The following is a 63,846-nucleotide window of genomic DNA, read 5'->3' as shown; positions in this document are numbered from 1 at the left end:
GAAGATCCCCATGGAAGGCCTCACCCTCCCTGGGGAACAGAAAGGGAATGGGATGAGGGTTGGGAGGGGAACAGGGGAAAAAGGGGGACTGTGGGAACTAGGATTGGTATGTAAAACAAGCATGTTTCACATTTAAATTTAAAAAATATTATCATATTAAAAAAGAGATAGATAAGTATGTCGCCTTACTATACATACTTTGTGCCTTACACTGTGTATAAACTCATTCAAAATAAAAAAGAAAATATACTGAGTAAGCCATGGGAAACAAGCCAGTAAGTAGTAAGTTTCTCTTCTGCCGCCTCTGCCTCAGTTTCTGCCTCCAGGTTCCTACTTTGAGTTCCTGACCTAATGTCCCTGGATAATAAACTAGGTAAAATACCCACCCCACCACCCAGAATTGGTTTTGGTAATGGTGTTTTATCACAGCAATGGTAAAATATTTTTTGTAACACCACAAAAGCAGGGGATAGAAGGCTGAGCATTTCACATGCTAGGAAAGCACACTGTACCACTAAGCCACACCCACAGCCCTGATGCTGGTTTTAATACTTTGAATGATTTCACCATCAAGTTTATTAGTGGCTATTGGTTTGTAAGAGATAATTCTTTCCTTTCTTCGGTAGGTCCAGCTCTCTCTGGTTTGTTTACAGGACTGTGAGTACCAGGTGTGGACACTGTAGACAGTCTACTAAGCCTCTATGATGAGATGAGGTTTCTCTATTTTTTTTCTCAACCAATGTGCTGTTAACAGATTTCATTCCTGGGATAAGCAGGATTGGTTAAGATCCTGACATAGTCCTAGTTGAGAGCCTTGGCTGTCCTGCAATCCATTATGTAGATCAGCTGCTCTCAAACTTCGTATAAATCCTGCCATCTTTGCCTTCCCACACCTACCAGAGATTCTTTTTTGTTCATCTCTCTCTCTCTAATTGAAGTAGGGATTATACAAGTATCTCTCTTGAGGATATCTCCTCTCCTACCAGGGCTTCATCATAGGCTCAGGATTATGGCAGGTACTCAGAAGAGAAGCAGAAAGAAGATGTGGTCCCAGCCTTTAAGGAGTTGATAATATGGTAGAGAGACAGGCCTTAGAAGAGATGCTGCTGCTATGGAATAGTAGGAGCTGTGGCAGTGGGATGTATAGATAGGGCAGAGGAAAAGTCTTCCTGGTACAGGTCACACATAGCAAGTCTGCATGTTCACAGAGCTGTGAAGTTGTGTGATATTTGCACTGTATGTCAACTGAAAGAACGAGGTGGCAGCAGGGCCAGCTCAGAGGTATAGCAGGAGCCAGTTCATGGAAAGTTCTACAGACTATGCACATTGAAAATCTGGACACAGCTCAGCTGGGTGCTCTGCACCTGAGTTTCTCACAGGGCGGTGAGCAAGTGTCAGTCATGTTTGAGGTTTCATCCCAAGGTTCCTTAGGCAAAAGTGGAGATAGCTAGGGGCCACCTCACTTTCTTGTTCTGAAGACTTCTTCATAGAACCACTTATCATGTGGCAGAGGGCTTCATCAAGCTTTTCACACAATCATGTGAGAAAAGTCCAAGAGGGCAAGCAGGATGGGGGGGACAGTTGTTTTGTAACTTACTCCCCAAAGAGACACCCTGCCACTTCCTCCCTTAGAAACAGGTCATGAGCCCCAGTTCACATCCAGGGGACAGGATCATACAACACTATGAATAATACCTAAGGATGGGGATGACTGGGCATAAGATTAGGAGTTGCCTCTTAAAAATTGGGAGGTGTAAAAACCACAATGTGGGGCTGGAGCAATGGCTCAGTAATTAGGAGCTCTTACTGCTCTTACCTAGGTTCAGTTTCCAGCACCTACATGGTGACTCTCAACCATCCATAACTCTAGTTATAAGGGATTTGACACCCTCTTCTGACCTCCATGGGTGCCAGGCACATGTGGTGCACATACATCCATGCAGGCAAATACTCATACACATAAAATAAAAATAAATCTTCTTCTAAAACCTCCCAATGCAAGGGTTACTATATGAAGCCTAGAGCCTGCAAGGAAGCAGACTTGAGCATGTTTGGCAACTGAGGATGTTCATCAGGCTTTGCAAGCTAGCAAGTAAGCAGGGTAGAAGCCAGTCCCTTTATTTGCCTGGGTTTATGATACACAGAGACACACCTGACTGCAACTTCAAGGAAGTTTAACTACAATGGAGCATTGAGAACCATAGAAGGCTAAGCTCCCAAGTACAGTTACAGTTACTTCTCTGCCTTGTCTCTCCCTGTTGTACAGTTTACATAGATATGATGCTACGTACACAGTAAGCATTTTATAACTTAGTAAGTGTTGGAGTCAATGCTGATCCTCTATCCTCTTTGTTCCCAGGAATATCACAATGTGGTTATATCTACAGGTCAGGGGGATAATGAGAATTAGTGAGACTGGCAGAATTTGAAGGAAATAGTAGCAATGAAGAGCAAGAGGAGCTACTTCAAGGGGGCAGCTTTTCCCCCCATTCAGCCTACTGTCCAATGAGATTATGTGCCCATCATGGCCAGAGGAGTCTCACTGATGCAAGTCAGGTCGAAAATATGTATGTTTGCATGAAATTGTCCAGCTCTAATTTTTCCCTGTTCCCATTTTCCGTGTGTATGCGATGTGCATGGTTTTTGCATGTTCATGGTAGCACAAGTACATGTGGAAGTTTGAGGTTGGTGTCAGGCGTTATGTTCAGTCTCTCTTTCTCCCTATTGATTGGTCTTTCAATCAGGACCAGAGCCTGCTACTGATGCTAGTCTTGCTCTGTCAATCTCCTGTCTCTGCTTCCTAGGCTGCAATTACTAGTGGGTCATCTCATCTACACTTGACATGGGTTCTGGAGATTCAAACTCTAGTCCTCAGAGTTGGGCACAAGCAGTTTAACCATCGAGTTATCATCCTAGCCCTGGAATTTTCCAGCTTTAAATTTCGGCACATGAATTTAAAAATGTATTTAATATGGTGTGAACCACTGCTGTGTGGAGAATTGAAACATACCAAGACCAATCCTGCCTCTCATTTCCCTCATAGCCACGTTGTTGGTAACAGCTCCTCTCTGCTTTGCTCATCATCTTTGGAGGAGACATACAGTGAAGGTCCAGGGTATATTTTCAGTGTTGTCCTAGAGAGAGAAGAGAAAAAACAGGCCCTTTTCTCTGTGTCACATAACTTGGGACTAGAACTTCAGTTTTATTCAAAAGATTCAATATTTGACAAAAAATATGTCCACAGTGTAGAGCTTTAGAAAAATGGAGCTGGGCATGTGGCTCACTTGGTAGAATGCTTGCCTAGCATGCACAAAGTCAAGAAAGCATCAGCACCACATTTTAAAAAAAGCCCTGGTGACCTACATAGGTAACTCAGCACTTGGGGGTGGAGGCAGGGGGATCAGAAGTTCAAGGCCAACTTCTGCTACCTAGTGAGTCTAAAGCCAGCCTCTATTAAAAGAAACCCTATTTTTTTTAAAAAAATAAATTTTAAGGGGGGAGGAGCATTTTTATTTCAGTTCATTGTAGCATTGTGCTCCTATTAAAATAATAATGTGGGCCATTAAATCTACATCATCCCTGTACTCCAAAGAAAAATCATCCTTGGTGACTTTACCTGCCTCTTAATGGAAATGTCTTTTGCCCCACTTCCCACTTTATTTTCAGACACGGTTTTACTATGTAGACTCACAGAGATCCATCTGCCTCTGCCTCCCAAGTACTGGGATTATGTGCCACCATCACCCAGCTGAATATTCTTATACAGTACTGATTACACTGGTGTCCAAAAAAAAGTAGTTTAAACAAAAGGTATTTGTTATTCATCATTAAAGCCAGTGGTAAAGTGTGTTATGTTTCTCATTCTTTATTCTGACTGAAGGGAGCTGGGTAATAATTATTGTGTTTCGTATTTACTGACATGACTGTATACATTGAGGGAATGTAGTATATATTTTTGTATGTGTACATATTTTTGAATAATGAGATCAAGCTAGTTAACATCTCTATCACTTCACACACCATTTATTTGTGGTGAGAACATGTAAAAGCTACTCTTCAAACATTTGGAATAGATGCTACTATTCACTATGGCCACCATGCTGTGCAATAGCTCTTGAAAATGTAACTTCTCTATGTAACTGAAACTGTGTGCTCTTGGACCACATCTCCCTGGTGATAGTTTTTGACTTACAGACTTCCTATTCCTTTTCAACAAAAGTGAAAGAAACACTAGTATGTTTAGAAGTTGACAAGAGCAGGCAGGAGAGATAGCTCAGCAGTTAAGAGCACTGACTCCATGCTCCCTGAATTGTTGGATATGTCATTTCAGTGATTGAGGGAGGACCCCTAGAACACAACTACCGACTGAAGCAGTTTCATTTTCACTGGGGGGCCATTGATGCTTGGGGTTCCGAGCACACTGTGGATAACAAATGTTACCCAGCAGAGGTATGTTTCTTTCCTTTCATTCTTTTTTTTTTTAAACTCAGGGTCTTCCTATAGTCATTGATGTCCTGGAGATCGTTTTGTAGACCAGGCTGCTTTGAACACACAGAAATCCTGCTGCCTCCACCTCCTGAGTGCTGGGATTAAAGGTGTTCAAACCCAACTTGAACACCAGAAGCATGTTGAATATAAATAAAAAAAAAGAGCAATAGGTGTGAAAAAGTGGGCATAGTTCTGAGGTTTCTCATTCAAAGAAATTACGAAGAAGTCTCAGGTGATGCATTAAAGCCTATTTAGGTTGCATGGTCCATACTTGAACCTTCCCATCTTACACATGCAAAAATTATATCTACTCTAAACAGTATACATGAAATAAACCTTAAGATGATAAAACTGAATTCTGGGGCTGGAGAGAGGTCAGCAATTAGGAGCAGCTCTTGTCAGAGGACCTGGGTTCAGTTCCCCACACCAGAATGGTGCCACAACTATTTATAACTCCAGTCCCAGGGGATCTGATGCCATTTTCTGGCCTCAGCAGGGACCAGGCATATACATGATACACAGACATAAATGCAGGCAAAACACTCAGAAGTATAAAATAAATAAATATTGAAAATTAGAACAGAATTCAGTCTGAATTCTGAGCTAGGTGCAGTTTTTCCAATAGCCGCAAGCTATTATAGAGCTGTGAGGCTGAATTAATCCAAGTGGGAAATAGTGGGAGCCTAAGTGAAGGCTGTGGCAAAAGAGAGAGAAACAGGAAGATGATCAAAGGGTTCTGAAATCAAAGTACCAAAGCACCAGAACTTGCAGCTGGGCTCCCTTTCAAGAGGGGCAAGCTAACTAGGACCTTGAAGAGGCTCACTTGGGAGGTTAGGGGATGGTAATGCAGTGGTTTGAGAATGAAGAGTAAGGAATGATTGGTATGGAAATGCAAGCAGAGCACAAGGAAATAGAATTTCTCTTTGCAAATAGAATTTCTTCTTGCAACTTTTCCCTTAATTTAGTTTTAAATGTGATGCTAAAAATGAAAACATTTTAAGTGATCATCCCTCCAAGAAGAAATTTGTCTTTGGCTCCCATCTAATTTTCACAGGGAGAATGCATTTCTCTTAATATAAACATCTTTTCTCCTTTAGATGCAAATGGATGTGGGATATTAGTATTTCATGCAAATCAGGATAGGAATGAAGAAAATGTTATTCCGTCATTGCAGAGTTACTTTGCTATGTGAATTTTATTTTTTCTTCCCTCTCAAATCCCTCTCTTCTAAAGTAATGTCACTGTTCTTGCCACAGTGTTTTCTTCCCATTCTTTATGTCGATCTCCTTTAGCACCACATTGCCATATACTTTTCTTGGTGGCTCTGTTTTGGGTGATAAAACAAGGTTAAATGTTACACATTGGATGAGGCTGTCAGTTTATTTTGGTGCAATCCTACATGGTCATGTATAAACCTCACTCTTAACTTGTTTCAGTTGCACTTGGTGCATTGGAATGCAGTCAAATTTGAAAGCTTCGAGGATGCAGCACTGGAAGAAAATGGTTTGGCCGTGATAGGTGTATTTTTAAAGGTAAAAACAAAAACTCAGGCTGGGCATGGTGGCAATCTTTCATCTCAGCTCTCAGGAGGCAGGGACAGGCAGAACTCTGGGACTTCCAGGCCAGCTTGGTCTACATCATGAGTTCTAGGACAGACAGGCCTATATCGAGAGATCCTGTCTCAAGCAAGCAAACAAACCATCTCACCAAGTTCAAATGATATATTGTATCACAACTGAAAAGATAAAACAGTACAATATAAGTTAGTTATTTGAAAAAAAAATAGAATTAAAAGGAAAGAACTATCTGTAGAGATTGCTTAATGGTTAAGAACATGGATTATTTTTGTAGAGGATCCCAGTTCAATTCCCAGTACTCACATTCACCAACTTATTCCTGCCTATAAATCCAGCTTCAGGGGTATTGGATGCCTTCACTCAAATGTACATTAACCCTCCCTATGCTTGTGCATGCTCTCACACACACAATAGCACATGCCTTTAATCTCAGCACTCAGGAGGCAGAAAACAGGTGAATCTCTGAGTTTGAGGCTAGCATGGTCTACAGAATGAATTCCAGGTCAGTCAGGGCGACACAGAGAAAACAACAAAAAAGAATATTGGAATCAATAGGAGAGGGGAGGAGGAGGAAGGGGAAAGGGGGAGAAATATAATTAAAGTATATGATAGATGTGTATGGAAATATCACAAGGAAATTCATCATTCTGTATAATTAATATTTTAAAAAGAATATTAGTACCAGACTGAGTGTGTTGGCACACACGTTTAATTTCCAGTACTCAGGAGGTACAGACCTGTAGATCTCTGTGTGTTTGAGATCAGCCAGGATAGTGAGACTCTGTCTAAAAGTATATGTTTTACATATAGATGGCAAAAATAAAGTAGTTAAAATAAATAACTATTATGAATATATTTCATATGGTATAAAAATGTGGTTCAGGGGCTAAAGCAATGGCTTGGTGGTCTAGAGCACTTGCTGATCTTGTAGAAGACTGATACTCAGTTCCCAGCCTGCACATCAGGCTATTAACAACTGCCTTTATCTCCAACTTCATTGGACGCGACACCCTCTTCTGTACTCCATGGACATCTCCCCAAGCATGCACATATCCTTACTCAGACTTACTCAGACATACATACATACATACATACATACATACATACATACATACATACATAAGTAAAATAAGTCTTAAAAAATACACAGCCAAATAAAGTAGACACAAGTCTCTGGGGCAAGTGAGCACTTGAAATATGCTTAGTTTGGGAAGTTGAGGCAAAAAAGTTGAAAAGTTTGAGACCAGCCCAGGCTACAAGGTAAGACCCCCCCATCTTGGGGGAGGGGTTAGTGAAAATGCAAGGTAATATACAATTTCATCAATTTAAAATTCAGTGTAAGAAATGATACTTAATGGGAGCAGGAGGCACATTTTTTTTTCCTATAGACTCGCTGGTCTTGCCAGCAAACAGCCTGTTCATTTTGTTCTAATTTAATTTAGTGATGTTTATAATATTTGTAATTACCAGCTGAAATCCAGTTTCAGTCCTGCAGTTTGTTTATATGCAACCACCAGGTGGTTAATTTTGATTCACATTCTATTTGAGTTTCTACAGTGAGATGGTCATTGTATGTAATATTTCTTCTTCTTTTTTATTTTTTTAGCTAGGTAAACATCATAAAGAACTACAGAAATTGGTGGACACTTTGCCATCAATTAAGCACAAGGTAATTTTACCCTTACATCACTTGAAGTATATTTTATATTTGACTCTCAGAGTAGATAATGAACTTTGAAGCAGGAGGACAAATAAATGAGCTGCATTCAAGTCTCTTTCGGCACTGCAGGAGGAGACTTGACATGGATGAGGGTGTATTGATGCTGATCAGCCTTTCGTTAAACACTGCAGGGCTCAGGAGAAATTACTCTGGTGGAGCTTTCTGGTTTTGCTCAGTACCTGTTGACCAGGAATCTACTCTGTTCCATTTTTGACTTCTTTTCTGTAGCTACCTCCCACGAGTAGGCAGGGAGAAGAGTTTTACAGAAATGTAACTTGTCTAGAAGTGAAGAACTCTATGTCCTCTGTCCAACTGCCAAGATGAATTCCTCAATATCAGAACCCCATAGGGGCTTGCTTCCTGGAAATCAGTACACCATTCTTCTGTTCTTTGTCTTCTTATTCCCCTCCTCTCTCACTTCCTGTCTCCTTCTTAATCTCTTTCTCCTTAGTCCAGGATTTTGGAATTTACGTCCTTCTTTCCTTCTTTCCCTGCTTCCTCCCTCCCTTTCTTTTCATTGCAGTGCCAGGATGGAACTCAGTGCCTTGAGCATACTAGGCAAGCTGTCTACCACTGAGCTACATCCTCATCTACACACTCATCTCTGTGCTAGCTTGAAAGGACAAATCTGTATTAGTTTCTCTTGGAGAAGCCTCTCTGTTTATGAGCAGCTACTACCTAATACCTCTAAACAGAATTGAAAGAGAAAGTGTTTTTGCTGTTTTCCTAGGGAGAACTATTAGAAATACACAGTGTGATTTTGTGTTAAGTAGTGATAACTGTTTCAGAAGCTATCCAGGGTCTCTGGATCTCCCCTGAACCACTGTTGGTCCCTGGACACTCCATTAGAATCACTGCCTCACCTTCTAATACCTGAGTGACTTTAACCAATAAATAATAATTCAGTAACTCCTTCTCTTGGACAGGATACCCTGGTCGAATTTGGATCATTTGATCCTTCCTGTCTGATGCCCACTTGCCCAGATTACTGGACCTACTCTGGGTCTCTTACTACACCGCCCCTCTCAGAGTCTGTTACCTGGATCATCAAGAAGCAGCCAGTAGAGGTTGATCATGATCAGGTATTCCTTGTACATTTTCCATCCACAGAAACGTTAGTCTGCCTGTTCAGGCTGGGTTCATACCACTACATCATTTTTGCTTGATTGCTTGCTTGTTTTTTGAGGGGAGAAGTAGGGTATCAAGTAACCAAGGGTGGCCTGGAACTTTAAATGAACTAGTTTAGTGCTTGTTATATTGTTTTGTGGTGATATGGAATTGAACTCAGGGCCTTGCACACACTTGGCAAGCATTTTGAACTATATCCCTAGCCTTAGCCAGGAAAAAGACTTAAAGCATAAGAGGACATAATTATCTGCTTCTGTATTTGCTTGTGAATTATGTGCTTCCTCTGGAACTGTGAATCTCTATTTAAAATCAAGGCTCAGGTGAAGGGAAGAGTGAAATCTGGAAATGTGCAGAGCCTGTATAATTCTTAAGGAAATTCTGCAATAGAAGCCCAAGAAACTAACAGTGGCTATGGAGAATATTGAATATTATTTAAACCTGTAGTCTTATATTTGCTTAGAAAATTAGTTGAAGTGATGATTACTATACCTATAAACCAAGTCTTGTTCAGTTTACAACTAAAATGCATTAATATTTGCCCATGAGCTTGGGATTTAGCCTAGTCCTGGGTTCAATCCCCAGTAACTCCCTACACACACACACACACACACACACACACACACACAGAGAGAGAGAGAGAGAGAGAGAGAGAGATATCAAACCACACACATACACAAGAAACAGATAATTTCCAATATTTTTCATACTTGCTATATGGGATGTATATTGATTGCAAAGCATTTTCACAAGAAACAAACAAAACCTTCCAAACTTTTTAATGAAGCCAATATAACTGACACCACCAATGATGACCTTACCAAAGTAAACTTTGGCCAGATAGAAAAGAAAAGGAGGTAAAATAAAATATTAGAAACAGAATCCAGCAGTGTATTAGAGGCAGAGGGATGGTTGTTACTGTTAATTTTATTTATATGTACATGTGTGTCAGTTGAGTGTATACCACTTGGGTGTGGGTACTTGTAAGAAGTGTCTGATCCTCTGGAGCTATAGTCACAGTTTGTTATGAGCCAACTACTGTAGGTCCACAGGACAAGTCCTAAACACTCTTAACTGCCAACCTATCTCTCCAGCCCCAGATGTATTACATTAACACAATTCATGTTATCGGTGACTCTGCATAGAAAAGCAATATTAACATTTTCAGAATTATTTTTTCTTTTCCTTTTTGTTTGTTTGTTTGTTTTGTTTTGTTTTATTTTTTCTAGTCAGAGTTTTCTAGTCAAGCCGTCTGTCTTGATCCCTTGTAGACCAGGCTGACCTTGAACTCACAGAGATCTCTCTGCCTCTGGCTCCTGAATGCTGGAATTAAGGGTATATGCCACCACTGCCCATTGAGATTCTATTGTATTAAATGGTACTGGGAATTGAACCTCAGGCCTAGTGCATGCTAGGCAAGCAGTCTACTGCTGAGTCACATCCTCAGTCCTCATTTCCACTGATTCTTAAAAGACATCTGTAAGTCTTAACATTTTTATTAAAGGAATAGAAATAGACGCAGTTTATTAAGAGAAAGTACTACTCCCCCTAAAGCCTCTATTTTGTTTTAGTTTTTGTTTTTTGAGACATAGTCTATGTAGCACTGTTCTAGATTTCACTATGTAGACCAGACTGACCTTAAACACCCAGAGATCCTCCTGCCTCAGCCTCCTGAGTTCTGGGATAAAAGGCATATGCCTCCATGCCCAGCTCTATTCTATCCGTAATAATTTGTAATGAAATACAGATGAATAGAGACATGCTTACCATGGCCAATTCATCTTAGTTCAAAAGTAAATACAGGAGCTAGGGAGATGGCTCCACAGTTACAAGTACTTGCTGTTTTTCCAGAGGACAGATGCTCAGACACAAGCATTCATGTCAGACAGTTCACAGCCACCTGTAACTTCTGTTCCAGGGGAAAGAATGTCGCCTTCTGGCCCACATAGATACCACACATGACTGACTCTCTCTCTCTTTCTCTCTCATAAATAAAAAAAAATAAATTAAAAAAGTAATTACAGTCATCCACTGGTAGCTATGGAAGACTGGTTCCAGAACCCCAAATTTATAAAACATGCAAAATATCTGTACAATGTTCAATAGAAGCAGTTTCCTGGCTGACCTAGAATTCACTGTGTGGACCAAGCTGTCTTTGAAATTACAATGATCCTCCTGCTTCTGCCTCCTGAATACCAACAGTATTTTTCTAACATTTATGTGGAACCCATGAATATAGAATACCAATAATTGTGTTTTATATGAAACTAAAATTTGTTTCATGTAGCCTACTTTGGCCTCCAACTCACTATGTAGCTAAGGATGACTTTGAACTCTTGATCTTCCCACTGCCTCCCAAATGCTGTGATTACAGGTACACTCCACCATGCCCACTGGAAATAACTGTTATCATAGTGAATGTTATATTCAATTCTAGTCTAGAATTATCTATGTACTGTACATGCCTACAGTCCTAGCTACTCAGGAGGCTGAGGCAGAAGGATTGCTTTAGCCTAGCTGTTCAAAACTGGGATGAGCAATATACTAGGACTAATCCTTTCTCTTAAAAGATATATTATGCAGCTGGGTATGCTGGTGTATGTCTTTAATCCCAACACTAGTAAGGCCCTATCTCAAAAACAAATGTCGTAGAAATGGCCCATATAATCAGATCAAAAAATGAAACTAAGTGAGGAAAACAGTTAAAAAATACAAAAATAAAATAATTTTGCAGTTGGTAAAGTATAATGTTAATATATAGAAATAAAAATGTATATCAAATGTACGCCAGTTAAAAGACATAATGATACAAAGATATAATAAAAGAAAGTCATACATATGATTAGAATAAAACTAAAAAATACACTTGAGTTGTTTGAACAAGGAATGCTAAGAATAAAACTTAAAATCTTCCAGGATACAGAAGACTTAATTAACTTCATACTCTATTAATGGCCAGGAAGACATTGTAACGTTTTCCATAAATTGTTTGTTTAGTCTCCATAATTTAATGTAGCTCCAATAAATAATGCCAGTAGGACTTAAAGAGGACACATTACTTTTAAAATGTTTTATTTTAAAATTTTTATGTATATGAGTATTTGTCTATATGTATATGTGTATACTGCATGTATGACTAGTTCCCAGGGAGACCAGAAGAGGGTTTGAATATCCTGTAACTGGAGTTATGGATGGTTATGAGTCTCCATATGAGAACTTACTGGGAGCTGAATTCAGGTTCTCTACAAGAGCAGAAAGTGATCTTATCCACTGAACCATCTCTTCAGCCTCATTTTCATCTGTCTTTAATTGGTGTATGTGCACACTCACACAGAAGCCAGAAAAAGGGTGTCAGATCCACTTGAACCTGAATTAGAGACAAGAGTTGCTCAGTATGTGTGCTGAGAACTAAATTTGGTTCTTCTATGAGAATAGCAAGCACCCTTAACCACTGAGCCATCTCTCCAGCCCCTGAAACATAAATTTTAGTCAAAACACATATGCATAAATAGCCAGGGAGATTTCTAAAAGAACAAAGAAGGAGTAATTAGATTCACAAAACTATAAAGATTCAAAAACTAAATGCCATGGTACTAGCACAGGAATAATACAAACAATCAAGAAAAGTGTTTAGAAACAGAAATAGAGCCAAAAAAGACACACACAGAGGGAGAGGGAGGGAGAGAGAGAGAGACGGAGAAAGTGCAGGAGGGGGCAGGATGAAGAGAAGGAGTGGAGAGGGAGGGAAGGAGAGAATGAAGGAAGGAGGGAAGGGAAGTGGGAATGAATTAGACTGGATTCTCTTGAGCAGGGCATCTTATGCTCATGTGATTATGGAGATTGAGATGTCTTCTGGATTGTTTTCTACTACTGAAGAACCAGTTTCAGCAGGTCAGAGGAACTGGAGAGGAGATATGGAGTCGGCCACTACTAAACATATCCATAGAAGGCTTATCTGAGGAGGCATAACTTAATTGTCCATCTTATTTTCCTATTTCTGCTTCCTCTGCCTCTTTATTTTTCTCATATCCCTTTATACCACGTAAGCCAAAATTTTCTATGCAAGAAAAGATTACCTCAGAACCACAATTACATATTTTCCAAAAACAAAATCTTTACAAGGAAGAAATCACATTATAATCACAAGTCACATGTATTTCTTAGAAGCACACAAGTAGTTAAACATTTTTCTTTGTGTTATTTTTTCCGCCCTAACATCTTCATCCCTAAGCAATGATTCCTTCATTATTTCTGAAGTTCTAAGTGTGTCAGTTCCTTTGTACTGACATGCAGCTGTTTGTGGTTTCAGTGTAGCAGATTCCTATAAGAAACGTTAAACAAGTGCTCAGCTAACCATCTAGTTTTCTTTATACACAATAGGGTCATTTAATTTCCTTTCACAACTTTGTTTTCAAGTTGCATACCGAAACCTGTGATTAATTCTGTAAGCTACAAGACCAAGGAACTCAGGCCTGACCTTGGGTGCAGGGACATAATTGCCTCTTTGATCATCAGCCTTTTATTCCACAGGCTGCATCCATGGGTCTACAATGCATGAAACTTCCTTGTTGTTATTTTCCATCCATGGTAAATCTCACATCTAACGAAGGAGAAGGTGACTTCTAGCCTATTTTTGCCTTTTTTGTGTGTCTTATTACAGCAATTGGCAGAATAACCTAAACCATTTCCTAATCATCCTTACTGTCTTTACCAATTGTATGTTTAAATCAGTGATCCAAATACGTGCATTGTTCTTACAAAAATGATCTTCATTATGATCTACAAGTAAATTGGCCACTGAGGCATGGAATTTTCCCACAAACCAATCGCACTCTACTATTTACAGTGGGATACTTTCACATAGTACCCATACCATGGCAAATACAGCAGGAACACAATAGCAGCAAGCAGGTTAAAGCACAACCAAAGCAAGGGGCACTCTGGAAACAATCCCCCTGGGACTTTGCCTCTAGGGTGTACTCATCATAGCTTTGCTATCTGGTGGGTCGTATTCCATAAGCTCCATTGCTGACTGGGGCACCTCTGACATGGCCACCAACAATCTATAGCCTGAAGCTTACCCGAGAGGTGAGCTCAAAGGCCTGAGAGCTGGAAAGCACAAGGGTGCATCCTAGTCTTGGCTTCAAGGTCTGCACTAGGAGCTACTAGTGCAGAGGCAGATTGATGGCTCAATTCAAAAGCAGTCAAGCCAGACATGGTGGGGCTTATAAAGCACAGAAAGGGAGACAAAACAGTAGGAAAATAATCCTCAACCAAAAAATAACAGGTTATTTTAGGTTACCCTTTCTTGTGACAGGATTAAGGCAGAGGAATCTTGGTTACAACACCATTTGAAATGGCCTCTGGGATTTTGCTGTAAAATTTCTCTAGAAAGTCAGATAAACAGTTTAGTTTCCCCTTGGTAAAATGGAAGTCTAGTGTGACTCCATTTTTAATTTCTTTTTCTGAGACAGGGTCTTACTATGTATCCTTTGTAGACCTGGAACTTCCTGTGTAGACCAGACTGGTCTCAATTCACAGAGGTCTATCTGCCTCTGTTTCCCAAGTGCTGGGATTGAGGAGCCATCACACCCAGCTTCTCCATCTTGATTTTATGTTGGTCCAGTGGTATCTAATGCAGAAACCTAATCCGAAAGAGTAGGTTCTCTAATTCCACATAAACTAGATGTTGAGGTACAGGCTATAATACTGGCACTTGGTAGGTGGCCACTGGAAGATCATAGTTCAAGGCCACATATATAGCATTTCAAGACCAGCCTAGGTTATTAAGATCCTTTCTCAAAACAAAACAAAAAGGCAGTCAGCAGAGAGCACTGTTAGCCATTTACTCTTTTGTTCTATCCAGAATCTCCACAGTGGCTGACACTCTCATAAAAGAAAACCATTTGTTTTGCTTAGTCTCTGAGTGCAGGTGTGTCAAACAAACTTGTTTAGTGGAGTGAAACTATGTGGCTTGTTAGCTCCCATAAACAATAGCCTCCAGCACTCCAGGAGTGCTCTCTCCTTGGGCAATGGACTTGCAGATCACAGGCATTTCTGTTTCATGGCTCTCTAAGGCATAGTATTGAAACTTAAATGTAACTTTGACTTTCACAGCATCTCAACCAAGTGAGGGAAAAGGACAGGAAATTCTATAAAATATGTGATAAGGGCAATGTTTGATGGTAAGCATGATCCTAATAGGTCTTATCAATAAAAGCCCGGAGTCAGATATTGAGGTAAGTGATGAAAGATCAGAGAAGCAAAGTAGCCATTGTCACTTCTTAACCTCTCCAAATCCTCAGAACAAAGGGACCAAGATCCTGTCTATGCCTTGCCTTATCATTCCCTGTCTCTGCCCCATGTTGTCACTTCCTATTTCCTCTCTGTATTGACCTAGTGGCTAGCTCTCCCCTCTGATCTCCAGGCAAGCTTTGTCAGAACACAAACAAAATACCACAACAAAAGGGGAGTTGGATTTAGCATTCAAACTTTTACAGGAACATATTCTCAATATATTAAATGTAAAAATTAGCATAATTGGAGCTGGGGATACAGCTCAACAGTAAACTGCTTACCTAGCATGCACGAGGCCACACATTTAGCTCTTGATACTGCAAAGCAGGAAAGCATCATAAAAGTTCATTATAGAGAAATCCTTTCAGCATGCAGAATGAATGGAAGCTCTTTTAACTGCAAAACAAAACCAGACGTCTGAAGGAACACAAGTTATTAAACTTGTGTTAGACTACATTTAAACATTTCTTTGTGATGAAACTCACAAACATAAGACAAAGTCCAGATCTGAACTGCTCATAAGTCTGGCCTTCGTGAACAAAACATTTAGTCTGCTATACTCCTATTCTTCATATTTAAAAGTTCATATAACTCTGAAAAGAAAACCAGAGGGTCATTGGCCTATGTTAGGAATTTTCAATAAAAATTTAATATAGTATGATACTTTGCTTTCTATTTTTTTTGTGTGTGTGTGATAAACACCATGACTGACAACAACTTGGGAAGGGGAGGATTTGTTTCATTTGGCTCATTAAGAGAAGCCAGGTCAGAAACCAAAAATATTGAAACAAAGGCCATGAAGGTGTGCTGCTTACTGGCTTGCTCCCTATGGCTTGCTCAGCTTGCTTTCTCATAGAATCCAGGAACACCAGTTCAGGGGTGCCATTACTGACAATGATCTGGGCTCTCCCAGATCAATAGTTCATCAAGAAAATACCTTCACAAACTTGCCTATGTACTAATCTGACTCAGGCTTTTGTCAAGATGACAAAAAATAACCAGTACATAGAAATAATTCAGTAATTAAGTAAATGCTACCTGAGTATTTCTACACAGTTGAGGAGGTAAGGGCTTGAACTCATTGCTGCAACAGATTAAAGAGGAATTTTAAATCACAAAAACTAGCCAGGCATTAGTGGTGCATACCTTTAGGCATATCTCTATGAGTTCAAAGCCAACCTTGTCTACAGAGTGAGTTCCAGGATAGGATCCAAAGCAATACAGAGAAACCCTATCTCAAAAAACAAAAAACAAAACAAAACAACAACAAAAACTCAAACAAGCAAACCTACAAAAACTGAAAATTAGAGCTAGAACTATCATAATAAATGGCCTAATAAAGGGGTTGTTCATGTACCCCAAGTGCTCCCAAAACCTGTCTAGCCTGATGGGCCCTATCTGGCTTGTGATTCTATTCTTTTTTAGTTGTCTGGAATTTTCCTTTATGACAGCTGATAAATACATGTAGAAACAATATCCCTTCAGTAACATAGCATAGATCCTTCCCTTCTACCATAATGAGACCTAATCCCCATCTGTTTTGTAATACCATAGTTACTAGGGAGTCCAACAGAGTCTGGAGTTTTGTTCTCTCTCTCTCTCTCTCTCTCTCTCTCTCTCTCTCTCTCTCCCTCCCTTTCTTCCTCCCTCCATACCTTCCTTCTTCCTTTATTTCCTACTTAAAAAATGTGCTGGAAAGTGGTGGCACATGCCTTGGGAGGAAGAATCAGATCTCTGTGAGTTCGAGACAAGCCTGGTCTACAGCTAGGGCTACACAGAGAATCTCTCTCTCTCTCTCTCTCTCTCTCTATATATATATATATATACATGTGTGTGTGTGTGTGTGCATGTGTGTGTGTGTGTGCGCGCACGCGCTATATATATGTATATATACATGTATACATATATACATATATATTTCATCTATTTCATCTGCATGTTTGTCTGCACACCAAAAGAGGGCAACATACCCCATGTGGACTATAGTTGTAGAGAATTGTGAACCACCATGCAGGTGCTGGGAATTTAACCTAGGACCTCTAGAAGAGGAACCAGTGTTTTTAACTATTGAGCCATATCTTCAACCCTAAGTCTAGAGTTTTTTAATGCTATCTTGTACCGTGTCAGATTAGCCTGGTTGATTTCCTGAATGAGTTGGTTATGTTGGACTTGGAGTTCAAAGGCCATTTCTCCCAGGCTCACAGCCCCTGCCACAGTTACTTACAATGCCATCCCTTTTGGTTTGGAATGGGCTGGGCTGGTGGTTTATTTTAAAAAGAATCAGTAGGAGTGGAAGTGAGAAATAATGGGGAGTAGCAGTGAATAGGACCAAAATATATACATGTAAGAAAATTTCATAATGAAACCATTATTAAGTGGAATTAATATATGCTAATAAAGCATTTAAAATGTTATCTGTCATTTATAATCCTAATTACTGGTTTACACTAGGTATTATTAATTATTTGGGTAAATCCTTATGCTCTTTTATCCTTATAAATGCATAATTTTGTGACAAAATAGAATCATTTTTTAGTCTTTTTTCTCCATTGATAGTCCTCAGAATCAAAGAGATGATATAAGTCACCTTTGGCAAACAGCTAATATGTGGGGACCAGGTCCTTTGTCCCTCATTTTCAGATCACTAAAGCTTGACTGGTTTTACCAATTCCTGCTGCTATCACACAACCATGCCAACCAACAACATGGCATTTAACCATTTGCCAAGGGATGAAGACATCTCACCCCAAAATAAGTCCTCTTTCTGAATACAATTAGAGACAAAGTGTTATAGAATTCTGTAAGTGAAAGCAAGCCAGGTGTGATGGTGCATGTCTATAATCATAGCATGTAGGTGACAGAAGCAGGTGGGCCTCTGGGAGTTCAAAGCCAACCTGGTCTACATAATCAGTTCTAGGTGTTACACAGTGAGACCCTGTCTCAAAAAAAAAAAAAAAAAAAAAAAAAAAAAAAAAAAAGTAATTTATCCATGTGCTAAAGCTGGTTTTTGATTGATATTCTTAATGTTTCTGTTTCTAGCTTGAGCAGTTTCGGACCCTGCTTGTCACTTCTGAGGGAGAGAAAGAGAAAAAAATGGTGGACAACTTCCGCCCACTTCAGCCACTGATGAACCGTACTGTCCGCTCATCCTTCCGTCATGATTATGTGCTCAATATACAAGTGAAGTCCAAGCCAGCAGCCAGCCAAGTCACCCCTTAAAATGTTCATATATAGGCAGCAGATTGCTTTAATGCATTTGCTTCAAATCTTAACTAGATTATTTTATAATGCTACATTTAATAATTCTTATATGTATACATTTATGATTTTTTCTTTCATTTTTATAACATTTCAAAATTTTTATCCTTGTAAAACAAAGACTTGAAGACAAAACAAAAACCCATAACCACATATCATCAGGATACTTTAGGTTACTTTTTCTTGTGACAGTATTAAGGAAGAGGAGTCTTCATTATGCCAATTGAAATGACCTGTTTGGGATTACGCTGTTAAATTTCTCTAATCTCTGCATCTCAGAAAGTCAGAGAAAGTTTAGTTTCTGCTTGATTAAATGGAAGTTTAATGTAAGTGACACATCTGATTTTTCGGTTTGGGCCTAATACAGGAGCTTAACCAACAACAAGAGGTTCTTGTGAATTTTATTTAATGATGTCACCCTTTTGTTCAAACTGTTAAATTGTCTCATTTTACAGTATTGGTCCGACTCTTAGCTACCATCATTTGGAGCTACTGATCTCAAAATGGCATTCAAAGGTTATGTGTGCATTTATTGGTTTCAGAGTAGTTCATCTGTCTTTTTTTTTTAAGATAAGGTTTCTCTGAGTACCCCTAGCTCACTATGTAGACCAGTCTAGCCTTGAACTCATAGAGATCTGCCTGCCTTTGCCTCCCAAATGCTGGAATTAAATGCCTGTTTCATCATGTGTGGCTTTCATTTGTCTTACCAAATGCATTTGCTCTTTGACTGATAATAGTATGGGTCTTTGGAGTGCCAGCAGGACATGCAAATTATGTGTTCTTATATCTGACAGTGTGTGTGTGTGTGTGTGTGTGTGTGTGTGTGTGTGTGTGTGTGTGTGTGTATGTGTGTGTGGTTGTGTTGTGTTGTGTTTTGAGGCAGGCTCTCACTCTGTAGTGAAGCCTAGCCTGGAACTCAACATGTAATCCTCTTGTCTCAGTCTCTCAAGTGCTAGGATTTTAGCTATAAGGTACCACACTATACTAGTATATTTGACACATTTGGTTATCATTGTAATTTTTTGAAACAAGGTAACATGCATGTATCCCAGTCTAGACTAGAATTTTCTATGTAGTTGCAGCTGGTCTTAAACTTCTGATTCTCCTTCCTTCCCTAACTGCTGGGATTGTAAGTGTGTGCCAATTCACTCAGCTTTAGCCATCTTTTAATATGTATAGTTCTGTAGAATTTTATGTAGGAATTATAGTCAAAATGTTAACATCTTCCAAAGGCATAGTCCCTGACCACATAAAGCCCAGGCTTCTCAGAAAACATCTCTATGGGCCCAGACTGGTTAACTCCTCTGGAATATTGGCCATAGTTTTAGGTATAGTTTATTTCAAAACTTGGGTGTGAATTTTTGTATTCAGATTTCTCAATGAGTATGTTTGTACTGATCTTTAGCTACTATTACTAGCATATGATATGTATAAATATTATCAATTTACTATTGAAAGACACCCAAGAGGCCCCAAGAGTTTGGAGCCTGTCAGGGGGAAGGCCCTTGCCCCCAAGAGATGAGACCAGACCACTGGATGCAAGTGCAAGAGGTTGTTTATTGTTTACACAGGTACCTGTGGACGCTTCAGTCTTTCGGGGGACTGAGCGGGCCGAGGTTAAAACTCAGGCAGTTTATATAGGGTTGGGGTGGCAAGAAGCAGGCTTACAGAAACAGAAGCATGGTTACAGGGATTTCATTGTTTCATTTAAATGTAGCAGTTGTAGTTAACCAAGGACAGTTGGTTATTTGGGTTGGGCACAAAGAATACAAAGAATTCAGTTATGACTATCTCAGCATACTGAACACTGTCCTGCTGACCTTGCTTTGGTCCAAGCTGCAGACCACAGATACCTGGTTGGCGTTGGATGAGAGCAGCACCTGGTTGCCTCCTGTACTTTTCTCATAACTTGACCTTGGCAAATTAGCAAGAGCAATTTAAACAGGCAATAAGCATAGTGGGGGGGGGTCTTTCACTATATAGACAATACATTTTGTAATAATGGGCTGGTGAGATGGCTCAGTGAGTAAAGACACTTGCCTTGAAAATCTGATGACCTGAGTTTGATTCCCAGAACCTACAAAAAGGTGGAAGAAAACTAACCCCACAAAGTTGTCTGACCAAGCATGCTCCATAGCATACACACAACCCCATACACATCATAGATGCATACAATAATAAAACATTAAAAGAATAAAAAATATATTTTGTAATCACAAGAAAACAAGGACTTTTATTATATCTAGAATTTCTTTTGCATTTTTGAAGGTCAGGTATTTTACCAAAAGGCTTGGGATTGTATAGAAAGATGTCTTAGTTAGAGTTTCTATTGCTGTGATAACCAAAAGGCAAGTTGGGGAAGAAAGGGTTTATTCAGCTTAAATTTTCACATTGCTATTCTTCACCAAAGGAAGTCAGGACAGGAACTCAAACAGGGCAGGAACCGGGAGGCAGGAGCTGATGTAGAGGTCATGGAGGAATGGTGCTTACTGGCTTGCTTCCCCTTGGCTTGCTCAGCCTGCTTTCTTATAGAACCCCGGACCACCAGCCCAGGGGTGGCATCATCCAAAATGGGCTGGGCCCTCCCCCATTGATCACTAATTAAGAAAATGCCTTATAGCTGGATCTTTTGGAGGCATTTTCTCAGTTGAGACTCCTTCCTTTCAGATTACTATAGCTTGTGTTAGGTTGACATAAAACTAGCCAGGACAAAGCATATTCAGAAAGTTCTAATGATTGAAATGCTAGAGTATAGAATTCTTTTGTGCTCAATTTACAGAAATATGTCTCAGAGGACTAATTATTTAGTTGTCTATCATTTGTAGTATTAGTGTACATTGTTTATACAATGTCACATAAAATATAATGATTCTTCCAACAATAATTAAGGTGTCCTACCTTCTCATTAATATTTTCTTCTTTTAATTTTAAAATTATTTTTCTTTTATGTGTTATGGGTATTTGCCTACATGTATGTCTGTGCTCCACATGCATGCCAGATGCCCAAGAAGGCCAAAGAGGGTTTTGGATCTCCTAAAATTGGAGTTACAGATGGTATCAGCCATCTTATGGGTTCTTCTGCAAGAGTATCAAGTTCTCTAAACTTCTGAGTCATCTCTCCTTCCTCCTTTAACACTTTATAAAATCTGTTTATTAGCTGAGGTATGTGTGTGAGTGTGTGGGTGGGTGAGTGGGTGCTGCCAAGGTTCTTTATAAGGGCAGATGCCTGATTTAAACCTCCCGATTTATACAGTGATATAGAGGACTTTTATTATAGTAACACGGGAATAAAGTTGTCAGTCTGAAATCTAGATGATTCTTTATATTATTTTTAAACTATTATCATTATTATTATTATTATTATTATTATTATTATTATTATTTTACATATGGATCCCAGTTCCATCTCCTTCCCACGCCCCCACCACCACCTTCCCATCCCTTCCAGGAGGGATCAACAAAATCTGTCAAGTCATTTGGAGTAGGGTCTAGACCCACCCCTGCCTCTAGGCTAAGGGAGTATCCCTCCATGGGGAATGTGCCCCCAAAGTCCTTTTGTGCACCAGGGATACATCCTGATTCCACTGTCAGAGGTCCCTTAGACTGCCCAGGCCTCCTAACTGAGAAGAATCCACAACGCTGTTGCTCTTGACCAGGTGGTGGTGGTGCAGGCCTTTAATTCCAGCACTCTGGAGGCAGACACTCGTAAATATCTGTGCATTTGAGGCCAGGCTGGTCTACAGAGCTAGTTCCAGAACAGCCAAGACTGTTACACAGAGAAACCTTGTCTTGAAAAACAAAAACAAACAAACAAAAAACCCACTGTTGCTCTTTGTAGATATCTTACAATGTTTCTGGTTGTCTCCAAATTGTGTTTCAAATATGATAAGTATTTTCCTTAGTCTGCAAAAGAAGGTGGAAATAACATAAACTTGCAATTTTTGTTCATCACAAAACGAGTCAACAAAATGAAAAGGCAAACTATAAAATGGGAAAAGGCAATTGCAAATCACATATATAATAGGGGATTAATATCCATAATACACTAAAGAACTTCAATAACTCGGAAAAAATCCAATAGCCCAATTTTAAAATGAGCAAAGAACTTAAACAGATAATTCTCTACAGTAGGTACACAGAGGGCCAGTAAACACATGAAAAACTATTCAACAACACAAAGTATTAGGAGAATGCAGAGCAAAACAAAATGAGCTATCACAGCATGCCCATCATGATAGCAACTATCAGATGAGAACAAAATACCAAGTGTTGTGAGGATACAGAGAATTTTCAATATATATCCACTAAATCCAGAATTATATGATCCAGAAATCCCATCTCTGGGTAGATAAGCAGAAGAATTCAAAGCAGGATCTCAGAGAGATAATTGTGCACCCTTTATCATATCAGTATTTCCAGTACCTAAGAGGTGGAAGAACCTAATGTCAATGTACAAATAAATTGATAAAGGGAACGTGGTACAGTGGAATATTAGCTTTGAAGAAAACCCAGCTGCACACACAGTGTGCATTAAACCAGAAGGCATCATGCTAAGTGAAATAAGCCAGTTCCAAAAGAACACACACTGTATGATTCCACTGGTACAATGGGGCTAAAGTCATCAAAATCATAGAAATAGACATTAGAAAGATTGTTGCCAAGGATAGCGGATAGAGGGAGGCAGAATCCTTTTTAGTAGTATAAATGCTTAATCTTGTCAACTTGTTTTAATTCTGAGGCCCAGAGGAGTTTACACTGAAAGACCTTAGATAAATAACCCCGAGATGGACCAACACCCGAACAAAACATTTTGTGGTTTTTCTTGGAACATAAACCCTCATCCCAGTTTGACCTTATACCAGTTTGACCTTATGCTAATGAAAGAATGTCAATATAGCCAATCATGTTATGCCTAATGTATCTTTGATAATTTGTGGTTTTGTCCTATAAAAGGAGCCTTGATGCTTTGTTCGGCAGGCAACCTTCCCTGGAGTACCCCTATTCTACTGGCTGGGAAGACATGGGGCCATCACCATCATCCCCGATGGCTACCCAGCTCCGTATCCGAAGGGAGCTAAGGGATGACACCGGGGATACTGGCCACTGGTCTTCCCAACTTTTCCCCCTTTGATCAGTGGGTGACCAGATGCAATATTGGCCCCTTTCAGCATCAGACCTTTATAACTGGAAGACCCACAATCCTCCCTTTTCCCAAGACCCTCAAGCCCTTACCGGGCTCATAGAGTCCATTTTACTAACCCATCAACCCACTTGGGATGATTGTCAGCAACTTTTAGAGACCCTCCTCACCACAGAAGAAAAGCCGGCTAAGGAGGGGCACTGTCACGGGTTGGGTGGGCAGGCAGTGATGTGAGGAGAGCTTTAAAGTGTGGGCTGGGCCTGTTGTCTCAGGGCTGACCCAGAGTCTGGCGGAGTCTTCACAGAAAGCTTCCATAGCATGAGGCGCTGCCAGTGCCCTTGTTCCTCGGGACGTGGAGAAGGTGGAGGAAGAAGCCTCACTGTTGCTTGTGCTGCATGACTGACTGCTGCTGAGGTTCGACCCCTTCCTGGCCCCTCTATGCCCCCTGCTGATTCCTTGGGCCAGGCATAATGACCTGGCGCTGAGGACCCCCACTTCCCTCTCTGCCCCTGGGCGTGTTCCCTAAGAGCCATGCCAGGCCCCCCTGGAGGACCCTAAAGTTGAGTTGTGGGGGCCATGGCGGCCACCAGCAACTACATGGACCTGCATGAGAAGCTCAAGTCCATGGCGTCCTCTGACAACTACAAGGCAGGCAGCCTGGAAACCGCTGCTGCTGCAGCCACCGCTGTGGCCACCGCTGAGCCCTACCCAGTATCCGGGACCACCAAACAGAAATACCAGGAGGACTCGGACCCGGAATGCAGCGACTATGAGGAGCAGCAATTGCAGAAGGAGGAGGAGGCGGGCAAGATGAAGAGTGGAATCTGCCAGATACTTTTCTTCAGCCAGGATGAGTGCTCCAAGATCAAGGCTCGCATCAACATCCACGAGGTGGTGTTCCCGTGCCGAGAAAGGCTTGTACAAGGAGCACACCACGGACCGGGCACCCCTGCACAACAAGTACTTCTTCGGCGAGGGCTACACCTATGGCGCCCAGCTGCAAAAGTGCCGGCCAGGCCAGGAGCGCCTCTACCCTCCAGGCGACATTGATGAGATCCCCAAGTGGGTGCATCAGCTGGTGATCCAGAGAAGCAGAGAGTAATCTTGGAGGCTTGCAAGAACATGCCTGGGCCCAATTCCCCCCCCCCCCGCCGGGCAGCTCCCCAATGAGATCGATGCATCATTCCCCCTCAACTGACCCAGCTGGGACCACAACACATCTGCCGGTAGGGAGCAACTCTGTCTTTATTGCCAGGTTCTCCTCGCGGGTCTGATGGGCGCTGGCAAGTGACCCACTAATTTGGCCAAGGTAAGATCAGTTACCCAGGGGCCAGAAGAAACTCCTGCCGGTTTCTTAGAAAGGTTAATGGAGGCATACCGTATGTATACTTCTTTGGACCCCGCCAGTCCTGAGCGGCGGCGAAATGATGACGACATTCATCGGGCAGTCAGCCCACGATATTAGAAATAAATTGCAATGTTTAGAAGGGTTGCAGGATTATACTTTGCAGGATTTAATGAAAGAGGCAGAAAAGATTTTCAACAAGAGAGAGACACCAGAGGAAAAGGAAGAAAGGCTTAGAAAGATGCAGGAAGAGAAAGAGGAGAGGATTCGAAGAGAGCAAGAAGAGAAAGAAGAAGGACGGGATAAAAAGCAATCTAGAGTAGAATCCTGGCCACTGTAGTGCAGACTAGGCCAGAAGCAGGGAGGCAGGATAGGAATCTGGGAGACAGAAGACAGCCCAAGGTAGATGGAGACCAATGTGCCTCCTGTAAAGAAAAAGGCCATTGGGTCAGAGACTGCCCTAAGAGACCAAAAAAATCCAAAAACATGGCCAATGCAAATCTTCTCTTCAGAGGACTAGGGCAGTCAGGGAGTCAGGGCCAGGAGCTCCCCCCTCCTCGGATAACCCTTAAGATGGGGGTGGGGCAGCCCTTGACCTTCCTGGTTGACACAGGGGCTCAACACTCGGTGTTGACAGAATCGAAGGGGCCCATGAGCGGAAAAAACCTCATGGATGCAAGGGGCCACAGTGGTACTGGTGGACCACTGACCGTAAGGTCCAACTGGCCACTGGCAAAGTGACTCATTCCTTCTTGCATGTGCCTGATTGTCCTTACCCCCTATTGGGAAGAGAACTCTTCTGTAAATTAGGAGCCCAAATTCAGTTCCATGCAGAAGGAGCCTCCATCACTGGACCCCAGATATTGCCACTGCAGGCAGAAGCTGGTAGCCCTGAGCCTGAGTCTCCCCCGCTTAATTACTCTGATCTGGATTTGGACATTGTTCAACAACTAGGGGCCACTTATGACTCTGAGACAGGAGGATGGAGGTATCAAGGCAAATTGATTCTTCCCCCCCCCAAAGGGACACCAAAAACCTACTAACCTCCCTCCACAAGCTGACACATTTGGGAAGAAAAAGATGACCACTTTGGTATCATGAGAAAAACTCTTCTTCTACATACCTAATATTGGTTCCATGATACAGAAAATTGTTGATGACTGTGTCCCCTGTGCCAAGGTCAATGTTGGAAGACTCAAGCTGCCTGAAGGCACATGGGCAAGGGGACATCGACCAGGCACTTACTGGGAGATAGACTTCACAGAGATCAAATCCAGCATGTACGGTAACAAATATTTTTTAGTGTTCATAGATAACTTTTCAGGATGGATCGAAGCCTTTCCAACCAAAAAGGAGACTGCCCAGATGGTGGTCAAGAAGATACTGAAGGAAAATTTCCCCAGTTTGGACTGCCAAGGTAATAGGGTCCGACAACAGGCCCGCTTTTGTCTTCCGGGTAAGTCAGCTGGTGGCCAGGCTACTGGGGATTGATTAAAAAATTACATTGTGCATATAGACCCCAGAGTTCAGGTAAAAAATAAATAAATAAAACCATTAAAGAAACCTTAACAAAATTAGCAATGGAGACTGGCACTAAAGACTGGGTTCAACTCCTTCCCATGGCCCTCTTCCTAGCAAGGAATACCCCTGTGTAGCATGGCCTCACCCCCTTTGAGGTCCTCTACAGAGGGCCTCCCCCTGCTGCCTATTTCTTTGATTCTGGTATCTCTGCTTATGCTAACACCCCAACCCTACAGGCCCACAGGCAATCCAGGAGCAGATCTGGAAGCCCCTGGCCGCAGCCTATCGTGAAAAGGGACCTCCAACTTGCCCACACCCCTTCAAATTCGGGGACTCTGTCTACTTGAAAAGACACCAATCTAAGACTTTGAAGCCTCACTGAAAAGGACCTTACACCATGTTCCTGACTACCTCCATGGCACTCAAAGTGGACGGCATCACAGCCTGGATTCACGCTTCACACATCAAGCTGGGACCACCAGAGAGCAGTGACATCCCAGAAGAACCAGCCACATGGAAAGTCCAACACACTCAAAATCCACTCAAGATAACACTTCAAAGTTGCCTAATACTGTGTTTCATTCTAGGTCTCATAGTCCCATGCATGAGCAGCCCCCATGCCCCGAGACAACTTACCTGGCAGGTTTCCTCTCAGACAGGAGAGGTTGTCTTGTCAACCACAGGCTCATACCCTCCAGGTACCTGGTGGCCTACACTTACCCCTGACTTCTGCCAATTGGCAACTGGGTCTGATTATTGGGACATCCCTGATTATGAACCTGCAGCTATCCCCTTAGCTAGCACACCACCCTTCACAATGGCAGCTACTCAGGACTTTTGTGTACTAATCCACCTGCTGCCCTGAGTCTTCTACCACCATGCTAATTATCTGGAGCAGGTCTATGAGGGACACCCCATCTGGTTCCATAGAGAGCCACTATCTCTCACCTTAGCCATTCTGGTGGGAATGGGGGTGGCGGCAGGGATGGGCACAGGGACAGTGGTCCTCATACAAGGCCCCAACAGTGTAGTGTGTTAAAATCAGCTACGACAGAACACTTAAAGGCCATAGAAGGGTCTATCACTAGGCTTGAATACTCCCTAGCCTCCCTAGCTGAATTAGCCCTTCAGAATTGTAGGGGGCTTGACATCCTCTTCCTAAAGGAAGGAGGACTATGTACAGCCCTAAAAAAATGTTGTTTCTATGTCAATCATTCCGGGGTCATCAGGGACTCCATGGCCAAGCTTAGAGAGAGGCTCAGCCAGTGGCAGAGAGAGAGAAAGAAGCCCAACAGGGTTGGTTGGAAGGATGGTTTAACAAGTCCCCCTGGATGACGACTCTTGTGTCCACTATATTAGAATTCCTGATTATTCTCCTACTTGTGCTCACCTTTGGACCTTGCATTCTCAACCACTTGCTCCAGTTTATTAAGGATCGCTTATCCATCACCTAAGCCCTGATCCTCACCCAGCAATATCAAGCCCTCAAGCAGCAGGAGGGATCTTAAGTTTTAAGATTAAAACTAGAACAAAAAGAAATGGGGGAATGAAAGACCTTAGATAAATAACCCCAAGATGGACCAACACCTGGCCAAGAACATTTTGTGGGTTTTCTTGGAACATAAACAACCCTTACCCCAGTTTAACCTTACCCCAGTTTGACCTTATGCTAATGGAATAGTGTCAATATAGCCAATCATGTTGTGCTTAATGTATCTATGCTAATTTGTGGTTTTGCCCTATAAAAGGAGCCTTGATGCTTTGTTGGGTGCACAGCCTTCCCTGGAGTTCCCAGGAGAACGCTGATGCCTGATTGTGCATTTGCTCAATAAAAGCCTCTTGCTGATTGCATCTCCTGGACTGGTCATTGAGTTGAGGGGCTTGCCCACCTGCATCTTTAGACCTTGAACTTTGGGTCTAACAACACTGAGTACCAATGGGTGTATCTCTGACAGAGTTTCCAAAGATGGTTTGATCATGAGAGACCAAATATGATCAATAGTTTAATCGAATGATGGATTCAGAATTTGAATAGATTACTGTGTGGCCTGGCAGAATGAAGTATATCATTGAGAGAGTATATTTTGGGGGGCTTTGTTGTGCCATGGTTGAGTTCTATTACTGCTCTCTGTTTCCTGCTTGCTGAAGAGTGTGGTGATATTTTGCTTATGATCTAACAAATACAGCTTTCCTGATAATCAGAGTGCAAAGCTACCAACATTAGTTAGCCATAGGGCCAGGCAGTGGTAGTGTACACCTTTAATCTCAGCACTCAGGAGACAGAGGCAGAAGGATCTCTGTTAGTTCAAGGCCACCCTGAGCTATACAAAATTGTGATCCAGACTAAAAGAGAAACAGAGCTCACACAAAGGTGATCCCAGTATTTGGAGTGACATGCCTTTAATCACAGAACTAAGAAGGTAGAGACAGGATGGGATATGGCTGGGTGAAGAGAGGAATATAAGGCAGGAGGGGACTAGAGAGATGCAGTCTGAGGAGCATTGCAGTCTGAGGAACAGTGTAGTCTAAGCAGTCTGAGGATGCAGTCTAGGAAGTCTGAGGACAGGATCTCCCCTTCAGTCTGAGCATTGGTAGAAGTAAGAACTCTCTAGTGGCTGGTTACTTTTCTTCTCTGATCTCCAGCATTAACCCACAATCTGACTCTGAGTTTTTATTATTAAGAACAATTAGAATTAATGCAACAGAATAGTTTTACTCCACCAGTCTCTTCTACAGTGATGTACTGCTTCATTCCAGGTCCAGAAACATGGAATCACCATGGACTAAAACCTGTTAGGCTCCAGACCAGACTGCTGCTCAGGCCACCATACCTAAAGACTGCTGCTCAGGCCACCATACCTGTAATAGTCCCTCTAGTCTACCCAGCCCACAGACACTGACAGTCAACATATTGAGACCAATTCTGTGACTATATAGCTAATGAACTCCCAGGTGTCTGATTTTTCAGTTGAGGGGTTTGCAGGTTCAGATACATCAATGGGACATGGATGGCTAGCATTCATTCTTCTTCCCCTTTCCTGCCATCTACGGGGGGATCAGAAAGTCTAGCTGAAGGTTTATGCTGTAAACATTTCCTACTTCCTCAGAGCCCTGTAAGAAGGAACCCCTATATGGACTCCTCTGTAGGACCTGATTTCAGAGTTGCCATCATGTTGTCTGTTTGTCGTGTTGGGCCCTGAAACCCTGAGTCCCAGCCATGTGGCCATGTGTCTGGCTGTCCATAGAATTAATAACTTTGAATACATTTTTAGCACCAACAATCTATCTTAGTGCCCTCCTTAAGCCCTATACCTCCTTAAGTCCTATACCCAAGACTTAAATACTTCCTTCTTTAAACTGTTCCTCTTCTTTCAACTATTTGTTATAGTAACAAAGAGTCTAACACAAATGGATAGAATGTTAGCATTACAGAATGAAAAAGTTCTAGAGAACCATTGAGTGTGACACTGTTTAGAATTATTGAACTATATACTACAAAGACAGGATGGTAAATACTAAAAATAGTTAATACGGTAAAATTTTATGTGCATTTTACCATGGAAGTAAAAAAAATAAATTCAGTTTGAAAGAAAGAAAGTTTGGAGGTATACATGCAAATCTTGGGGATATCTCTTCTCTAAAAAGGTGAAAGCAGACTTTTATTTGTGTGTCATAGAACCTGCAAAAGATCCTTAAAGTGATTAAAAGGGGGTGTGATGGTTACTTCTGATGGTCAGCTTGACACAACTTAGAATCACCTGGGAAGAGAGTCTCAATGAGGAATTATGTAAAGCATAGTAGCCTGTGTACATGTCTGTGGAAGGTTGTCTTGTTACTTAATGTGGGGAAACCTAGCACACTATGGGTGGCCTGAATTGTATAAATATGGAGAGCAAGCTGAGTATTAAGAAGTGTGCGTGCATTCTCTCTGCTCTTGGCTGTGGCAGGATGTGACTAGTTCTTTCAAGTTCCTGTCACCTTGACTTCCCCATAATGATGGAGTGTAACCTGGAATTGTGAAGTAAAATAGACCTTTCTTCTCGAAGTTATTCTGTCAGGGTATTTTATTACAGCAACAGAAATGAAACAAAAACATGAGACAAGGTGTAGGGAGATGGCTCAGTTGGTAAAAGTGTATTAGCCTAACATATGAGTTCTGATCCCAAGAACACATGATAACACACACATACACACACCAGATGCAATAATGTGCACCTGTAATTTCAGCACTCCTACTGAGAGATGGAAGGCAGAAACAGGAGAATTTACCCAAAGCTAATAGACTATCTAATTGACTATCAAATTTGTCCTTCAACTTCTACATGTGAGCTGTCACACACACACACACACACACACACACCTACACTCATATAAAAACATCAGAGAAAGAGAAAGGGGGGATTTAAAAGAAAATGGGGTTGTTGTTCAGGAGTACAGTATTTTGTACAAGGCCTTGGGTTCAACTCCCATCACCAGAAAAAATAAACATCTTGGAAAAGAATTCTGTTAACTTAATGAAATTCATGTATTTCAATCTCTGTTTTTTTTTTCCAAAGAGCACACACAAAATATTTATTTTCCAGGGTACATGAGCTCCCCTCTTAGCCTCTTATACAGCTTTTATGGACACTGTATTGCAGCAATGCTTCCAGATTGGAACAAGAATCAATGTAAAGAATAACTGAGTTGCTTTTATATCTTAGAGATACAAATCCATCCTTCCTTCCCTCTTCATTATCTCCCCTTCCTTAGTCCTTCTTTTTGTTAAGCATAATAAATTAGGTAATAATAAAATAGCAGGTGTTAGTGAAGAAAGGAAGCTGACACAATTCTCCTAAGAAGATACAATCTATGGGAGAAAGGGCCTTCAGATGCGAGGACGAAATTTGGTACAAAAATGCAATCTAGGGAGATCTAAACATAGCAGGGCCTTAGAGGAAAGGAGAGGTGTCCTAGTTAGGGTTACTACGGCTGTGATGAAACATCATGACAAAAAGCAACTTGGGGATGAAATAGTTTATTTCACTCACAGTTCCATATGACAATTCATCACCAAAAGCAGTGAGGGCAGGAACTCAAACAGGGCAGGAACCTGGAGGTAGGAGCTGATGCAGAGTTCTTAGGGGATGCTGCTTACTGGCTTGCTCTTCTTGGCTTACACAGCCTGCTTCCCTATAGAACCCAGGTTGACTAGCCCAGGAATGACACAACCCACAATGGGCTAGGCCCTCCCATATTAATTACTAATTAAGAAACTGTCCTACAGGCTTGCTTTATGGAGGTGTTTTCTCACTTGAGGCTTCCTCCACTCTGATGGCTCTAGATTGTGTCAAGTTGACAGAGAATTCATGCAGACACATACTTTTTAAACTATTTTTTGCTTTGTTTTCAATACATCCTGACCGAAGTTTCCCCTCCCTCCACTCCTCCTAGCCCCACATCTGCCAAAGCAGGAGCCTTCGACAGTGAGAAGGAGGCACTGATCACTGCTGCCCAGGTTATGCCCCTTCCTTATCCTTGAGCTCTGGGCACCTGCACTTCACTTTCTGCCATCTTGGGTCTTTCAAATTGACACCTGTGATTTGTAAAATGTGAACACAGCTGACCCCTTCTCAGCCACAACATCCAGCACATCTATGACCACAGTTCCCGTCCTCTCTCCCTTTTCCTCTGTGATGCCTGGAAGTCATCCATATCCCGAGCACCAACCTGTCGTCCATACCAACACTTTATGAACTCAGTGATGCATATGGTGCCTGCCAGCTTGTGCTGCATGGGGGAGCCCTAGTCAGGCCTCACGGCATGGGCACTGCTGCTGTCCTCCCTGGCTGTCAAAGGCACTGCTGGAATATAGGTCTCCTCGAGGGCACAGGCAGGTGCTTCTGGCTAAAGTTCCTTAGCATCTTGAGGATACACGACCATGAATTCTTAACCCTCCTGAATGCTGGGATTACAAGCATGTGCCACCGTGCCAACTTTATGTGGTGTTGAGGATTGCTCCCAGCGCTGCATGAATGCTAAGCAAGTGCATTACCAGCTGAGCACACACAGCCAACCCTCCTTTTGGGAGGAAATTTCCTTTTAAAGTTTTACTTGTTGCCAGGTGGTGGTGGTGCATGCCTTTAACCTCAGCAATCAGGAGGCAGAGGCAGGTGAATCGCTGAGTTCCAGGCCAGCCTGGTCTACAGAGTGAGTTCCAGAATGGTCAGAGCTGTTACACAGAAAAACTCTGTCTCAACAAAACAGAAAATTATTAATTTGTTGGATAGATGTGGGTGCCCATAAAGACGGCTGCACTCCATCTTGGCACAAGGACAGAGAGTTCAAAGCTGTCCTCAGCAAGTCATAAGACCTAAAGTTCAAAGGTGTGGCTACAGAAGGATGCTTTGGCCGTCTTAGTCTAAATAACAACAGACCTGAATCTGAGGTGTGGCTACTCCTGACCTCAAGGCTTAGAATAAGTGAGGTAGAAATGTCTGTTTGTTCCATATGCATGATACTGTGTTCCTCTTTTTGGTTATGGTATATAAGAGTGGTGAAAAATAAATTCTTGGCATTTCAGTATTGACTGATCTGCCCTCCTGACCTTTATTTTGTCTCTCTGTCTTTTCTTTGTTGTCTATAGCTAGCCTTTCCCTCATCCGCACTCCCCTACTCAGGTACAGACTTGCCGCTTGGCTGGCTCCAATTGTAGCCCCACAAAGACCACTCCCGATAGATAGAGTTATGGTTCACCAGTAAAGAACACTGGCTGATCTTCCAGAAGTTTGAGTCCTGGTACCCAGGTGGTGGCTGACAACTGTAACTCCTGGGGATCAAAGGCCTTCTTTTGAACTCTGACGATACCAGATACACAAAGTGATACACAGACACACAGGGAACATATCTATAAAAATATTAAAAACAATTTGCATTATTTAATTCTGAATTTATTTCTTTGTCATTCTTCTGGGTTATCCTTTTCTTCTGTGCAGCCTCCTCTTCTGGCATTGGAACAGCTTGTTCCTCTTCAGTGAGGTTCATCTTAGTGTGGCGGGGGAGCTCACCTATGGGTTAACCCTGCTATTATCTCTGTAAGTTCAATGGTATATCTTGGGTGCTTTGTTCACTTGGGTATGTTCCATAACTAGAGGACTTACTTTCAACCCCTCTTTGGGGGGGGCATAGACACTCTGCCATCTCCACTGTTTGCTCAGGGCATACTCTTACACTCTATCATCATACAGCAGGAATGATACCCATTACCTCTTTAAAGTGATATCATATATATACCCTTGGCAGCCTTGGCAATTTCACAGATATTATTAAAATAAATATGAAGATGTGAACATTTTGATATGCATGATTTTAGAGGCTTTCTGGGTTTAGAGAATAGGTCACCTCAGGCTGCTTCTTGAGGAATCTTGATCACACATATGTCTTTTGCATATCCTTGCCTTAGAAATACAGCCATGTTAAATTTGACACTAGTATAATTTGCCATTCACAGCTCTGGAAGTCTTCATAGGACAACAACTCCTCCAACTAAGATCTATTGTACATATTGAGCATAAAATGGGGAACAAGGCTGGCTAGGTAGAGTGCTGGTTCCAAGGTAATGTGACAAGTACCAGAAGATGGACCACTATCTACCTTGGGTCTTGTTCCTGAAAGAGAGCCCTGTGTCACAGTAAGAGCATGTCCCAACATACCACCCAGCCTCTGGGCTCTTGTGCCTTTAAAAGTGTTTTATTTGGGTGGGCATAGTAGTGCATGCTTTTCTCCCAGCACTCAGGAAGTGGAGACAGGTGGGTCATTGTGAGCTTGAGGTCTAGGTTACATAGCAAGTTCTAAACCAGCCAGGGATACATAGTGAGACCCTGTCTTGGTCACTGTTTTGTTGCTATGAAAAGACACCATGACTAAGGCAACTCTTACAAAAGAAAGCATTTAATTGGGGGCATACTTACAGTTTCAGAGGGTTAGTCCATCAACATCACGGTGGGAAGCATGGCAGCAGGCATGGCAGGCATAGTGCTGGAGAAGTAGTTGAAAACTACATCCTGATCCATAGGCAGAGTGAGAAAGATAAAGACATTGGGCCTGGCATAGGCTTTTGAAACTTCAGCGTCCTCCAGTGACATACTTCTTCCATCAAGTCCACACCTCCTAATCCAGGTTTTTTATTTTTTGTTTTGTTTTTGTTTTTGTTTTTGTTTTTTTTAAATAAAGCTGTTGGCCTCTTACTAGCATTTCTTATTGGCTAGCTCTGTCCTAAATATTAACCCACTTCTATCAATCTAAGTGTTTCCACATGGCCTTGGCTTACTGGGAATGCCAGCCCTGCATCTCCTTTGCCTGCTACATCTCTGCAGAGAAGAGAGTGATTTCCTGTTTGTCCATGCTTATATTCTGATTCTGTCCAGCTATGTCACTTCCTGCCTCTCTGTACAGACCTCCCGACCTCTATGGTTAGCTAGTGGCAGTATCTGCTATGCTATGTCACTTCCTGACTGGCCAGTCAGGGTTTTATTCATCAACCAGTAAGACAAACATATATACAGAAGAACATTCCCCATCATCTCCTCTTTTCTGTCTAAATAAGAGCTTCCTAATCTTTTTTAAATAGTGCCTTTCCCTGATGACTAAGCACTCAAATATATGAGCCTCAGGGGGCAATTCTTATTCAAATCCCCACAGACTGTGTACTTTAAAATATGTTTTGTTTGTACCTTCTTAAATGTGAATTGGCCCAAGGTCTGGTCTGAAGGTGTGTGTTTATCTCATATCTCTTATATCCCAGGTTGGCCTCCTACTTTCTGTGTAATTGAAGATTACCTCAAATTGCTCATATTTTTGCATCTACCTCCCATGTTGTGGGGTTACAAATGTGTGCCACAGTATTACTTTTCTGTTGTTGTGATAACATATTCTGAGCAAAAGCAACTTAGAGAAGAAAGGGTTTATTTTGGCTTACAGTCCCCACAATGGAGCAGAGGGCATGGTAGAACACAGGAATGGTGGCAGGAAGCTGTCTAATCTCATTTTCATTCACCCAGGAAGCAGATAGAGAAGAGAAAGTGGATGTATAAATACGCAAAATCCACCCTCAGTGATGTACTTCCTTTAGCACTTCCTAAAGGTTCATTCCATAGCCCTTGCAAACAGTGCAAACAACTGGGTACCAGATGCTTAAATACATGATACTGTGGGGGACATTTCTTGTTCCAACCACAACAAAAATACTCATGCCTAGTTTCACGAGGACTGAACCCAGCGGCTTGTACATTGTTGACAAGCACAATACCAACTTAGCTACCTCCCTAGCCAAAGAGTTTTGCATGAAAATTGTTGCTCATTTTCATTAAGTAATAGGAGATCACTGAACCCCTCCACACTTTTATTACTATTTACAATGTTAATGTTTTTTAATGGGTTTTCATTCATAGTAGTTATTTGGACATGTAGGATATCTATAAAAAGCAATGAGACACCTTTTAACAGAAAACTCGAAGGATTTACTAGAAAAACAATAATGGGGAGAACTAGTCAGTTTCCCACAGTTCATCTGTCTGCATAGCCCAGCACACGATCTTCAGATGTCACTAACAGAAATGGCTTCCAGCCCCATTCTTCGTTCCCAGGACTACATGGTGTGGGATAGCATTACTGTGCAGACATTCCCAGCTCACCTTGTGGGAACACGCAGCAAGTTCATGTAGAGGTATGATAAAACAGGCATATTTCTCACAGGTAGCTACAAGGCACAAGTGAGTTAAATCTAAGACCATTTATGAGCTGGTCCCCTAAAGCTTCCTAGGGCACACGGAATCTGCACAGCATCTGCTTCACTTCTATCAAAGCTGAACCCACCTCTCCAAAGGCTGCTGTCTTCAGGTTGTATGCCTCCAGGGCTGTAGGATTTACCAGGCAAAAACTGAAATGGCCTCCTGATTTGAATGGAGTGGAAGAAAGTTTGGGCTGTCCAGAGTAGTTCCTCCCTAATTGAAATGGGACAGTCCCAAGGAAGGGCCAGAACAATGTCTAGGCTATTTGGGACAGGCCATGCTTTGTCAGCCGATTCTAAAATTACTCTAAAGAAGCATAGGTAAGACAGGAGGAAGAACTAGGTAGGTTAAATGTCACCCAGAGAGTTATCCTGCACATGGGTTAGGATAAGGTTGTCTATTTCTAAAACTACGCATCTCTCCCCAAAAAGTTTAGGAAGACATTTTTCTTTATTGAATTCAAATGATAGTTATCTTAGTTTCTAAATGGAATTGGCTTTCAGAGCTCCTTCTGTAAAGAAATTAACTTGCACAATTCAAGCTTGTTTCCTGAAAATGAATTCAGTAGTTAACTTGAAAATAAATGTCTTATTCCAATTGAAGGAGATTTACATTCATTTATCAATCATAATAAAATGAAATCTACATCTGTGTGTTAAAAAAAAAATGGGACATCTTCCCGGAAGATATGCTTTTTGCTCTAAAGTGACAGTTACATGCAGTGCATGTTGCAGCCACTAAAGCTGTGATGTTTTCCAAATGTCAACAATTTGAAGTACAAATCCTAGTCACAGGGATCTGTACAACTGGTGAATCACGTGGCTGTGATCATCAGTGCCATCCAGAGGTGTTTGTAGTTTGGAGATACTTGTCTCACAAAACGTTAAGATTTATGCAAGGGCTAGGCATGTAGCACATAGCCTTAATCCCAGCACCTAGGATATAGAAACAGGTGGATCAAGAGTTCAAAGTTATGCTCGGCTATCTAGGGGATTTGTGACTACATGAGACTCTTTTGGCAAGAAATGAAATAAAATAATCAAAAGAATCATACAAGTGAAGAAAGCTAGTCTAGCATACTGGGGTAGATGTGAAATACATGTGATGGGAATGTCACACTGTTATGCCAGGTTCGTGGAGCCCCAAACGGACTTCCACTAGAAGCCAACTCTCCCGATGCAAAAACAAAGGTTTCTATATTTTCAAGCTGGCCAGCCAGGATCACACTCCACCAGGAGGAAGTGAGATCCCAACCAGCAATTAAGGGGAGCTTTTAAAGAGAAAGACCACAAGGCTGAAGGCCACAAATTACAAAGTTTCCATTGTCACTCAAGTACAAACTAAAGCAAAAACTACATATTTTAGAAAGATACATTTGAGCAACATAGGGTAGGGCTGGGGCATGAGAGTCATGAGTTTGCTAATTATCCCAGAGGTGGTGGGGTGGTGGTGGGGTGTTCCGATAGCTCAAGTTGGCCTTGAACTTTATTCTTTCTCTTCCCTCCCTTGGTAAAGACCGTTTTCCTTCTAAGTTAAATTCAATCGCCATCGCAATTAATTGCCTTCATCTGCACCTTATAACCCAAGTATCAGTCCCTCTCAGTGTCCCAGGAGTCAACAAACCATTTGATAAATGGCTCCACCTTTGCAGCAGGAGGCATCCTGAGTGACAAGGAGGAGGCCGAGTCTTAAACTCTGCCTGAGGCGTTGATAGGTGGAGCCGTGGAAAGAGGAGAGACCCGGAGGCGTTTCCGAGGGACCAAGCTGGAAATTAGATTTGTGAGGGAAAGGGGGCGGGGGCGGGACCCGGCTTTAACTCCTTGAGTTCCAGGCACCGCCTGATGGCGCAGAGGCTAATGAGTGGTACTAAAGCGACAAGGAGGCACTGAGGAGCAAAGGCCCGAGTGCTGGGTGGAGCAGCAGCTCCGGAGGCGGCTTCGGTGAGGAAACAATTCCTCGGGCCCCGGTGCCTCATTAGCCGCGGGAAGAAACCTCCCTCCTTCCATCTTGGGTCCGCCCCAGCGGCTGTGCTGAGTGGGTGGCAGCGCTTGTCATCTGTGAGGTTATTTCCGCTCAGATCTTACAGTGGGAGAGGAGGAGGTGGCAGCATGGCGGCGTCCGGGCCGACTGCGTTTCCAGGGAAAATGAGGTATAGCACAGCATTTAGGCCGCCGCTGCGCGCGTGGGGACGAATATTAATCCGATTCTAGCCAGAATCCACGGCTGTCCTGGGCAGCTCTGGCTTCGAGGAGGCGGGGGCGGGGGGAGCAGATGGAGGATTGGAGGACTTCTGCTGTCGGGGATGGGAGGATGGAATGGCGAAGGAGTCGGGATTGAAGTGCGGGAAGCCCGCCTGTGGCCTCTGCCTCCAAGCGCTGTCCTTGGTAGGCTTGAAACAGGCTGCTGTGCCCTGTGCGCGGTCGCTCAACACTGTGTGTCTCCTTTCCAATCTTCCAGCCATAAGAAGTACAAGGCCGCATTAAAGAAGGAGAAACGGAGGAAACGGAGGCAGGAGCTCGCCCGATTGCGAGATGCAGGTACTAGAGGTATTCTTTGTTCTGGGTATGAAATTCCTCCCTCTATGGTCCCAACCCCGCCGTGACTGGCTTTAAAAATTGCTGTGTGGCCAAGGATGGCTTCGAACTTCTGGTTCTCCTGCGTTCATCTTCCAAGTTCTGGGGTGACAGAAGTTTGGCCACCATGCCGGCTTGCTTCTCCTTGTTTCCTTCATGCTAGGCAACTCTACCAACTTAGCATGGTATCCCCGGGCCATGCAATTGCTCCCTCTATTTCCTGCACGAACCAGAGGTGCACAGCCATCTGTGCAGCTAGCCACTGTGCTGTTTGGCTTTCACATGGCAGAACCTGATGTTTATGTTTAAGATTTATAAATTTAGTCGATTTATAAAATTAGTACTTATAAACACAGGCATGAGGGTTGAAATCACAGTAGTAGTTCTAGATATGATTGATGGCTTTGAGTCATACCATACAGACTGTGCTTAGTGGTATTTGAGAAAGAACTAGTCCAGGAGAGACAGGATGTAGCATCAAGGATGAAAAGAAAAACAACAGTTTACAAAAATCTTTTCCATTTAACCCTGAAGATAACTGTTAAACAATTTTTCAAGCTTACTTCATTTGTTTCCATTGTTACTGCTCTTTACACCCCCTTCAAATTTAAATTTTGAATAGAAGATAAACAGTTTTCTTCTATTGGAACTACGTTTACCATATTTTTGTTTTGAAAATATTCTAGTGCACACAAAGTTTTATAAAATAGAGCACTTAAAATATTAATGCTTGATATAAATTTGTCAAATTGTTAAATATTTGCGGGTTCTTCCTCCCTCCCCATCCTCCCCTCCCTGTTACTTCCCGAGCCCTTTTCATAGCCATGTCATGAGTATCATTATGGAACTGTTGATTTAAAAAATATAATGTGGGGCTGGGGGATGGTTAAGAATACTGGCTGTAGCTAGTGGCAATGGTGGCATAGGCCTCTAATCCCAGAGGCAGGAGGATGTCTAAGTTTGAGGCCAGCCTGGTCTACAAAGAGAGACCCTTACTCGTATGTGGTGGATATCCCTGGGAGGCCTGCTCTTTTTTATTTGTGTGTGTGTGTGTGTGTGTGTGTGTGTGTGTGTGTGTGTTTTGAAGGGACTCAGAAGGACATGATCTGGGAAAGAGGGGAAGTATGGGGGCGCGGGAGGAGTAGGGGAGGGGAAGCTGCACTTGGGATATGATGTATGAGAGAAGAATGAAAGTTAAAAAACAACACTGCCTGTTCTTCCAGAGGATGAGAGTTCCATTCTCAGCACCCATGCTACTACTATGTCTTTTAAGATATTTTAATTATTTTTTTGAGGTAGGATCTCTAGCCTTGACCTGGACTTTACTATGTAGATGAAACTGGCCTCAAATTAAGACATCCATTTGCTTCTGCCTTCTGAATGCCAAGATAAAAGGCATGCGGTACTGCCTTAATTTTAGGTTTTTACCATAATTGTAATGATTAAAGATTTATGCATTTTCTATGAATAAAGACTCAATTTAATAAAACATCTGAATTTCTACAGAATTGTCACAGCAAGAGGAGGAAGAAGATGCTTTTGCTGAAGAAAAACGATTAGAAGAAGAAAGGCTGATGGAGGAAGAGAGGTCAGAACTTTCTGAAACCCTGAAAGTGAACTGTTTATTGTAGTATTTTCTGCCTTTACCAGCTAGTAAAGGCTCTTTGTATAAAATTTTATAATAATACCTTTTATAAGCTAAATCTAGCTGACAGGTTAAAATTAGATGTCTTTTGCCTTCCTTCCCTTCCTTGCTTCCTTCCTTCCTTCCTTCCTTTCTTCCTTTCTTCTCTCTCTCTTTTCTTTCTTCCTCTCTTCTCTAAATGAGAAGCTTATGCTATTGGATGTCTGGAACATACTAATTTATGGTAACATTACCTTTTTGGGGAGAGGGGTGTTGTTTGTTTGTTCTGGGGGGTGGCTAGGATCTTGCTATATAAGCCAAAATTAGCTTAGAACTTGTAATCCTGTCTTAGCTTTCCAAATGCTAGGATCATTGTCATGTTCCACCTGGCTGTTGTATGCATTTAAAAAGTCCGTTTCTTGATTACAGCTTTAAAAATCCTGGCATCTTTCGCTATAAACTTTGAGTTTCTATTCCATAGAGTTAAGGGATTTGTGTGATTTGCCTTCACACATTTAAACTGCTGGGGAAAAAGTTAATGTTGAGTTTTAAGCAGGTCTTTAAAATAAATGTTTTAAGGGAGCTGGAGAGAAGGCTCACTGAGTCAGAGCACTTACTTTGACTCAGGTTTTGTTCCCAGCATCCACAGGCTGGCTCACCTTCATCTGTAACTTCTAATCCAGGGTATTTAGTGCCTTCTTTTGGCCCCTTCTGTCATGCATGTGATACCCATGTTTACATGCTAGCAAATGTTCATACACATACAAATACAAGTTTTAAGGCAAGTTGAAAACTTATAAAACTAAATTAATTAGTAAATGTAAATTTAGCCAGATGTGGCACACATCTTAATTTTGGCCCTGGGGAGACAGAAGCAGGCAGATCAATGAGTCCCAAGCTAGCCTGGTCTACATAGTGACTTCCAGGACTGGCAGGGCTACATAGGTAGACCCTGTCTCAAAAAAAAAAAAAAAAAAGAAAAGAAAGAAAGAGGAGCAGGTAATAATAATTTTAGTGGGAAAAGAATGCATAGATCAGGAAGAATAATGCTGTGTGAATGTGAAAAATTCACATAGATGTTGCTTTGAAATGTTTTCCTGAGATGAGACTCACTGTTACTTTCTTACAGAAAGAAAAGACGTCACAGCCATAAATGCTTATGAAAGGTAGAAGTAATAATTGTTAAGTTATTTCTGTCCAGGAAGATAGTTGCTTTTCCAAAAGCCACACTACTTCACTGCTTTATAGAAAAGACTTTAAGATTTCCATGTTGTATTTTGGTTTATTGTCTTTCATATATTCTATATTAATTCTCATTTGTTTTTTTTTTTTTTACTGATTACATCATTATACTAATAGGCAAAAATTACATGAAGAATGGTTACTGAGGGAAGAGAAGGCACAAGAAGAATTCAGGGCAAAGAAGAAAAAAGAAGAGGCAGCTCGAAAACGGAAGGAAGAACAAGAGGTAGAGTATTAACTAGCCAGTTAACTGAGTAAGTACTTAACTGAAATACGTCTCACAAACAGACACATGGCTCAGGGATTAAGAGCACTGGTTGTCCTTCTAAACGACTTAGCTTTCATTCCCAGTACCCACATGGTGGCTCAAAACCATCCAGACATCTTCTGGGCCTTGAGGCACAAGGCCTACACATGGTACAGACACATACATACATGCAGGCAAAACACCAACACACATAAAATAAAATAAATTTCAATGAAAAAAGAATTGTTAGTTATGGGACTGGAGAGATAGCTTTGTGGTTAAGAGCATCCCCTTGCTGCTCTTCCAGAGGACCTGGGTTTGTTTCCACCACCCACATGGTGGCTCACAACGGTCTAAATGGAGCGCCAAGGGATCCCACACTTTTTTGGCATTCTGCATGTGTACCCTCACATGTGCATACATTTACAGGGATACTCACATAAGAAAGTTGTTGGAGTTGGGAATATAGCTCAGTGACATAGCTTTTGACCATCATGTGCAAGGACTTGGGTTCTATCTTCAACATTGTGTAAACAAAAAGGGAGCTACAGATGTTAGCATTAAGAAAAACCTGATACTGTTTTTATTTGCAATGACCAATGTTTCTAAAGGTTTCAATCATTTGCTTTGTAGACTATATGTTTTTAAGTGTGAGTAAAAAGTAAATTGCCTTCTCCTTTTTCCCTTTAAAGAGAAAGTTAAAAGCAGAATGGGAAGAGCAGCAGAGAAAAGAGCGAGAGGAAGAGGAGCAGAAACAACAGGAGAAGAGAGAGAGAGAGGTGACTTCTGTCATAGGAGGATAGAGCTCTGCGCATCTTCTTAGTGTGCACGTGTGCATGTGAAAGGTTTGCGGAATTGTCAGTGGGCATGTCAGGGCTTGGTTTTGGTTTTATTTTTTGCTTGTGCTCTGTTCATTTGGAAAGTGTCAGTTTTTGTTAGAAATACACTAAACTAGCTTCCATATGGTTCTCTTCTTTGGGTCGTGCAATGGCAGATTCTTTTACCCAAGTTACCTTACCTTTTATGTTTGAGATGGGTGAACATTTTCCTTAAAGGACAGATAATCAAAAATTTAAGCTGATGTCTGTATGGCTGCTGTGGACATCAGCTCTGCCAGTGCACCCTAAAGCAGACACAGATAGTATGTATATGAATGGATGTGGCTGTGTTCTAGTAAAACATTTCTGTAAAGGGGTGGCTGGCCCTGCTTTACACTATGTATCACTCTGTAGCAAGTGTTAATTTCTATGGTTCTGTTGTATATATGTTGACTTCTTCACAGAAGAATAGTATCTTGAATAGTTTCCACACTTAATTAATTCATGAGACATAACAGCTAATGGCATCTCAGCAACAATTAGTTTAATAGATTCAGGATGTTAGACATTAAGGAATTAAATAGTTTTGTTATTGAATCTGGTGTTCTATGTAACTTTGTTGTCAAAGCAAATGAGTCATTTAAGAAATTCTAGGGGACCTTCTCTTTGAGAAACCTGTGCCCACTGTAGGACATATGCTACTGTCCCTTTCTTACATGTTTCTCTTCTTGTCTCTTAATGCTAATTCTCAAATCTGTGTTTAAAAAAAAAACCCTTTCCTTAATAATCCCTACCATTGCTTCAAAAAATTCTGTAATGTATATGTATATTTCATGTACATTTTCTTGGGTTCTTTTTATAAGATTGGTTTGTTTTCCTGCTGATCCTCAACAGTGTATTGATTTCAAATATAACACAACTCATCTTGCCTTGACTGATTCATGACAATATTCTTTATTTTCTATTCTTTAGCATCACCAAATTTGAACAGCATGACATTTCCATAGTCACTCATCTTAGAATGAGGAGAGATATGTGTCTACATTTTAGTTGTGGAAGGGTAGCAGCATTCTCTACAACCAGTTTTGAGCCTCAGGTGGCATCTTCAATGCAGGATTTTGGCACCCTTGTTTGAGTACTGCCTTCCACATGAGGCAATATCCAGATGGGGATGTTAGGGGTACAAAACTTATTTGAGTTGTCAGTGCTTTACAGAGATGAATCAATTCCTGTTTTAACAGTAGAATATTCTTCAACTTTCAGGGATCAGGTCAAAGTTAAGGCTTCTTCTAAATGCTTTTGTTTTCAAGGGAGTATGGTTAAGGAGAAGTGGGTAAAATGAAATCCATTCTTAGTATGCATAAAGGAATATGCGATGTGTGTTTCTTTTACGTGCTTGGCCCCTCATGGGTGGACAGAGACAAAGCAGTGAAAAGCAGTCTCAGCTCTCCTTGAGTGACTCTAGAAGAGAGGGTTAGAGGGTAAGTCAGCAAAACACATCATACAATAAGAATGTTAGGCTCTATAAATAAATAAAGGAGAGTGTTCTTACAGAATAATGGGGATCAGGATACTTATTTGGTGGCCAAGGAAATCTCTGAGAAAGTGATGTTTGATATAACTTGAGTGTAGGGATATTGGAAGGGTACTGGTGGTACCTGCAACCCAGAGGACACAGGAGACTGGAGAAAGGGCATGGGAGAAAGTAGAATCAGAAGAGCAGGTCGTGCAGAGTCTTAGGTCTTTTTTCTTAATTGAAAATAGATTCTTCTCTCAACAATACATCTCAATCAAGTTTCCCATCCCTTTGTTGCCTCTTCAGAAAATAACAGGCTTCTAAGAGAAAAGAGTTCAGGGAAAAACAAGATACCATAAGGCAAAGCAAAAGCCCTCATCCAGGTAACTCACTGGGAGGAAAAGAGCCCTAGGAGCAGGCCAAAGAGGCATCTTCTCCCACTATTGGGAGTCTTACAAAAACTCCAATATAACAGCCATTACATACACAGAAGCCCTGGTGGAGCCCTGTGCAGGCCCAGTGTTTGCTGCTTCAGTCTTTGTGTGTCCAGGTTATGTGAGCCCAGGTTACTGTGTTGGTGTTACAGCCTGTGAGATTTGCTGAGGGTGACTGAGGCAGAAGGATCAGGAGCCTCTTAGATTTAAAGGAGTTTGGTTTTATTTACCATGTTGTGATGAGTTTTTAAACAAGAGTGACTTCATCCTGTTAGTAATGTCACCGCCAATAGATCATCCTATTTTTTTTTTTTTTTTAACAAAGAACAGGGGCCAGAGAGGAAATAGAATGACCGACTACAATCTGGGTAGGAGATAATGGTGGTTTGGATGAGGGCTGAACTTCAAAGAGATGTGCACACAATTGACAGAACTCTAGGTAGTAAATTTCGTGGGAGGAAGAAGGGAATGGAAGTCATGTTTTTAGGTGTTTTTGTTTGTTTGTTGTTTGTTTTGTTGTTTTTTTAAAAAAAACAAATGGGAAATGGCAGCTTCTGTTACTGAGGATATTTAGGTTTGGATGATGGGGGTGAATAGGTGGAGATCAAGGGTTCCATTTGGGAGAGTGGGGTATAGTTGTTTATTGGCAAAAGTAAAACCTTGAGTTTGTTCTCCAACTCTCAGCCAAAACCAAACCCAAAAGAACTTGTTTTGAGCACGTCAACCAAATGATAACTTTGTTTGGTTTTGATTTTGTTCATTTTGTGGAGACAGGCTTTCTCTGTGTAATAATCCTGGCTGTCCTGGAACTCACTCTTCAGACCAGGCTGGTCTTGAACTCAGAGATCCATCTTCCTCTGCCTCCCAAATGCTGGGATTAAAGGCGTGTGCCACCACGTGTGACTAAACCAATAATTTTTATGTTGCCAGGACCAGACAGAATTACCAAGTAAGCAGCTAAATTCAGTCATATGTATAGTTTTAAGGCACTAAGGTACCTAATTGTATGAATTTAAATTCAACTAGTTAGAGATTTATTGCTAGCTTGTTGGACTTCCTTTATCTTACTGAAGGTTTGGACTTCCTTTATCTTACTGAAGGTTTGAAATTTCTCCTAAACCCTAACTACTATTCATGTCATGTTTTTGTTTCTGTTAAATATTTGTGATGTCTAACCTAACTTTTAAAAGATAGTCATTAATATCTCAAGAACTAGAACATGGTATTTATGTACAGATATGTTATTGAAGCTATTATGACTTAAATATTTGCAATGTACTCTATTCAAATTTTGTATTTGAATAAAAATTCTAAGCTATATATCTTTTGAAAGCTTTTTAGAAGATATATGCTTAGAAAGGAAATCAGAATCAGAAGCCTTTTGTATGTGTGTTGTCATATGTGAGATTAATAACTAGAGAAACCAGACATGACTTACCTGACATCCTGGTTTTCATTAGTCCTATGTTTGCACCACTTATAGGAAGCTGTGCAGAAGATGCTGGATCAGGCTGAAAATGAGGTATTTTCAAAACCTTTCATTAAGACTTTGAAGTAGGTAGAGGTGGCATATTCCAGTCATCCTAGCCCTGGGGAGGCTGAAGCAGGAGAATGACCACAAGTTTGAGGTCAGCCCGATCTACATAGAGAGACACTGCCTTAAAAAGGATTTTGAGATCAATTGATATTTCATTAGGAACAATAGTTCCAATAACATGAGTTTTGTGGTAGGTTGTTTTGATTACTTCTGGATGCCTGGAATCACTTTTGTAACCATTGTTATATAACAACAGAAGATGATTGATGGTATTAAATTACCCCATGGGCTATGCTTGTATCAAGTTTTAAAAATATATGTACATCACATACTACTGGCCCCAAATGGTTGGTTTACCCACCTTGATTCATAGTAACTTGTACTTATTTCTGGTGGCTCCCTGTGTGGACACTTTCAGAATAGATGGATAGAAAGAAGACCTCCGTGACTACATCTGGTAACATTAAGTAATCCCCAATCAAGGAAAATGACTGGGAGCCAAGAGAGAAGTACAGCTTATATTTATGAACAGTTGCCTAGAAAGTCTTAATTTCTTATTGTAATTAAATATGCATGTCTATATATGAAATCATTTTTGTTCTAGATTAAAATATTTGACTATTTGGGCAAACAGTCTTTCATGGGCTTTTACATCACCAGTAAAGTCATGGTTATTTTTAACAGTTGGAAAATGGTGGCACTTGGCAGAACCCAGAACCGCCCACGGATATAAGAGTACTGGAGAAAGATCGAGCCAATTGTCCATTCTACAGTAAAACGGGAGCTTGCAGATTTGGCGATAGGTAATGGATTTTGCTTTGTGTTAGAATGAAATGATGGAGAGTGTTGGGGTTTTGGAAGAGGCATAGACCAGTGTGAAATATTTACAAGTAGGTATGTGGTGCTTCCTTGCCCTGCTCACTAGACAGGTTTACCTGAGTGGATCCTTTGCATTCCATAGCCTTAGGGAAACCTTTTTTTTTTTCTTTTTTCTTTTTAATTAAAAACAGATTTCTTTAATATAATACATTATGATCATGGTTTCCCCTCCCCCAAACTCCTCTTAGATCCTTTCCCCATCTTCCCACCCACAAGAATCCATACTTTTTTTTCTCTGTCATTAGAAAATAGACAGACATCTAAAAAATAAATAAAAACAAACCAGAATAAGACAGGAAAAAAAAAAGAACCAAAGAGATACATATATTCTCACACACAGAAATCCCATAAAAACATAAAACCAGAAAGCATAATATATAAGCAAAAGACCTATAAATTTAAAAAGAAAAAAATGCCTAGACAAAGCATTGTTAGACAAAAAAAAAAAATCCTCCCAAAATGCCACTGAATTTGTTTTGTGTTGGCCATCTATTGCTAGACAAGGGGCCTGTCTAGATTAAAATATGGTTTGAATGCCCAGTGAGACTTAAGGAAGACCATTTGCTTATTCGTTTCTTCCATGCTCCTGTGAGTCTGAGGAGGACAACTAGGTAACTTGGATGTGGAAAATTACATGTCAGAAGTGATTAGAGTAGCCACAAATAACTTTTCATGGGTAAGTTGTCATGGGTATAGGGACACTTGTGAAAGACAAAATTGTAGCAAGTAGAGGAATAGGCTTCTCTCTCTCTTTCTCTCTCTTGATAGGGTTTCTCTGTGTAGCCTTGGCTGTCCTGGAACTTACTCATCAGACCAGGCTGGCCTTGAACTCACAGAGACCTGTCTGCCTCTGCCTCCAAAGTGCTGGTATTAAAGGTGTGCACTACCTCCTCCCAGCAGGAATAGGCTTTAAATTCACTGCTATTGGTCATCATGCTTAGACTTAGGAACAGACTCTTTGGGTTCAAAAACTGGTTTTGGGGGCCAGTGGGAAAGTTAAACTTTACATCTTTATTCCTTCATCTATGAAAATGAAGATGAAACAATACCACCTTTTTGAGGACACGGTGAGACTCCTTAAGTAGGATGAGCATGGGGGACACATAGGGCGGGACAAATGGCTCATGAATTTTCATTGTTCATTACTTTTGTTGTTACTATTGCCATTTTCTGATATATTCATGCTTCCTACCTTCCTACTTTTTTTAAGGTAAGACACATAGAAACATAGTATTGATGTCTTCAGTCATTCAGCAAATAGTTCAAACCTACTATATGCCGGGTAATGAAGATGATTTGTATTTATAGTATGACTTACTATATAAGTCAAAGTAAGCAAATACTTTCTAATGGTAAGCAAATCTGTCTGAGGCAGTGTAATTTCTATGTACCCAATCTGTGGAAGAGAAGGTATAATCTGAACCTTTGTTTTTCTTTTCTTTCTTCTTTTTTTGAGGTCTCACTGTGTAGCTGGCTTGGAACTTAAAGAGATCTCTCTCCTTCTGCTTCCTGAATGCTGAGATTACAGGTGTGCACCATCACACCTGGTATTCATTTGGTTTCTTGAGACAGTCTTATGGAGCCCAGGTTGGCCTACAACTCTATTTGCTCATCCTGCCAGCACCTCCTAATTGCTGAGATTACAGTTGTGTGCCACCATGCCCAGTTTATCTTTTATTTTTCAAGAATAAGACTTTTGGGCTGGAGGGATGGCTTGGCAGTTACGAGCTTGTATATGCTCTTACCAAGGACCTGAGTTCAATTCCCAGCACCCACATCAGGCAGCTCATAATGGCCTGCGACTCAAGCTCCAGGGGATCTGACACTGTTCTTTGACCTTGGCAGGCACCTGTATTCAGTCATATCCCCCCCAACAAGTACACATAAATATGACTAAAGTCTTTTTAAAACTTAAAAGAGAAAGCCAGGCAGTGATGGTTGCATGCCTTTAATCCCAGCACTCGGGAGGCAGAGGCAGGCGGATCTCTGTGAGTTTGAGACCAGCCTGGACTACAAGAGCTAGTTCCAGGACAGCCTCTAAAGCCACAGAGAAACCCTGTCTCGAAAAACCAAATTAAATAAATAAATACACAAATGAATAAATAAAAATAAATAGAATAGTAGTCCTCAACCCTGGATACATAATGGAATCATGTAAAAAGGAAAAAGGCTCAACAAAACCAATCTCACCTCAAATTGAATATATTGGGATTTTAGAGGCTAAAGTAAGTCTAGTTTTGAGATGCCTTTAGGTATTGGATTTGATGGCTGCAATTGTGGATGGCCAGAATATATATGAAAGGACTTGGTGTTTGGTAAAAAGTAGAAAGGCAAACAGAGGGGAGCAGTCTACCTTTAGGAACATTAAAGTTCCTAAAGTCTCAAGAGGAAATAGTAAAACATGATCTGCTTAAGAGCCAGTGAGATGGCTTAGTGGGTTAAGGTGCCTCCTGCAAAGTCTGGTGACCTGAATTTGATCTCTGAATCTACATGCTGAAAGGAGATAACTGACTTCTACTAGTGGTGCTCTGACTTTCACACTTGTGCCGTGTGATCTGTATAAAACACCTCCCATTAAAGAAAGATGTTGGACAGATGGCCTGCCAATGATGAAGGAGCCCCAATTTTAGTTCACATTTGCATGGGTAGTTGAGCCAAGCTGCCTTTAAGGTTTTCCAGCCACTCCTATTTATGATGTGACTCTAATTTCCTTGAAATATAAGACCTGTGCAAGTCAGACTCAGGGGTCTCCTTCTGTTGGTTGTGAGAGGACAGGTGAATTAAATAGTTTTAGGAACACTAGACAGATTAATTCCTTGTGGAAAATGGAGTATTCCATCTGACAGTCATTAAAAAAATAAATACAGGTTGTAGTCAAGTTAGATTTTGTGACCATTTGTTTTTTATGGTTTCTTAAGAGAGTTTCTCTTGTAGCCTACCCTGGAATTTGATCTGTAGAGCAAGCTGGTCTCGACCTCACAGAAATCCTCCTGTCGCTGCCTCCTGAGTGCTGGGATTAAAAGCTTGAGCCACCACCACCTGGCTTGTCACCATTTCTCATCATTGTCATAGGCATATGAGACTGTACCATCACAACTATCAAAGTATATGAACAAGTTGGCTGTTTGCATTGTTCAAGTAATGAGTTTTCATAAAATTGTGTGAAATTAGTGGTTATGAAAGCCAACAGTGTCCTTTCAGATAAATAGACTGTCCTGTATCCCTTTTGTGGAGAGTCTAGATCATTTGCTCCAAATAACACAGCTGCATCATCTCTGTTAAGGTTTGTCATATGCCAGAGAAACACCTCTGTTTCTTTCCTTTAAAAAAAAATGAGGTCTTAGCCTTAATCCAGGTTGAACTTGAATTTATCGTCGTCCTGTCTCTGCCTCCTGAGTATCTAGGATTACAGGCATATAAATACCATACCAGGCAGAAAAACACTTTCTTAACCTAAGCATTTCTTTGGATACTTGCTTTTGCTTGTTAAACCTTTTGGTTATAGTTTTTTTTTTAATTCTTTGACAATTTCATACTTATCTATACTGTATTTTGGTCATGTTCACCTCCATTACCATTTTACCGTGCTCCCACTACCTCTGGATCCTTTCTTTCCAATACATCCTCCTTCTTTTCTCATGTTTTTTCTTTTTTAAACAATTCACTCAGTATAATTAGTGTTGCTTGCATGTGCAAGGTTATTTACTGGATCATTAGCAACTTACCAGTAGCTGTCCCTAGCAGCTGTTGACTGCTAGGGACAAGGCCATAGGTACCTCACCCCTATCAATGCTAGAATGTTGATGGACTTGATTTTATGCAGGTCTTCTGTCTTAGTGTTCTATTGCTGTGAAGAGACCATAACCAAGCCAAGCCAACTCTTATAAAAGAAAGCATTTAACTGTGGGCTTGCTTACAATTTCAAAGGGTTAGTCCATTATCATCATGGTGAGAAACAGACAGACATGGTGATGGAGCGGTAGCTGAGTGCTTTGTATACTGATCCAGAAGCCATAGGGATGAGGGGAAGTCAGATAGACAGACGGATTTTGAACTCTCAAAGCCCATCCTGAGTGACGTACCTCCTCCAACAAGGCCACATCTCCTAATCCTTCCCTGAACAGTGTACCAACTATGAACCTATGAGGTCCATTCCCATTCAAGCCACCACATCTTGCAAAGGTAACCATAGCAACTGTGGTTCATGAATCATAGATGCTTAGGTTTTATGAACACAGTGGCCATGCTGCATTCAGAAAACAGTGTTTCACAACAAACACTTTTTCTCAACACTTTGGCTAGTTATTAACCGCTATCCACTACATAAAGAAGTTTCTCTAAAGTTGAGAGCAGCACTAAGTGGGTGCTAGGCTATGGAGATATCTTAATTACAACTTTGTTTTTTTGCAACAGGATCTTAGTCTAGTCCAGAGTAGCCTAGACCAGGATGGCCACTGTCCAGACCAGGGCCATTTTTGTCCCTCTATTCCTTGCAGTATTCTCTACTCTATAACTTTCTTCTGAAGTTTTCCTTTCTCTAAGTTTGTCTTACTGATTTTTGTTGTTTTTGTTTTGTTTGGTTTTATAGACTGGGTTTTTCTGTATAGCCTTGCTTGTCCTGGAACTCTATAGACCAGGCTGCCTTCCAAGTGCTGGGATTAAAGGCATGTGTCACTACTGCCCTGTCTTACTGATTTTTAATTAGAAAGGTAAGGAGGAAATATTTATTTAGGACTTTGAACTGTGTGGCCCCTCCTATTAGTGCATTTTAGGAGAAAGGAGTAAATAAGAAAATGAACTCATATGATTTTTAAAAAATTATTCTGGAATAGCCTAGCCAGCTTAACCTTGATCCATTTTAAACTATGAAAAGAAATGGGTCTTCAAGTTATTAGGTGTACCTTAGGTGAATAAAAATTAAGTTATATTTATAATGATCACATGCCAGATTAACCCAGATATCTAGGGTCAGGCTCTTCTCAGTCATATGACTTGGGGTGGTGTGCTTCTTTAGATTTCAGCTACCTTTCTGTTTTGGATTCTTTCCTTATTGCTGTGGTAAAATATCCATCAATTTAAGGGAGAAAGGGTTTATTTGGCTCACAATTGCAGGTTACAGTTCCTCATTGTGGGAAACCAAGGTGAGAGGAACTTGAAGCAGCTAATTACATTATTGCCACAGTTAAAAGCAGAGAGCAATGATTTTATGCTTGCTTGCCTAGGCTCAGTTTGACCTCTCCATTTTATATAGTTCAGGAACCATGCCCAGGGAAGAGTCCTACCTATGATGAAGATGGGTTTTCCCAAATCAATTAGAGTATCAAGGCAATCACTCACAGACATTCTCAGAGGATAACTTTAGGCAGTCCTTCATTAGAATTCCTTCTCAGGTGATTCTAGATGGTCAAGTTGAAAATTAAAACTAACCATCACACTTGGCAAAGTAAGAAAATACTAGTACCAACTGTCCCACTAGGTTGTTAAGGATGAGAGTGGAAAAATACTTTAAAAAGCATGAAAATTTTAAAATGCTATATGTAGATAAAATGACAATACTTGAGTAAATGGAAAATTTTAGATTACACTATTGTCTCTTTAAAATAGTGAATTTTAAAATTATGTATTTATTTTTATTTTAATGACAATATTTTTATTTAAACTGGAAATCAGCTTGTTTTACATGTCAATCACAGTTTCCTCATTTTTCCCTCCTCCCCTGTGCCCCCCAACTCCCACCCCATCCCCTTCCTGCTCCCCAGGGAGGGTGAGGCCTTCCATAGGGGATCTTCAAAGTCTGTCACATCATTTAGAGCAGGGCCTAGGCCCTCCCCCATGTGTCTAGACTTTGAGAGTATCCCTCTATGTGGAATGGGCCTCAAAAGTCTATTCGTATACTAGGGATGAATACTGATCCACTACCAGAGGCCTCATAGACTGCCCAGTCCTCCTAACTGACACCCAATTTCAGGGGGTCTGGGTTGGTCCTATGCCACTTTCCCAGCTATCAGACTGGGGTCTGTGAGCTCCTCCTTGTTCAGGTCAGTTGATTCTGTGGGTTTCTACAGCCTGGTCTTGACCCCTTTGCTCATCACTCCTTGTCTGTAACTGGATTTTAGGAGTTCAGCTCAGTGTTCAGCTGTGGGTGTCTGCTTCTGCTTCCATCAGCTACTAGATGAAGGCTCTAGGATATCATATAAGGCAGTCATCAATCTCATTATCAGCGAAGGGCATTTAAGGTAGCCTCTTCACTGTTGCTTAGATTGTTAGTCGGGGTCATTCTTGTAGATCTCTGGACATTTCCCTAGTGCCAGATTTCTCTTTAGACCTATAGTGGCTCCCTCTATTATGGTATCTCTTTCTTGCTCTGCTCTGTTCTTCCCCTGACTCAATCAATCTTCCTGCTCCCCCATGTCCTCCTCTCCCCTCCTTCTCCCCTTCCCTTTCTCCTAACTATTTATTTTTCTCCTAACTTTTATTATTTTTGAGGGACTGTCTCCCCTTGGAACACTGGCTGTCATGGCACTAGCTATGTAGAATAGGTTGGCCTGGAACTCAGAGATTCTCTTACCTCTGCTTCATGAGTGTTGGGATTAAAAGTATTAACTACCATGCCCATCTTTAAAAAAAATTTAATGTTATTGTGTGTGTGTGTGTGAGTGTATTGTGTGAGTGTGTGTGTGTGTGTGAGAGAGAGAGAGAGAGAGAGAGAGAGAGAGAGAGAGAGAGAGAAAGAGAGAGAGGGAGAGAGAGAGAAAGACAGGGAGGGAAGGAATATGTAGGTTCAGGGATCCAGATCATCAGGCTTATGCAGCAAGTGCTTTTATCTCGAGCCATCTCACTAGTCCAGATTACTGTATTCCCTAAGCATGTAAATCAGTTGAAAATTGTGTAAAAGCAAAATTATATTGCCAATCCTCAACTTCTTGAGTCCCCAGTGCAGCAACGTATTCACGTCACTGCAATCAGTCACACTATTGGACCTTCTTTCCCTATGGTTCAACATGGAGAAATCTTTTGAATGTATTGAAAAGCTCCTGAATGGCATATGGCCTTGCAAACCATTCCCAATTTTTTTAAAATGAGAAAACAGTCAATTTTAGGACAGTTTTTTTTGTGTGTGTGCTGTAACTGGGGCATGCAAGCAGTGTTCATTATCTTAGTTAATTTTAAACAACCACATTACTTGATTCTTGATCTCAGAGTTTATGGTAAGTGTGATTTTTAGTTCTCAGACTAATAAGTTTGCTTGCTTTCTTCAGGTGTTCACGTAGACACAACTTCCCCACATCAAGTCCCACCTTGCTTATTAAGAGCATGTTTACCACGTTTGGAATGGAGCAGTGCAGGAGGGATGACTATGACCCTGATTCAAGCCTGGAATACAGTGAAGAAGAGACCTACCAGCAGTTCCTAGACTTCTATCATGATGTCCTGCCAGAGTTCAAGAACGTGGGAAAAGTGGTTCAGTTTAAGGTGCGCACAGACTGGGAAGGAGGCAGACACACCTTACCCTGAAATACAAGATACAAGGGCAGAGCTAGGGCTCAGGCTGTTTACCTGGGTGGAGTTGTGTGCCAGTACATGCCTGGCCTGGAGCTGAGCATTCCAGCACTGGGTAAACATCACTCAATTCTCTTCCCTTTTACCCCATTCTGGCCAATGCCATGTAAATACCATAGGAAATCATAAGCATATGTTAGTATGTTTTTGGAATGCCAGGGCGTGCATTGGAAAGGACCCCTATTCAATGCTTTTGTGCTGCAGCTCTTTCCAGAAGCTGACTTCATTGTCAAGCCTGCTGTACCTAGCCATCTAAGCCTTCCCTTAGCTGCTGTCTGTGATGGACACGGTTCCCTCCCTTCCCACTTTCAGTGCCTCACCCAGAACAATGTTATATATACTGTCATTCAGTTTCACTCACTGAGTAAGGTGAGATGTGGCCACTGCTGTTTCTGGAGCTCATTGGGTGAATCCCAATACGCAGTCCTCTTGCTTCTCTGCGATTTGATCATATCTAAATCTGAATGACATTGTTATATGAGGACAAGGGAAATGTCCCTGATTTTGGAGAAAAGTAGGAATAAAGTTGTAGGGGTTTTTTTTCTGTCAGAAATGAAATTATAGAGTTGGAATAATCAAGTACCATAGATATAATAAGAAATCTGAGATTATAATTTGCTTTCTGTGGAAATACATTATTTATGATTTATTAAAGCTTGCCTGATGGTAAGAGAACAAAGCAGCCGACTACTAGCTCTACCTCACGCCAAAATGGATGATGCTGTCTCCATTAATTCTCAGAGTTCAATGTTCTCCATCAAACCACACACTGCTATCCTCTGAACTCCTGTCTCCTCCTCCTCCTAAAATCCTTTCTCCACCCAGCCTTATCATTCCTGTCTCCACCTCCCTAGTGCTGGGATTAAAGGCATGTATCAGTATTGCCTGGCTCTATGGCTTATGGCTAGCTTTGCTTTCTGTACCCTCAGGCATGCTTTAATAAATATAAGTAATATATCACCACAGATTTCCAGATTTAAAATATATTCCTTAACATTTGTTTTCCAAAGAAGGAGAAATAGAACATAGTGTTATAAAGAGATAAAAGAGAAACTAAAATATGGGGATTACATGGGGGAAGGGAGTAGGCTTTTTTTAAAAAAAATAAAATTTGAATAAAAAAAATCTGTTTTCCTCTTGGGCTGGCAAGATGACTCAATGAGTAAAGGCACTTGCCACTAAGCCTGACAACCCAAATTCAGTCTCTAAGTCACACATGGTGTTAGGAGAGAAGTGACTCTTGCAAAGTCGACCTGCACATTCACACTGTGACATAAGCATGGTATGCACATACAAATAAAGAAGTGTCGAACAAATTAAATATTTTCTCAGAACTATTTCTGTGGCATATGCCTTCCTTCTCACTTCTAAGAGCAAACAATAAAGTGGAAGTATGTGGTCATGTCTGCATTGTTCCACATGGAAGCAAGCCCCAGGCAATGGGGTGCTCTGTCTGCTCTTCAGATGTCCCTTTATCTCAACAGTGAGATTGGCTTACATTCGTGATTTCCCTCATAGGGCCCCTGGATCCTACTGTTTCTATGGAGTGTTAATGGTGAAGTGTTTTCAGAACTTCAGATCAGTAGCTCAGTCATAGAGTGCTTACCTAGCATGTATAAGGCTCTGGGTTCTGTCCCCAGCACAGTGGGGTAGGCATTGTGGGTGTCAGGGAGGTTAGTGGAAGTTGCATTATTATGTGTAGCAGACTTCATCCACTCACCACATTTTTTTTCTAGAAAGCAAACAGGATGATAGGGCTCATGCTAACCACATTGACAGTTACAAATGAAAAGAAAGCTGTTGAGTAAATTTGTGGTACAGAAATGATCACATTGACTTCATTATGGAAAATCTGTAGGTCTTGGGAACTATTAAACTATTAATATTGTTGTCATTACATGGTTCTGGGGATTGAACCTAGGGCCTTATACCTGCTGGGCAAAAGTGCTATACCACTTTTTATTTTTGCAGCTCAGGCTGGCCTAGAACTTGTAGTAGTCCTCCTGCCTCTGCCTCCCTATTGCTGGAATTTTAGGCATGTGCCACCAAGCCTGACTAGATTAAATGAATTTTAAGGTCCTTAGTCATGGTTGACATGGAGACTCCCACAGCCCTTTATTCTTCTTTCTAAAGACTGTATTATAGAGTAGGATCCTGTACCCCCTTGGATGTTCTAATAACAACACCCTAAAGCAAAACATTTATTGTAGCTTTGTTTTGAAGATAAAAGCTAAACAGTAGTAGGAATATTTTGTTCTTGTTTTTTCCAAACAGGGTTTCTTTGTGTAGTCTTGGCTGTCCTTGAAGTAGCTCTGTAGGTCAGGCTGGCCTTGAACTCACAGAGAGCCACCTGCCTCTGCCTCCTGAGTGCTGGGATTAAAGGTGTGTACCAGCACCTGCATAGTAGGAATATTTAAAGACCTTTTATATTTATCATTTTTGAAGGCGACAATCAATTTTTTAGCTCTACTTATAGTAGGAACAACACATGGTGTGTGTATGTATGTGTGTGTGTATGTATATATACATAATTATTATATATACCATTTTGGTTAGTATATATTTATGTATATGATATATTTTACTTTCTGGCACATACATAATGTATGTATACCTATATACATACATATGTCTGTAAAAGTATACACACATAATATACATATATATTCCAAACAGAAACACTCTGCCTCCCATATAACAACAAGTGCTCTTAACTGCTGAGCCATTTCTCCAGCCATTCTGTTTTTATATAGCTCTGAAGCATTTCACACATTTAGGGTTTAAAAATGGCAGACAAGGATAAACAGAAATTAGGCAGTTGAGGTCTGCAATGTTGATAGGTGCTTAGCTATGCCTTGACTAGATAAGAAAGTGCTAGCCTGTCACAGACTCTTTGAGGGACTAGTAGCATTTGATGATTGACTTCTTTTCTTTGTTTTAGTAACAACATTCTTTGTTCCTTAGGTCAGCTGCAATTTGGAACCTCATCTGAGGGGCAATGTATATGTTCAGTACCAGTCGTAAGTATTATGAACATACATGCATCTTCACGTTTCATCATAGTTACGGTATTGTGTTTCTTTGATGCCACTGACTATGTAGCTTTCCTATGCATGGACTTTTCAAAATGTCAGTATGAAGAGCTCATGGAGAAACAGCAAGATTTGAAAATAATATACTTTTTTGTACAAACTGAAAAAGGCCTAATTAGAATAGAGTAGAAATTATCTATCCAAGGTACAAGGGGGTTAAAGCTCCAAATAGTGTTCATTTGACCAGCTAGCAACATAGTTCTTGTGTCCTTTCTGCATGTATTGCCATTTTTTAGTGGTGTCATGGCTAATGGCTTCAATTAGCCATTGTAATAAGAATAGTAGTCCTAACTGAGAAAGCATGGATCCTAACAAGTGGAAATAAACTTATGCAGATTTAGTGATACAGTCTTGCAAATTAAGAAGCTTTGACTCCAGCCAGTCTCCCTATGACAAAACCTTACAGAGGGTTAATGACAGACATCCTTGAATAAACTAGCCTGTGGGAACCTGAATACTCCGAAGACTTCCTAGGCAATTCAAGAATTGAACTTGGTAGTCCTACAGTAAATGGACAAGAGGGTTAGTTCAGAATAGGTTTGTTCTACCTGTGAGAGTTAAAAGCACAACCTTTGATTTTTGCTTCCAAGGGAAGAAGATTGTCAAGCAGCTTTTTCTCTTTTTAATGGACGATGGTATGCAGGACGACAGCTTCAGTGCGAATTCTGCCCAGTGACCCGGTGGAAAATGGCAATTTGTGGTAAAAGCCAATGTAGTCGCACCCCCACCCCCCACTGCTGCACTATACAAGGGAAACTTCATAGGAAGAAAGCAATATTTTAAAGGGATGATGTACAGTTTTTGTCTCATACTACAGATGAGCAGAGTGGTTATATAAAGGACACCACAGTTTAAAAGGACACCACACTTTAGATCTGTACAGGCCTGTGGGTCACTATATGAATGGAATGACTGAGGTCACAATACATTAGTGACAGAATTGCAGCTTGAATTTGAGTCTTCAGATCCAGGTTATTTGTGTGACAACGCATTGTCTAAATTAAAGATACCCACATGATCCATGTTGCAGTTTTAAAGGTGTTTTCTATTCGTTGGTTCTCCTCTCGTGAGCTGTTCACTTCAGTCTTGATCCATCATGAACGCCACAAACATTACTGGTGGCTAACATTTCCCACATTAATTGAAGTCATGCTCTTGTGCATTTGAGACAGTTTGGTGCATGTGAATGAGTTAAGTTGTACATTGGGTGCTCTCAGTTACTCTGAGTCATCTGAGATCGGCAGCCAAACCAGGAAATGATTCAGCACTGCAGAGAGTAACTTGCTGCTTTGGAAGGTCTCATCATTTTCTGATTTCTAAAAGTGTGCTTAGCCAAAGCAGTATAGACGTTCCCCTGGTGAAGATACATGAAGCTCTAATGCTTCAGGTGTGCTTCTGCCTCCTTGTTTTCTGCTCTTCCTTCTCAGGTGCTTTTTATCAAGCAATTCTAAATCGTTAGCTGCCTTCTCTTAGTGGATGCTGTCGTTTAAAAAGAAAAAAAAACTGTGATGGGCATGCATGATGTCACCTTTGGTTCTAAAATTGTGGGTAGGTCAGGACACTAGGATTCTGAGTTCAAGGCCAGCTTGGGCTTGAAATAAATAAACTAATTAATTGATTAATTAATGTAACAATTATCAAAAATGAGGGGTTAGAGAGATGGCTCAGTGGTTAAGAGCACTTATTCTTATAGAGGACCCAGGCTCATTTCCCAACACCTACATGTTGGCTCATTATTGACTGTAACTCCTGTTCCAGGGATTCTGACACCCACTTCTGATCTCTGGGTACCAGGCATGTATATGATGCACATACATAAATGCAGACAAAACACTCATATACATAAAATAAATAAACCTTTAAAAGTTTTAAAATAAATAAAAAAGGCTGGACAGTGGTGGTGCACACCTTTAATAGCAGCACTTGGGAGGCAGAGGCAGGCAGATCTCTGTGAATTCAAGGCCATCCTGGTCTACAGAACGAGTTCCAGGATGGCCAAGGTTACAGAAATGAAACCCTGACTTGAAAACATACATACACACACACACACAGAGACACTCAGAGAGAGAGAGAGAGAGAGAGAGAGAGAGAGAGAGAGAGAGAGAGAGAGAATTTTAGAATTCCTTGCTTAGGAAAATGAGAACCAACATTATGCCCTAAGTTTAAGGGTTGGGTAGATGAGCAAGATGACAGGGTATTCTTTTATAGGCATTTATAGTTCCTCAAGATGCAGTGTGATTCCAGTGATGTACTTGACTACAACTTTGAAACCTCCAAACCAGGATCTTATTAACAACAACATCAATGACAAAAAAATATAAACAGCTTTAGTATCTTTCTCAGGGACTAATAACTTTTTTGTGTAATTATTGACTTCTAATATATCTTCTTTGGAGAAAGCTCTATTTAAATAGCTGTCCATTGTTAATCATGTTACATCTTGTTATTATTCAGCCATCGAAAATCTTGATAGATTTTATATATCAGTAGCTGATCACAGGGGTCATCTGCAAATGCTTTTTCATCGTTTTACTTTATTTACTTTCAGTCACAAAGGTTTTCTTTCTTTTTGTTTTCTCTCTTTTCTGCATGTCTGTGTTTAGAAACAGGACCTCCTGTACCCCAGGCTATGGACATAAGTGTGCCATCCTACCTGGGTATTACATTCTTATTATGTGTAGAGCATTGCAGGATCCCCTCATCTATGTTGGACCTTCTCCTGACCAGCATATGCGTTCAAAAAAATGCTAATATAGGGATTCCAAAATCCAGTTCTTGAATCAGTGGATGATGTAGCCACCATTTGCTCAGTTGCACTCTGCTGACACAAGGCACGGATGTTCTGGTTAATTAAAACTAGTTTGTAACCTTTTTGTGATACCTTTTAGTGTCTGAGTTCTTGCAATCTTAGGCACCAAATGAGGACATCAGTTTATCTACATCATACACTGTAAGAAACAGTGCAGAAATACCCAGATTTCAAAGCTTCTTCTGATTTCAGAAAAAGAATGAATTACAGTGATGCACACTGATAATCATTGCCTCTTCACTTGCCCTCACAGGTTTATTTGAAGTACAGCAGTGTCCAAGAGGAAAACACTGCAACTTTCTTCACGTGTTCAGAAACCCCAACAACGAATTTAGGGAAGCCAACAGAGACATCTACCTGTCTCCGGATTGGACTAGCTCCTCCTTCAGTAAGAATTTAGAGAGGAGGGAAAGGACCAGCCACTATGATGAATACTATGGCAGGTCAAGAAGACGAAGGAGCCTGAGTCCAGACCTCTCCTACAAGAGAAATGGTGAGTCTGTCAGGAAGAGCAGTAGTAATCACAGGGGGAAGAAGTCTCACAGACACGTGACGAAAAGTCGTGAGAGGCGCAGTTCACTGAACAGAGGAAGAAGAAGGGATCATAGTCCAGCCCCCCGGAGCCAGAGTCGGAGGAGCCGCAGGAGCCGGAGCCGGAGCAGGAGCCGGAGCCGCAGGACCAGGAGTCGGAGCCGGAGCCGCAGCCGAAGTCGGACCCGAAGCCGAAGCATGAGCCGAAGTCGGAGCCAGAGTCGGAGCCGCAGCCGGAGCTCATCAAGGTCCAGAAGTCACGGCAGGAGGAAGTCAGATAGTAGAGACAAACCCACCCAGAGTCCCAAATCTAAATAAACTTGGTTGTTTTTAAATATCATTGTTTTTTTATGGCAGCTACTCACCTGTATAGTTTGACAAGACTAGCCAAACACTATCATGTAAAGCATACTTTTTGATAAATTGTGTATATAATAACCTGAAATGACTTGTATTCCTAACTTTGAGAGCATCAGTTAACACTGGAGTAATGCTTTAGTATTTTTTTTTTTTTCCGTTTTCTGTATTTCTCTCTCACCTCTCTCCCTCTCTGCGTAAGTGTATCACAAGCACGGAGGTCAGAGCACAATTTCCAGGGGCCAGTTATAGTGAGATCCAGGGGTTGAACAGAGGTCATGAGGCTTTCACACCAAGCATCTTTATCCTCTGAGCCATCTTGTCAGCCCAACTTTATTTGTGTTACATGTCCATACTCGTTATTTTTGTTTTATGCATATAGGTATTTGACATATATATTTGTTTGCATGTACCACTTGTGTGCCTAGTGTCCATGGAGGCCAGAAGATTCCCTGGACTGGAATTTATCAAACTCAGGTCCTCTAGAAGAACAGTCAGTTCTCTTAACCACTGAACCATCTCTCTAGCCCAACACACTTTATTTTTTAACTCAAATGTCACTTATGGTTTTAATATTTTCACTCAATTGTTTCACTTCATCAATCCTGATTCTTTTGTCCCATAATTCTTATTTTTACTCACCACATAAATACATCTACGCTTATTTGACATCCCTATTGTTGGATTTTGAAAGATGATCCTCTTAGATTTTAATGATTTCTACACATTTTTTGGATCAATTTCTTAGAATAAACTATATCAAGAAAGCAATCCAAATTGCCTTCCAGGAAGACTACAAGAAAGGTCACCTTACAGCTCCCATAGCACAAAGTTATCTTGATCTTTACCAGTTTGGCAAGTTTTAGGTATTTAAGTGCTTACTTTTATTGACAATATTTTTTCTACTTAATGGCCATTCTTTTTGTGCTTTTAAAATATTATATTTTTTTTCTATATGTAAAAGTTGATTTTTTTGTTCTCAAACTTACTTCCTGTTTTAAAGTGTTGAAGTACTCATTTCCATACTCCTCTTTCCCCATATTTATAGTTCCTCCTTCACCTAGGGACTGTCGTGGTGCATATCTTGTTTGAACAGTATATTGTGAAAGTTCTTTATATAGAGGCATTTTGTCATTTCCCAGAAAATTAAGAGTTACTATTAACTCCATGCACTGTTAAAATAGTCACGGTATAATAATCACAGAAGAGTGGTAGGTGAAGAACTGATTGTAGGGTCATGTATATTATTCCTAACTTTCCCAAGATGCTCTCCTCTCACAGACTGTCACTGTCATGCTCTGGACCTCAAAATTCAGTGTCATGTGGTATTTAACAGTCTGACATTTGAGAATTCATTAAGGATGCATACAAGTCATGTGTAGTAGTTTACTCCAGTAATCCTTGCACTGGGGAGGCTGATGTCAGCCAGAGCTAGAGTGAGACCCTGCTTCTTTAGAAAAAAGGCATAAAGTGTTGAAAAAGTCTAACAAAATACAACTTGTTTCATTCTAAATGTCTGTTTCATACAAAAAATCATGGATTTCTAGATTCACTGGGCTCACTAATGCTGAATAGTTTTAAGTAAATTTGTTATTCTTAAAATACTGTTCAAACTTCAGTCAAGATTATGTAAAGATTGATTTGTATGTATGATGCTGAGGCTTCAAACATGGTGGGCAAGAGCTACCACTGAGGTACATCCCCAGTCCTAAAGCTGTATGATGGGAAAGGAAAGAAAATACATCTTGGGCTCAAGACAACTGATCAAGTGGTGACTTTGCCCTCAAATGTTTGTTGGCCAGTATGGAGTGCAGGGTTAAGTTTAGAAAACCGCTGACTGGGTGATTACCCTGATAGTGACTTTGTGCTTACATTTACTATAATAAATGGGTGTCCATGTGTGTCTGTGATAAACTACTCACAACTCAACTCCACATTACTGACAGGAACCCACAGGCCTTTTAGGGAACAGCTGCATTCTCCCAAAGTCCTTTAAACCTACAGTTGTTTGTTTCAACTTAATTTCCTGAGAATCCTTTCCTTGATCTTAAATATCTCAGGCTTTGAATGAAGCAATTTCTATTTGTAGTAGTAGAAGGCCTCATAACCACAAAACTGGAAGTTTTGACTTGTTGCTTACATTAGATAGCAGAGTAAGCAAATCAGTCTGTTGCATGTGCTAGCACTTCCTCATATGTAGGAGGTGAGGATTCATCATTTGGATAGCATTTGATTATCTGGAGAAATCTGAGTTGCTAAATCAAAGAGTATATAAAAGGCAACTGCATCAAGGTTTTAAAAGCGGCATTTATTAATGGAAAAATAAGTGTGTTGTAAGTTCTTGATAGGATAGAATTCATGTGACTTTTTAAAAGTGAGTTTGATGTAC

General features: G+C 41.0%; 2 protein-coding genes across 2 annotated transcripts; both read left to right on the top strand.

Annotated features, from left to right (window-relative positions):
- Window positions 1-4,308: 4,308 nt before the first annotated feature.
- Window positions 4,309-19,149, top strand: LOC127217741 (carbonic anhydrase 5B, mitochondrial; the record flags this gene model as incomplete). Its single annotated transcript, XM_051178749.1, has 5 exons — window positions 4,309-4,449; window positions 5,925-6,020; window positions 7,672-7,734; window positions 8,712-8,867; window positions 18,247-19,149. Coding segments are annotated over 5 exons (636 nt in total), but the record flags the coding sequence as incomplete, so codon positions are not given.
- A 19,141-nt stretch (window positions 19,150-38,290) lies between these two features.
- Zrsr2 (zinc finger CCCH-type, RNA binding motif and serine/arginine rich 2) lies at window positions 38,291-61,600 on the top strand. The gene is made up of 11 exons (XM_051178745.1): window positions 38,291-38,387; window positions 38,696-38,775; window positions 40,318-40,399; window positions 41,795-41,903; window positions 42,617-42,703; window positions 46,176-46,214; window positions 46,914-47,032; window positions 54,368-54,581; window positions 57,633-57,688; window positions 58,351-58,460; window positions 60,823-61,600. Exons 1-11 carry the CDS (start codon window positions 38,347-38,349, stop codon window positions 61,416-61,418), a joined length of 1,533 nt encoding a protein of 510 aa, XP_051034702.1. The 5' UTR covers window positions 38,291-38,346; the 3' UTR covers window positions 61,419-61,600.
- Window positions 61,601-63,846: the final 2,246 nt, after the last annotated feature.

Source organism: Phodopus roborovskii, unplaced genomic scaffold (genome assembly GCF_943737965.1).
Source record: "Phodopus roborovskii unplaced genomic scaffold, PHOROB, whole genome shotgun sequence".
Taxonomy (NCBI): Eukaryota; Metazoa; Chordata; class Mammalia; order Rodentia; family Cricetidae; genus Phodopus; species Phodopus roborovskii.
This window is presented reverse-complemented; position numbering and strand designations above follow the sequence as displayed.

What these genes read in the sequence shown, in the direction of transcription:
- Zrsr2 (XM_051178745.1), top strand. Translation starts at nt 38,347, where the DNA reads ATGGCGGCGTCCGGGCCGACTGCGTTTCCAGGGAAAATGAG. An exon ending in CGCCCGATTGCGAGATGCAG is followed by an intron (nt 38,776 to 40,317) that starts GTACTAGAGGTA and finishes GAATTTCTACAG; the next exon opens with AATTGTCACAGCAAGAGGAG. An exon ending in GCTTGCAGATTTGGCGATAG is followed by an intron (nt 47,033 to 54,367) that starts GTAATGGATTTT and finishes TGCTTTCTTCAG; the next exon opens with GTGTTCACGTAGACACAACT.